General features: G+C 42.3%; 2 protein-coding genes across 2 annotated transcripts in view; both read right to left on the reverse strand.

Annotated features, from left to right (window-relative positions):
• Positions 1–26,287: 26,287 nt before the first annotated feature.
• On the reverse strand, positions 26,288–52,188 carry LOC126203794 (uncharacterized). Its single transcript, XM_049938163.1, has 2 exons — positions 51,296–52,188; positions 26,288–26,420 (listed from the first exon to the last, which is right to left on the reverse strand). The coding sequence occupies exons 1-2, from the start codon at positions 52,124–52,126 to the stop codon at positions 26,391–26,393; spliced, it is 861 nt and encodes a 286-aa protein (XP_049794120.1). The 5' UTR covers positions 52,127–52,188; the 3' UTR covers positions 26,288–26,390.
• A 17,781-nt stretch (positions 52,189–69,969) lies between these two features.
• LOC126203795 (uncharacterized) overlaps positions 69,970–72,089 on the reverse strand; it is a 16,042-nt gene continuing 13,922 nt past the window's right edge. Inside the window, exon 2 of the mRNA XM_049938164.1 lies at positions 69,970–70,092. Coding sequence (XP_049794121.1) covers positions 70,063–70,092 — 30 coding nt within the window. The 3' untranslated portion in view covers positions 69,970–70,062. The remainder of the gene's footprint in view (positions 70,093–72,089) is intronic.

Here is a 72,089-nt window from a genome sequence, read left to right on the forward strand (position 1 = left end):
ATTTGACGCCTCCAGAGTGAGAGCGCCAAGTTGCCGTCACTTCCGACAGATTGGATAGCTGCAGGACAGTTTCAAAATGACGTTTGTAGGTGATGTGCGTTACAAGCAACGTGCCGTCATTGAATTTCTAACTGCAGAGAAAGAAAGTGTGGGGAATAATCACACATGCTTGTGCAAAGTCTATAGAGCATCTGCCGCCGACAGAAGTACAGTTAGTCGCTGGGCACGGAGGGTGAAATCATCAGAAGAGGGTTCGGAGGAGCTCCACGTTTTGCAGCGGTCGGGGAGACCATCCACAGCTGTCACCTCTGACATGTTGCAGCGAGCTGATGCTGTTATTCCACTTGTTTGCGCCATTAAAGGATGCCATTCGTGGAAGACATTTTGAGGACGATGAGGAGGTGATCTACACAGTGTAGAACTGGCTCCGTCACCAGGACAAAGGGTGATACCGACAGAGCATATATGTCCTTGTTTCGCGCTGGAGAAAGGCCATAGAATGGGAGGGAGATTACGTGGAAAAATGGGGTGTGTAAATAAAACACTATTCTTTCGTGTGTGTGACTTTCATTATGTTCAATAAAGAATTGTTGAAGAAAAACAATGCGGTGCATTACTTTCTGGGCAACGCTTCTATGTGCAGAAATGTATGTGACATGCGTTAAATATATGTGACATATGCGTCCATGGCAAAGCCTTGGGTAAAAAGACTCCTAACTCCCTGAATCGATTTCAAACAAACTTGGTACTGTATTAATTACTCCCTGGAAAGAAATACTGTGTCGATAAACACCAGAAACCTTGTGTTGAGGTGGAGATGGTAAAGTGAGGAGATAGGGGAAGAAGAAGATGGTCGTAGATAGAGGAATTTTTTTTTTCTTTATTGAGTTTCAATTCCCCCCGAAGGGGGCGGGCTGGCAGCAGCGTACTACGCTGCTCTACAGCCTACAGACTTTTTTTAAATAAAGGAAGAAGAAAGAAACAAGGAAAAACAGGCGATAAAATGGTGATTTAAAGTGTAAAATGGCGTAAAATTGCGGAAAGTTAAAACAGAAAGCAAAAGGGGGTTGGCAATGTAGATAAAAGACACAGGAATCAGACAAGTAACATAGTAGACACACAATTAAAAAACATGGCGACAGTCTGGTTTCTGTTCGCAAGAGATAAAAGGCACACCCAGCGACAGTATGATGGCCGTTCGCAACAAGTCCCAAAAAACACATCACGGAACACTCACCGTAAAACACGCACTGTAGAACACTCACTGTAGAACACTGCACGAAAGTGGCAGCACAAAGACGCCACTCCCGAGCCAAAGGCAGATGGGGGGGGGGGGGGACCTGCAGGAGGGGGAAAAACAAGGAGGGAGGAGAGGAAAAAACGAAAAGGGGGGGAACCAAGGAGGGAGAGGACTAATAAAGGGGGAGAAGGGCAGATGCGAGAGGGAATGAGAGGAGGCTGAGGAGGGAAATGGAAAAGGACGCGGGGAAGAGAAGGGGGCAAAGAGAGGGGAGGTGAGGAAGAAAGAGGATGGAAGGGGGGGAGAGGGAGCCCGTGAAAAGGACAGAGGAAAGGAGGGGGAGTGAGGATCAGAGTTGATAGGAGGGGTAAATGGAGGGAGATAGGGCGTCATCCGGGAGGGGGAGTTGATGGAAGCCACCTTGGGAAAGGAGATGTAGGGTGTAGAGATGGAGGGTAGGGGGGACACAACGGTGAAGACGTGGCAGGGGGCGGGGATCGGAGAGGAGAGGAGCAACCAGGGGGTGAGGGGGTTCAAGACGGCGGGAGGTGTAGAGGATGCGGATATGTTCGAGGAATAGGAGCAGATGGGGGAAAGGAATGAGATCATAGAGGATCCGCGTGGGGGACGGGAGGCGTATACGGAAGGCGAGGCGGAGTGCATGACGCTCAAGGATCTGGAGGGACTTATAGAATTTGGGGGGGATAGAGGAAAAGAGGAGACTAACTTAAAGTGGAGGAGGGGGAAATAGAAAGGGAAGAGTATGATGGGGGCAAAGAGAGGGGTGAAGAGGATATGGACAGAGAGAATGACAGGAGCAAGTAGACACAGAGAGGAGGAAGGAGGAGATCGATTAACAGAAGATGTAATAAATACTATAGAGGACAAGGGGTTATTTTTAGGAAATATGGTGCGAAATTGTGATTTAGTGTGTTTCAGGGCTAGCTGCGCCAGCCTCACGGCAGATGGCGATGAAGGCTGGCCGGCGCGTCATGCAGGTGACACAGTTTTGCAACGAGCGTTGGTATGTGTGTACGTGCGCAGCAGCCATCAACAGCCAGAACGCAGCATTAGCAGAATTACGCAGGCGTGGGCCGCGTGTGGCGCGGTTGCGTTAGCCAACTCATCGAGAACCTTCTAATAAACACGGCGCCGCGTAACCGGCGGATTCAGCAGCGGTCTGCACTATTTAAGGGCATCAGAGGTGGGCGTCGGCATCGGTTCGACCGATTGGGCGTTTGGTCGCTGTTACGTCGTCGTCATCAGTGACGCTGTCCCCAAGGACCGGCCGGCGGAGGGCGTTGCCCACTGCTGCACCGGCGACTCCTGGCGTCGTCACGAGCCGCCGCGTCTGCAGGAGGCGGGCTAGGCCGGGCCTCGTGCTGCTAACCTCCTACCGCCTGCACAGCTGCTGACCGAGCAGGGCGTCGCGTTCCCTGGGCTGTGTGCATCAGCACGTCTCCACCTCGATACGAGTGGTGGGGCTGAGCTACCGGAAAATGTATTGGAAGAACTAACAATAAAGAGGAAGATTGCTAAAAACAGCCACCTTCTTCCACCCAGCCTCGCCCTACAACCCCGACCACGTCACCCGCTCCGGTCATCCTATTACAATACATATTCAGGCAAGGTCGAGTACTGAGCAAGTCTGACATGGACGTGTGTTAGCTGAAAGTACTCCATACCAGAAGAATCGGTTTTTTGGTGTAACTACTGCCATCGTTCCTTGCTTTTGAATGATGGGAGAACTTCTCCCCTCAGCACTTCAGCACTATCCTGATTCCATTCACGGATTAGCCACAAATTTGGATGAAAATGCAGACAAGGTGTCTTCAGAACAGCAGGCTGTTTATTATATACATCTCGAATCAAGATGTTACTTGTTGTGAGAACTCAGGGAGAAGCTATGAGATAAATTGAATTAATACAGAAAAAGTCACACTTACCAGATAGCGAGGAGCAATGTGGGAGAAATTTCAGTCTCAAGCGCCCCTGCAACAGTATTTTGAAAGTGTGCGGTCCCATTTGAAGTAGCATTGCAGGATCACACGATATGTGGGGAAGCGCCATCCACGCGAGTGGGCAATCCACTAATCAGAGAATGGTAGAGGCATTCCTCTGTGTGCGTGTTCCCTGAATACAACTCTGAATACAACCAAAACGTGCATTTGAGTGGGTCATCAATACCCATCAGGTTAAAATTGTAACGCCTGCTTCAGTACCAATTTGGGAAACGACAGTCGTGTATCCTGGAAACCTGAGGTGCAGCCTACCACTGTCGAGAAGGAAACGACATTTCATAGGAAGATCCTCGTGAAGGGGTTATATTCTCATGTGGAAATATCCATCTGGTATCTGTGACTTGGCAGTGCAGTACATTTTACTGTCATCCCATTATGGTACTGGCGAAGGAACGTTCCGGAAGAATCAGGATGAGATTAGTGTCTGTCGTTGCGTTTCCTTGGAACGAGCATGCGTAGTACTAGTACCCGTGAGGCAGGTCGTGACAAAAATCGACATCCTTACATTGTTTCTGGTAAGATTCGTCACCCTTCTTCGGCTCACAAATAAGGAGCGGAGCGTTGGCTATGAAAAAGACGACAGCGTCTTCCGGCCTAGAAGGGGAATATTGGAATCGTGCCTCTTCGAAGTATGCTGTGGCGTGGCGGCCGCCGGAGACGGCGGCCATCATCAGCAGCAGAAGGTTGCAAGCCCTGCCTATGCTCTTCAAGGCTCACTGGTATTGCCCGCTGCTCAGACTGGATTGTGCAGTCCGAAGCAGATCTGCATCCATTCACATCTATCGGCCCAACATGCTATCATCGTTATTCTGTACCATCCAACAGAGAAAAATTACGAACTATAAAATCTCCACTAACTTTTTCCGATATAGAGCTCACCCAGACACCGAAGGTGGCACGATGATGCATAGCTGTGGGGGAGGGAGGGAGGGTCCAGCGCGGACAGAGAGATGTCGCAATGCTTCCCAGAATGCTCTGTAAGGCTATTCGCAGATGATGCAGTTGTCTATACCAAAGTAGCAACGCCAGAAGATAGTAAGGATTTGCAGAACGACCTGCAGAGAATTGATGAATGGTGCAGGAACGTAAATAAATGTAACATATTGCGCATATACAGGAAAAGAAATCCACTACTGTACAGCTACACTACTGATGACAAACTGCTGCAAAATATCTAGGCGTAACCATCCAGAGCGATCTTAAGTGGAATGACCACATAAAACAGATAGTGGGAAAAGCAGACACCAGACTCAGATTCATGGGAATAATTTTAAGAAAACGTACCTCATCCACGAAAGAACTGGCTTATAAGGCGCTTGTTCGCCCGATTCTTGAGTATTGTTCATCTATCTGGCATCCCTATCATGTAGGACTGATAGAGGAGACAGTTTGCAGTTGAAAATGCTCGTGTCTAGTTGAAAATGCTCGTGCTCAGTACATTTTACTGATTCGGACTATGAAAGGGATCTGAAAAGAGAAATGTCGAATATTCATTCTAAACAAAGCTTGACGACTGATGCTGTTTCAACTCTAAATGTGCCATCCTCCGGTGCAATGAGAAAAATACCCGGGCACAAATACGAAGCTACCATAAATAAATAGACGATATTTTACACGCTGTTGCGGTATCAGACGCCAAATGCGGCGTATTGACACCAAATGTAGTGGATGGGTGCCAGGAGGTGTCGCATTAAAACTCGTCCGAGCTTTTCAAATGATTTATTTTTTCCACTACAGAGCTTCGTTCACCTCGGTCCGCATCACAGGCCCCACATTGCTGAGGTCACTGCCCCAGCGACCTGTGCAATGCAACGCTGTGTCGGACCGGCCTTGTACGCCAGCTGCAGAGTTCCGATTACGTCAGGATGTCTGCGCCAGCAGCCGACTCTGTGGCCACCGTCCCCGGTGACTCCTCGCTGCTCCGCCTGGAGCCGTAGGCCAGCCGCGCTGCTGCTTCTTCCTCGCTAGCATAGCTGAGAACGCAGCGGCAACGACCGCCCCCGTTCCGGCGTCCGAACCGGCCGCCCTCGCCTTGTAAGTCTCCGGCGTGTGTCGGGAGACGAAATGACTGCCCGCGGTAGCGACCCGAAGAGTGGCCCACCCTGGCTGGCTGCAGACCCCGCGTCGGCCTCAGAGGGTCGAACCAACGACCCGCCGTGGACTGGGACGCTGTCGCCCCATCTGTTGCCGTGTGTCGCTGGTAGTGTGACACGCCACACCATCCAGGAGAGCTGCCACATTTGAATGAATCTCGTTAGAAAACAACACCTATTTTATACCCGGCTTCGCGGCTCTGTTTCCCTAACGCATCGCTCCGAGTCACGAACGCCCCACAAATCACAGTTGCGCCAGTGGGCCCCTTCTGCCTATAGCTTGTGACATGTGAACCGCTGCGTTTACGCTTTTCAGTGGTCCGATGGCCCTTGTGGCCTCCATTCCACTTCGAAACCGCTGGTCAGCGTAACTCACTGCAATCCGGCCCACACCTGGCTGTAACTTGTGCTCGGAATATCGCACAAAACTAACTTTTCCTATCCTAAACTGTGGTTCCACTACAAGGCAAATATAATTACTAACTAATGAAGAAATTACAACTAGACAAAAAGTTTACCATGAAAAACAGGCCGCGGTGGTCTAGCGGTTCTAGGCGCTCAGTCCGGAACCGCGCGACTGCTACGGTCGCAGGTTCGAATCCTGCCTCGGGAATGGATGTGTGTGATGTCCTTAGGTTAGTTAGGTTTAAGTAGTTCTAAGTTCTAGGGGACTGATGACCACAGATGTTAAGTCCCACAGTGCTCAGAGCCATTTGAACTATGAAAAACAAACAGAGCTGTGAATGCCACAATGCGTGCTTACGCCAACAATTAGAAATCATCAAAACAGAAATAAAAGACCTTATGCGAAAGAATGCAGATTTACAAGATCGTCCATCTCGATGTAGCGTGAGATACTGGGATTAAAACATGTGCGGAAAGTGATCCATGACTCCTTTTTAGTCAACAGCAAGTGATCATGAAAGTGACTATCTGAAGATATCCCAAGACTTTACGTTGTTTTTCTGAAAAAGCGGTATCTTTTTTCGGGACTTTGCTGTAATGTGTTTCGTAGGACACGCACTTTCATCAGAACAAAAGCTATCAACAAGTGGAAAAAACGCAAAGGCAGTAAGCTGAGAGTGAACAAAGACAAAAACTGAAAGAAACTTGTAACATAACTTACAGGTCTATTAGGCCTAAGCCTTTGTCACATTGTTCTCTCAGAAAAAAAGCAGTGCTCTCAGAGAAGGTGAAAGATGTTGACGTCTTTTGGAGGCTTTACACAAGCATTTCACCGATCGTAGCAGTGCAACTGGTGTAAAGCTTAATATTAATAACAGTAAATACAATAGGTTTGTTTATAAATAAATAAATCTTCTGCTACCAGTCACGATTTTTCTTTATTTTACTATTCGCACGACGCGTTTCGAGAAATAATTCCCATTTTCAAGTGCGTTTTTCTTATGTGTGTTAAGCCATTTCTTTTGATGTTGTCAGTGTGTGTGAGTCTGCTTCATTTTGTTGACTTTTACTGTAATACATAAGAAACACGATTTTCAGTTGGGTATCAATTCTTTCTGTGAGGTTAGTGGCTAAAGTAGGACACGCACTTTCATCAGAACAAAAGCTATCAACAAGTGGAAAAAACTGAGAGTGAACAAAGACAAAAACTGAAAAAAACTTGTAACATAACTTACAGGTCTATTAGGCCTAAGCCTTTGTCACATTGTTCTCAAACTTTAGACACTAACCTCACAGAAAGAATTGATACCTAACTAAAAATCGTGTTTCTTATCTATTACAGTAAAAGTCAACAAAATGAAGCAGACTCACACACACTGACAACATCAAAAGAAATGGCTTAACACACATAACAAAAAACGCACTTGAAAATGGGAATTATTTCTCGAAACGCGTCGTGCGAATAGTAAAATAAAGAAAAATCGTGACTGGTACCAGAAGATTTATTTATTTATAAACAAACCTACTGTATCTACAGTCGCAGGCTTTCAGAAACCATTTATAATGGATCAAATCAAACAGTAAATACGATAAAATATGGAAAATCTCGATCATATTCATACCCGCAAATGAGTGAAACACGTATGCCAGCAGTACAGCGTGGCGAGAGGGTTCACGGTGACATCACAGCTCACAGCCTGCCTGGGCGTGACGCCTTCCGTGTACTCTAGTATCCGTAGTGTAACTCTGCGTCCGCAGCTCGTGGTCGTGCAGTAGCGTTCTCGCTTCCCGCGCCCGGGTTCCCGGGTTCGATTCCTGGCGGGGTCAGTGATTTTCTCTGCCTCGTGATGACTGGGTGTTGTGTGATGTTCTCAGGTTAGTTAGGTTTAAGTAGTTCTAAGTTCTAGGGGACTGATGACCATAGATGTTAAGTCCCATAGTGCTCAGAGCCATTTGAATCATTTGTAACTCTGCTTCTCGTCAGATAACTGAAGCACTGTCGGGCTTGGCTGGCACTTGGATGGGTGACCGTCTGGGTCTGCAAAGCGCTGTTGCCAAGCAGGGGGCACTCAGCCCTCGTGGGGCCAACTGAGGAGCTACTTGACTGAGAAGTAGCGAAAGTTGATGACGGGCGGGAGAACGGTGTGCTGACCACATGCCCCGCCATATCCACATCCAGTGATGCCTATCGGCTGAGAACGACACGGCAGTCGGTCAGTACCGCTTTGGCTTTCCGCGGCCTGTTCGGACGGAATTTGGTTTTATATACAGGGTGTTTCACTAAATGTGTTTGCCTCTGGAAGTAATAGGCGACGGAAATATTTATTGCGGTAGGTCACCATAAGAAACGTTACACTGTCTGCGGAGCTATGAACATAGTTTATTGTGTTATTATACAAGGAGTTACAGCAAAAAGATACAATTTTTTAAATGGAACAGTAGTTGTTTCTATCATGCACTGGAATCAGTAACACCAGCTGTGTATACAACAATTTAAATTACATTGTATGAAAGCTTTCACGACCGGATGACATATCTTCTGGTAAACCTTCCAGGATGTAAGGTCGTGGTCCATGAAACTCTTCAGCTCCTAACGTTTCGTCCAGAGCTGCGCTGGACATCTTCAGAGGGGTGTTTCTCCTCCGGCAAGACTCACCGGAGGAGAAACACCCCTCTGAAGATGTCCAGCGCATCTCTGGACGAAACGTTAGGAGCTGAAGAGTTTCATGGACCACGACCTTACATCCCGGAAGGTTTACCAGAAGATATTAAATTACATTCCTATCACTTTTAGTTTTGGAGCTACAACCCCTCCAAGTTTCAGGGACAGATACCACACTCGCTGCGCATAACGCAATGCGCCTTCTAAATGTGGTGCGGCCGAGTTGTAACGTCGCCGGTGTCACGGAGCTTCCTCGATGCGCTGTTAGAGTGCCGACTGTCACCGCACACGGCCGTATACCCGACAGTTCGAGCCACACAAACAAACGGGGCTCAGTATACCACAGTTACTGACTTCGGATGAAGATGGCATACACGAACAAAGTGTAGGTTGACATGTTGCTGATGCTCGGCGAGTGCCGACACAATGCCACTGAAGCAGCCATGGCGTACGCCGTGAGATATCCGAGGCGGAGAGCTCCGGCAGCCATTACATGCCGAACAACGACTTCGGGAAACAGGTAGCTTGGTAATGCGCCACAGTAACAGAGGAAGAACTGCAAGAAATGAGGAGACGGAGGTGGTTGTTTTAGCTGCAGTACAAAAAAACATGGCTCTGAGCACTATGGGACTTAACTTCTGAGGTCATTAGTCCCGTAGAACTTAGAACTACTAAAACCTAACTAACCTAAGGACATCACACACATCCATTCCCGAGGCAGGATTCGAACCTGCGACCGTAGCGGTCGCGCGGTTCCAGACTGTAGCGCCTAGAACCGCTCGGCCACACCGGCCGGCGCAGCTGCAGTACACCACGATCCTCATTTCAGTTTACGAGCCGTTGCTGCAGTCGCTGGTGTCAGTCTCACATCTGTGTGGCGTATAGTAAACGGCCATAGGTATCACCCCTACCGCCTGTCACTGACTCTGGAGCTGCATGGGAACGATTTCCGTGCGAGAGTTACGTTCTGTGAATGGGCCATGCGTTATTTCACGCTGGAGTCTTTACAAGGTGTTATGTTCTCTGATGAGTCCACGTTCACAAATTATGGTGCAGTGAATCGCCATAACGTGCACTACTGGGCCGCAGACAATCCTCGGTGGGTACGACCTGTCGATCGTCAACGTATGTGGTCCATGTATTGTGTGGAAGCCTTGGGGATGAAATCATCGGTCCACACTACTTCCCAGGTACACGGACAGGTGAGTTATATCGCGCGTTTATAGTAGTTTATAGTCTCCTTGAATATGTGTGTCTTCACACAAGAGTCCATATGTGGATGCAGCACGATGGTCACCAAGCCCATTCTGCGCCTGCTGTTGTGGAAGAACTAAACAACAGGTTTGCAAGAAAGTGGTTGGGGCGCCATGGTCCTCATTCATGACCCGCAAGGTCGGCCGATTTAACACCATTAGATTTCTTTTTGTGGGGGTATCTAAAGGATCGTGTTTATGTCACTGAGCCCACATCCCCAGATGATCTAAAACGGCGAATCGAGGACGCATGTTGCTCCGTGAAACCGGCGATGTTACATCTCGTCCGCAGATCCTTTAGAAGGCACATTGCATTGTGCATTCAGGAACATGGACACACATTTGAAAATTTCATTTACATCAACTTCCCACCGCCAGAACATCCATCACCCACCACACAGCCATGTATTATGTACAGCGTGAGGTATCTGCCCCTGAAACTTTGAAGTGTTGTTGATCCCAAATTAAAAGTGTTAGGAATGTAACTTAAATTGATGTATACGCAGCTGGTGTTACTGCTTCCAGTGCTTAATAGAAACAATTATTGTTCCATTTTAAAAATTGTATCTTTTCGCTGTAGCTCTTTGGATAATAACACAATAAACTATGTTCATAGCTCCGCAGACAGTGTAACGTTTCTTAACGTGACCTACCGCAATAAACATTTCCGTCGCCTATTACTTCGTAACTTACAGAGGCAAACACATTTAGTGAAACACCCTGTATATAAGTGCGTCAAAACACTCGTCGGTGGTTTGTGTACTGCTCGCTATTGAAACGGTAACACCACGAAGACGGCTCGCAAGAAACGTCAATGGGAAAGTCCGCTCAAATGCTGCACACTATGAAAAAGTGCGCAGGTGCGTCCAGTTGCACACATCTCATCCGGCGTCCAAAGCGAAACACTGATATCTGTGACTACACACGTATACCAATTCAACGGAAACGTTCTGCTTCCTTGTTTACGTTGTACCGGGAGGACCGTAGCACTCTCAGTCTTGGTTGCCTCTGGCGACTGTAGCCTTACGTGAGACGTACTGAGAAATGGCGAATATTGCAAAAGGGCAAAGAACCGGAAATCTGTGTTTTCAGTCATTTAAACACGACTGGGAACTGCAGTTCTTCTTTACAGAAGTAGGTGAAAATTCGCAGTGTTTGCCGTACCGCCAGATAATGACGGTAAGCACAAGTTCACGACTGAAAGCCACTACAACTCCTTTCACAAAGACGAGTGTAGCATACCGAACAGTGAAGAACGGCAAGCCAAATTAAATGCGCTTAATAAAAGGGTGAGGCACATCAACAATTTTTTAATGTAAGTCATAATAATTGATACCTGTTGAACTGTTCGTATCGTTTGTTTCACTCGTATCTATTATTTTACTGTACAACATGCTGTTTTCGATTTTCCAGACTGACAGTTACAGTACATCTACACTGAGAGCAAGTTTCAAAACTGGGTTAAGAATGACAAGATCCGGGAAACAGTTTTCCGCAGGGGAATTTGTAAAAGACTGACTCATTGATACCGCAGAACTTTTGTATCCAACAAACGTTAGTGGTTCCAAGAAATTGGCCTTTCCAAACAAGCAGTGACACAACGTTTAAGTGTTATGGCCGGCGATGTGTACAGGCAGTTAATAAATAAAGCTGAGTACTTTGTTGCTTTCTCTGTTGTGTTGGATGAAGCAGGAGATCTTACAGCTCTGGTAGTGATAGACATACGAGGTGTAGATGACACTCTGCATAACAGAGAACGTTTTGGACTCAATAACTTTGAAAGGGACTCCATCAGGTATAGTCTTGCTCTAAGCTGTCGAGCAAGCGATTGATGGCCACAGTATGGATTGGACTCGGTTAATGTCAGTGACCACGGTTGGAGTACCGGCAATGCAAGGCCATCAGAGGACTCATAGCACTGTTCCGCTAAAAGCTAGGACGCACACAAGAGGCGTTGTACGGAATTCACTGCAATCTACATCGAGAGGCGCTTTGCGCAAAATCGGTAGCGTTAGATAACCTCATATGTATTGTTCTGCGTACTGTAAACTTTTCTGAAAAAGGGTTTACGCATCGCCAGTTTCGGCAGTTCATGGAGGAATTGGGAGAGGAACACGGCGACATACTTCACTACACTGAAGTACGCTGGCTCCGTTGAGGTAAAATGTTGAAAAGATTTACATTTGGCAATAGTACATTTCTTACATGAGAAGCGAAAGAGTGAACCGAAATTAGGAGACCCTTGCTGCATATCAGATCTTGCATTTCTCGTGGACATTACGTCTCACATGAATAGCGTCAGTTTGCAAAGTGACAATAATTTAATTTCTGAACAGTTGGAGAAAGTAAACGCTTTTGAAAGGAAGGCTGCTCTTTGGGAGAGCCAATAATTTTCTGAAAATATTGTACTATTCCCTACCCTTGGTTTGGTTCACGAAAGTGCTACATTTCATAAATATTTGCCAGTAATTGTATGAATTAAGCAGCAATTTCGCGTACAATTTGTAGATGTTACGAGTGTGTTTCATATCATTCGTTGTTTTGCATGGCCGTTCTCAGCAACACCTGAATACGCTCCGAATCATCTACAGATGGAACTGATCGATCTACAATGCAGTACACGGCTGAAGTACAAATTCTTTTCAGTATGAAGTACGAAATAATTCTACCAAAACTTTCCACAGCAAGAATTTCCACGTTTGCATCACGAAGCAGCGAGAAATATGTCCATGTTCGGATCTACATAGGTGTTTAAATGATTTTTCTCCGTAAGGAAAATGAATAAATCAACTTTCGATTGGGTATTACTGAAGAAAATCTTTGCAGCTGAATTTGCTTATCAATGTGCCATGCTTTTGTGCCCGCCATCAACTTTGTTGTTTCTCATCACCAACAATAAATAATAGTGGAGGTATGTACCGTCTATGCAACTAAATGGAAACAGTTTGTTTACTGTCATACGCGTTTCGCTTCTTTTATTTGCGAAGCATCATCAGTGGCCTGAAATACATGTTTCCTTTTATACATACAATAAACGTGTTATGTGGTGGATATAATATGCTGCTATATTACATTTTATTCTGTTTTTCTCTTATTTTTTTAGGTTAGAAACAACTTTTGTAGCACAACTTCCGTAATGTGTGCTTCTCCTTAGGTGTTACATACGATTTCAAGCGCTATTAATTCATACTCCAGCTGGCCTATTTCTGGCGTTTTTTCACCCACGTTTGTCACATCGCATGTTTCCATTTTGTGATCAACATGTGTGTGTGTTTTCGGTGTGTAGTGTTGCCAACTGTTGTTGTGCCTTTGTCTGTCTTTCGTTTGTGTTGTGTTGTGGTTTGGTGCTTATTTGTTGTGAGTGAGTGAGTGAGTATGTGTGTGTGTGTGCGTGTGTGGTTCAAATGGCTTTGAGCACTATGGGACTCAGAACTAATTAAACCTAACTAACCTAAGGACATCACACACATCCATGCCCGAGGCAGGATTCGAACCTGCGACCGTAGCAGTCGCGCGGTTCCGGACTGAGCGCCTAGAACCGCAAGACCACCGCGGCCGGCTGTGCGTGTGTGTATTTTGATGAGTGTACTTTAGAAAAAAAGAGTTTATGTGTGTGTGTGAGAGAGAGAGAGTTGCTGTGTGTAATTTTTTTCTTTAATTTTTTTTGAGATATGGGTTTGTGTGTGTATGTGTGTTTTGTCTTTATTTATTCTTTTTTATAATAAATATGAGTTTGTGTGTGTGCGTGCATGTGTGTGTGTGTGTGTGTGTGTGTGTGTGTGTGTGTATGTGTGTGTGTGTGTCTGTGTGTGTGTATGTGAATGTGGGGGTGGAGGGGGGAGGGGAGAGAGAGAAAGAAAAGGGGAAGGAGATTCATTCATTAATTATATATGCTGGTTACATTTCGGATTGCTATTGTTTTGGTGGCTATCATGATCAGAGTGTTCCTGCTTGTATGGATTTGGTCAATGAGTACCCTCTTTTCCACGTCAATGACACTTCGTATGTGAAAGTTTTCTTGCAATGTCAGGAGCTTTTAGTTGTGATTATTCACTCTGATAACTGTCATGTCAACTTCCATGTTGGATGGTTCATGTTCATGTTTTATCAGGTGTTCAGCAAAGGTAGAATGGCTATTTTCGTATTTTCAACTTCTTATATGTTCTTTATATCTAGTTTTAAAGTTCCTACTTGTCATCCCCAGATACACTGATTAAATCCTTGGCACTCTAGCTGATTCTCCTTGGTATTTATTTGGTTTGCCTGTTGTTTCTAAATATGACTGGAATGTGTTTATGTTCTGTAAGCTATGTGTTGTCCCTGTTTCTCTAGTATATTTGCCATCTTGTGTGTTGCTTTGTGTTTGTATGTAAGAGTGTACCTTTTTCTCTGTTATTCATCTCATGAGTGTTATTGTTTTGTGTTTCTGTGTGTGCTGTTTTGTCTGTGGGGTTCTCTGGTGTTTGTGTTCTCTGCTTGTTTTTATTTTTCTTTAGTTTTGTTTTACTTTTTGGTTGAGTTTTTGTACTATATGGTTGCTGTAACCATTGTTTGTGGCTATTAGTTGTATTGCTTGTAATTCTTTTTCATAAAACTTTGAACATAGCTGCTAAGGTTCAGTGACCGTGTCAGAATTATATTAGAACAAATAAGCCCTTGGTCACAAATATTAAGTCAAAATTGACCAGGTTTCGACCCTACTATGACCTTCGTCTTCAGAATTAGACTAACTGTTCTAAAACATATTAGGTATATAATACATTAATAAAATTAAAGTTTGCACTGATTGGAAAAGATGCAGTACTTACAAGACACATATTAAAAAAGATCTAAGCCGGAAAGGCGACGTCATGAATAGTTGTGAGATGGCGAGCCGCTAAGGGCTGCTCGTACTGTGAACAAGGGTTGAAACAGCAACCACTGCAACCAACGTTTTGATGTGGTCCAGAAGTTTACAAGAAACAGCAGCATTGCACCATCAGCAGACAACTTTATCCATTGCCATGCATCTCCAGATGAGTCATATTAGTCATTTGGCGACTATAATTCAGGCACCAGCTTCGTTGTTATATCGTGTGAAAAACACTATTTTGATAAACTATTAAGTTAAAGTGAACAAAGGTAGAGTAAATCCGTTAGCATGTCCTTCAGAAACAATGATCACTATTCTATAGCATATCAGTTGTATAAAGAGTAACACAATTCTCTCTCATTGTTAGAATTTGCAATCGTACATTATAATCGAAATATATAAACGTTAAAGTCTCTGTATCATTTAAAAAAGTATCATTCTGTACCATGATAATCTAACAAGATCAAATTTAGAACTTAGCGTGAAGAACAACAAGCGAATATATTCAAGTGATAGCAACTGTGATTCTCAATTTCACATAGACATGCAGTTGTAATTCAATGATCTAAGTGTCTTCTGTACCACGGTAACAACTCGGGCTAGGTTTCGGTCATTCATATCGTTACTGAACTGTGATTTATTTTCAAAGAATATTCTTAAGAATTTATTTTATTTACTAGCGATTCATCAAGAACATTAACACATTTAATCATACTATGTAAGCATGGAAGTAGTTGCCAGGGAGTAACTGATGAAATCATAAGCAAATTCCTTTTAACAAATGGGAATTTTATTCACTTTAATAGTACCTAAAAGTATTTTTTTAAAAGAAGCAGATTTAAAATTATAATCAGAAAGCACCCTCTAAATACCAAAGTTACAATTTATTCAGAGGCAGAAACAAGTTTTGACTGTATGAGCTTTCGGGCAAAGAACCTTGCCGCTCCCTTTTGACACAGCCGTAGTTACGACCGCTCACAACAGCCTCTGAAAGACTACACTGGTACAAATCTGCAACACACCAGATTACTTTAAACTAAAAGTTTTAACAATTTACACAAGCACACAAACTATGCACCCCCGTATGAGGGATGGAAATGCTACAAAACACTAACAATCAAAATATTAATTTTTGCCACCGAAGTGCAACTTGATTTTAACTTCTAAGAAAAGTCTTACGGTGAAAGGGTGGCAACTTTATATACTAAAATGATCATTTAAATAAAAGTCCATGAAATGCAATCTTATATAAAATTCTACAAGGTTGGCCAAACAAGCTGCTCTACAGTACACAGATACTGCCTCTCAATATGATAGGCAAGATCAAAACATATTTCAGGAATTAAGGGGCTCCGGAAAGGCTCAAAATCATGAAAAGTTCAGTTTTTACTTTTTTGCGTTTTCTGAATCTGCAGACTATTACCTTTTAATAGATATATAAATTATTCAATTCCGAAGACTACCACTATTTTTAAATTTTTTTTTGTAATGTGTTCTACATGGGCGTGACCCACTGTGGCGCAGTTAAACTGCTGTCAAATGGTGTTATTATTAACGTCCGTGTTCATCAGGTACATTTTAGTGATGTGAGATAAAGTATGTGTTGTGGCTAACCTGTGATGGTTCAATATATATCGCTGGTGTGATTGTCGATTGTTTCATGTTTATTTACTCTGTCGTTATCTCGAAAATATTCGTAATTAATTCTGTTTCTTGAGTCTCTGTTTTGTTGAAGTATAATAATGAGTAAAATTAAAGTAATTAGAAATCCTCTGAAGGCTTTTAAGAAAAGGAGAAATGTTGGAAAGCCAAAGGTATGTGTTATTACTGTAAACAATAAAGACGATAACCAAGTGAGTGAACCTAACCTCTCAAGTACACCTGCCCATAGCAGTCAAAGTGGGAAAGAAAATACTTCACAGAAGAAGCTTGGTTCAATGAGTGAAAACTATGAATGTTTTATGGGCGAATCGGATGTGAATGAAATATTTGATATGTCGGTTCTCAAAAAGTGTATTCACGGAAAAACTCAAAACCCCAATGAAAGTGTAAATAGTGTTATATGGTCGAGAATCCCCAAGACTGTATTTGTTGGAATAGAAACACTTCACTTTGGTGTGTATGATGCTGTTGCGACTTTCAATGGTGGCAACATTGTAAGGTGCAAGGTATTTAGAAATATGGGAATGAAGATAGGTTCTAACATGGTACGAGCGATGCTTGCTTTAGACAAGGAACGCCTTCGGGCTGCAGACAGGGCTGTAAAGAGTCTAGAAATACAAGCAAGAGTAAACAGGAGGAGGACAAGAGGAAGCTGGAGGAGGAGTTTGCAGAGGATGAAGATAATCCATCCTATGGACCTGGAATGCACAAAAAAGTTAATCCAACCTTTGTCGCTCAATTCCCAAAACTTTTATTTTCTCATACTAATTACATGTTTTCTAAGGATCTTCCAAACATATTTGTTTCAAACTTTCAGTAAATGTTACGCAGTACCTTCTGCATAATTTAACACAGCCTTTTTCCAAAAAACTGTATATTTTTGAATATATAAATAAAAAATTGCAAAAAAATGTTGTGAATTTTCATTACAATTGAAAAAAAATCATCTTTAATAACTGAACTAAGTTTGTAAAATCCCTGTGTTAAGTTGTAGCCGATATTCCAATAAATAATCTGTAAAAAGTTCAACTTCCTACCTCAAATACTTTGTGAGGAAAGATGTAATTTATAAGCGTTATTTTAACATTGCAAGTATAGGGCGTTCCGGAGCCCCTTAAGCCGTTACACTCCAAGCAATAAATTCGTTAACATACCAAATACGACAAACATGACAGAGTCAGCTCCTAACGACAGACAGACACTAACTGCCTAACAAATGCGGACAAGAGACAGACGAGCAAGCTGAGGACGACACACTGACCAAGAAAACAAGTAGAATTTAACAATAGGAAATCACACAACATATCACCAATCAATTAACTTCTAATAAACTGCGATTTCTCGAGAAGACCCCCAAATCGCTCTCCCGAACCGTCCGCTGCCAGCCGCTTCAACGGACGCAGGAAGGTGCACCGATCTCCCGTCTCACGGCGTGGCAGCTCGCACTGGCCAGACTGATGTCGTGGATTGACTCCTGTTGCTCTCGTGTCGACCGCGAAGTCACTACCCCTCACATGTGCCGACGCTCAAGACGGACAAATCATCTTATGTCTCAGTGCGCGACCGACCAACCGTTCGATCCAACCGCCAATGACCACTGCCTGAGCAAACTAGAGCAGACTGGCGGCCTAACGCGCAGATGCAGGGACTAAGCCCCGACCGGGCGACCACCCGCTGAGTTCTCTTAGTTTCGCAGTGGAAAGACTCTGATCCGAACGACCGACATACTAGCACTCCGAACGACAGACAGACACTAACTGCCTAACAAATGCAGACGAGAGACAGACTAGCAAGCTGGGGACGAGGGGCTGACCCAGACTGACCAACCGCCGAGCTCATAGCGCCCCTTAAATGCACGTGAACAGGCAACCTTTCCCCTTTCCCACCATAGGGAGACACCAAAGCTGCGATTGCCACAGCGGCGCCACCGCCTAATTTCTCTATGCATATATACTTTCATCTGTTTCTTTAAAAAAAAAAAATAGTGTGAGTATGAATGCGTGTATGTGTAGTCTCCTTCCTCATCTCATTCTGTTGCAAGAGGAAAGCTAGCCACAAGTCGATTTAAGGAATCTATTTAACCAAACTGGAAAAGTTTAGTGTTAAGGCAAGTCTATCAAAGGAGCATGATACTTCAAGGTAAATTTAGTTAGGGCTAACACGTTGTGTACTTTGTTAGTTGTTAAACTGTTATTTGGGTCTGTACATGGAACCCACTATCAAACAGAAATATTTTTTTAGACATTAAAGAGAGAGGATTGGATCCAGCAATATTGGTCAGTTTCAATAGGAAATGTCGTAGTTTACTTCAGCATCTACTACACTTAGTTAAAATTTTGTAAAACTGTCGAAACTAAACCAGTAATCATGGTACCTCTTTTGGCTTCGGTTAGTCAGAAGAGGCGTAGAAGTAAATTAGGCCCATTTGCACTTATCTATCCCAACTTAAGCTCTGCCTCAAGTGGTAGCAGAGTATGGGTGTGTATTGTGAGTCTGTGTCGTTTTTGTTATGCCTAGTAGTTTTCCTTGTTATGGTTTAATTGTTGAGGAATGAAATGACAGTGCTCTTTTATGCTGTAATGTATGACCATTTCATATGGTTACTGACTGTATATTTGTTTATTCAGAGTCAATGATTATGAATATTATGGGAATTTGTGTTATGATGTACATTGTTAGGGGGTGCAGTAACAAATGCAAATGAACGAGATGTTTTCCAAAAATATTTTTAGAAGGGAATACTTCGAATAATACTAAAACTAGGTGTGTGTGTGTGTGTGTGTGTGTGTGTGTGTGTGTGTGTGTGTGTGTGTGTGTGTGTTTTGTGTGTGTGAAATTAACCTGAAAGAGACTGAACAGGCTATGCGTTATTGAAGATGTAAGGCTGGCAAACAGTTCCATTTGTTTCTTGTCATGGCTGTAGTGACAAGGGGAATTTTTTCCAGTGTTGTATGTATAATTTCTTTAGATGCATAGCATTCTGCATGATAGCGATATGACAAGATGCAGACTAATGTTTTCACTCAACATCAAATATAATCCTGTAATGATTTGCTTCAGTGAAGTGGCGTAAGGAAATTTATTGTGTTTACTCTTGATTAAGGTGAAATGTCTGGGACATTTACACTGAAGATCCAAAGAAAATGGTACACTTGCCTAATATCGTGTGTGGCCCCCGCCACAACACTATTTGCCATGACTAATGTCTGAAGTAGTGCTGGAGGGAACTGACACCATGAATCCTGCAGGGCTGTCCATAAATCCGTAAGAGTACCAGGAGGTGGAGATCTCTTCTGGACAGCGAGTTCCAAGGTAGATATGCTCAATAATGTTCACATCTTAGGGCGTTTAGTGGCTAGAGAAAGCGTTTAAACTCAGAAGACTGTTCCTGGAGCATTCCTATAGCAATTCGGGACGTATGGGGTGTCGTCCTTCTGGAATTGCCCAAGTGCGTCGAAATGCATAATGGACATGAATAGATGCAAGTGATCAGACAAGATGCTTTCGAACGTGTCACCTCTCAGAGTCGTATCTAGACGTATCGGGGGTCCCATATCACTCGAACTGCACATGCCTCACACCATTACACAGCCTCCACCAGCTTGAACAGTCCCCTGCTGACATGCATGGTCCGTGGATTCATGAGATTGTCTCCATACCCGTGTACGTCCACCCGCTCCATACAATTTGAAACGAGACTCGTCCGACCAGGCAACATGTTCCTGTTCCAATGTTGGTGTTGACGTCCCTAGGCAAGCCGTCGTGCAGTCATGAAGGGTACACGAGGGGGCCTTCGGCTCCGAAGGCCCATATCGCTAATGTTCCGTTGAATTCGCACGGTGACACTTGTTGTTGGCCCAGCATTGGAATCTGCAGCAATATGCGGAAGGATTACACTTTTGTCACGTTCGACGATTCTCTTCAGTCGCCCTTGGTTCCGTTCTTGCAGGATCTTATTCTGACAGCAGCGATCTCGTACATTTCATGTTTTACCAGATTCCTGATATTCACGGTACACTGGTGAAATGGTCGTACAGGAAAATCCCCAGTTCGTCGCTACCCCGGAAATGCTGTGTCCCATCGCTCGTGGGTCGACTATAGCGCCATGTTCAAACCCACTTAAACCTTGATAACCTGTCATTGCAGTAGCTGTAACCGATCTAACAAATACACCAGACATCATATACTTGTTGTCTTATATAGGTGTTGCAGACCCATCCTCGTATTCTCCCTGTTTACAAATTTCTGTATGTGAATATGCAATATGCATGCTTAAGTGTAGTGCTTCCAAACGTTGCGTACAGCCTACTTTGATCTTTTGTGATTAACTTGTCCACACGTACCACACCCATGACTTAAGAAACCGTGATGGAGCTCTAGGTTGCCCAGAACTACGTACTCATGCAATAAAAGTTACATCATTTAGAACTGTAGTGTGTTTCAGTATAATTAGTCTGGTTATCTGCAAAAGTATTGTGAGGTATTTTTGTAAGCAATATCTAACTTCGCACTCATCTGGGCCCGCTGCATTATATATGTCACATGGGAACATTATATATTATGCTTGATATCAAGACTCTGCCGTGTTCTATTTTATTTTCATTACTATAGGCCCATTTCGTGGTGATTGGCATCGTCAGGTTTTATCAGGTGGTCTTGATGTCCATCCATATGATATCGCTGACATAGTCGCTGTCACAGAGATACTGGTGGCTCAACTGTCGATACAGCATTCAATTAACGTCATTTTGAAATCAACCTAAAAAGTAACTGATCCAGCACGGTTTAAAACCTACAGTAGCTCCACCAACATCACAGGAGTAAATTTGTACTGTAGTGACAGTAACTCAGACAGCGCTATCATATGGACATAAAGACCACCTGGTATAACCTGATGAAGCCAGTAACGCCGAAACAGACATATAGTAATAAAAAGAATAGTAGAACATAGCAGCGTCTTTGCCTCACATCACAATGTGTAAAATCGAAATTGTTGAGTTTAGTAATGGTGCGATTGCCAATAGATGTTTCAGAATAAATGCGTGTGCACAGTAAAGAAGACTATTTTTGTAGGGGTCTGGGCGTCTTCTGTAACGTATTTAAATAATAGCTATCATGAAGAATTACTACGTCTGTCTAAATTTGAGTGAGATGTGATGTTTAGTAGTAAACACCTACAGTTTTAATTGCAACGAGAGCTTCATGTAAATCGTGTAATTTAATATTTTGTCTGATATTGCTGCATGTGTAATTTGTGTTACTCCATTCACAGTGTCGCGCTGCCATACATAGCATATATAGGAAACTCGAAATTTTCAGGATCATTGATTGGAGTGAGAGGAGGAGAAATGCAGGATTCTTAACACAATTTTTTTCCTGTGATCCAGTTAAAATGAAAGGTATGAAAATAGGAAACGGTTGCATTGTTCACATAAGGTCAGTCAGATTGTAGAGATTGTGTATATGTAATTTCCCGACCAAAGCAGATATTTTTTGTATTTTGGCTTTGTTCTGGACAACTGTGACAACAAGATTTGTTTGATCAGCTTGCAGAGTGAATTAGGCTTAGCTCACGAATTTTGGTACCATTTATGATTGTAGTTTATAGTGTTTCTTCCAGGTATACGGTTTCAGCCCAAGTCACTTTAATAATGCTGAGCAATATAATCAAAACAGCCATGGCCTTCATGCTATTGAGAATGCTATTAACTTAGCTGCACTTTGGAATACAGTACTATTGGAATCTTTGTCAGTATCATTTAGGATGCTGGAGAGATAAAGTTAATGTATGACATTTAGTGCCTAACGCATGAATTTTTTCGGATGACTGTTGTCAAGCAATTGGTTGAGAGGCATGTTGAGAGACTACATTGCTGTTGCACTGTCCATGGCAGTGTGTGCATCTTACAGCACTCTGTTGAACGTTTGTATCAGTAAGACCTGGATGTACCCTAATGGTAACATTCTGCGAAATGAAGTCGGACAGTATTGATGGTTTATCTTGAAATTGTCCTTTCAGTAATATTAAGTAATTGTACTCTTTCTAGAAACTTCTGTGCCGATGAGACAGGCTCCCCACTTTCATTAAATACGACTCTTGTCGGTGGTGAGCTGCGCTAAATTTCTAGACCAACTACTGACTCTAATGTAGCACCACCTGTCGTAAGTATATACTTACGTAATACATATGCTTATAGATTGTTTTATCATAGACAGATACGGTGAGAAAGATATATTTTGTGGGTCTGCTCCTGTAAACTGAAGGGTAGGCCGAATGTAGGAAGTGAGTAGGAGCAGGAAAAGGTGAAATGCTTCGGTGCTGCGCATAGGTGATGGCTCTTTTACTGGTGTATGAACATATACAACTGATAATAGTGCGAAGCTGTAGATCAATCAAGTTACACTGGCAAAAAAAAAAATCTGTAGTGGCTGGCCCACTATGAAATAGAAACAATGTTGCTTGGTCGTCTACTCGGAATCAAATGGGCTGAATTTGGAGCGGCGCTCGTAGAGCTGCACAGCGGCGGCTAGAGGGCGCTGTCGTCGGTGTCTGTGTCGTAGTGCCAACCTACGAACTTGCACCTACGCCGTGGCATCGTAACTATCGATACCACAATCTATTTTTATTCTTTTATTTAAGAATGCACCACCGTCGGACTGTATCAGTAAATTTGCCTGCAGTCGGTTTTTGTGTGGTTGTCTGTTAGCGGTGTGCTGACTCGGCACACGTCTGTCAGTGAGAAAATAGTCATTCACATAGGCTTCACTATGAATCTGAGCACATTTAGCGAAATTTTTTAAAAAAGTCTGGTTTTCGTATCTTGAGAATTGGATCTGTTTAAATGAACTTCATAGCATCAATCATTAGACAAATATTCTTTTCCATTATCGGGATCGTGTTCCATGTCGCCAGATTATTAACGGTTCCCTGGATGTTGCTTCAACGGACAGATGCATGAAAAGCGTCTGATGATAGATTGTCCAAATCCGAAACCGGACGTACTAGATTCACAAGTAAAGATGGAAAATACTTTTGTGAATGACTGTTGTTTTGATCATCACGACGCTGCCATAAACCTAACACGATTTTTTTTTTTTTTTTTTTTTTTGCAATTTTGTAGCTGCAGATGCAGAGTACGATGTTGAAAGCATTGCCACACTTGGCTGTAATGCTGCAAGGAAGGTTTCACTCACTTCCTTATTCTCGAAACATTTCGTTATCTATTCTAGGTGGCACGCAATGCTACTCACCCAAGAAGAGCTGCGGTAAACTACGATGACATTAATGTTTCCTCAGACTGCATCATAATCTGAAATACCTGAAAGACGGAAAGATAAGTGAGGCATATTTTTAAGGATAACTAACCCACAAGCCCCTACACTAATGGAATGTGAAACTACCTGGTGTACTTTTCAAGAATATCTGATTATATATCACCTATAATTTCACATGCAACAATCACGCCATGAGGCAGTAGCGATATAGTACAGACGGCACTACATACACGTACTAGTGACTTAGACCCGACGAGCCGACAGCACCCCGTGCAGTACACCTCCTGGCTCCAAAACACGGGACCGTGCGCCCCACTGATTGGCTGAATCTAGTGGTGTTCAGTTGTATGCACATCTATTCCAACATAATTAAGGAAATACATGTACAGTTAACTGACTAATCATTCGTCTTGAATGGAATTTATGATAAATACCTAAATATATTTCAAATGGTAAATGGACTTCTACCAAGTGTTTATTATTATGGATCGGCATAAATATGCTGCTTGCCGGGTAAAATTATCATCTTTTTCTGCAGTTTTCAGTTAACTCTTTATATATGATTTACTTCACTATTTCGTAACGTTTCACACGCTCGGATATTCATTACTACCCACAAAATTCAAGATTCGTTCTATACATACACTTCCGATTTACTTCACACATATTCGAATAACATACCAGCTGTTATTTGCTTCGTACGTTTGTGCTTTAAGGAATTTCCAGCACGCTGGAGTAGCTTGGATCGGCAACTTCTATTAATCAGTAGAAGGAAAAATCAGTACAAGTTGCAAATTTTTACTCTTTATTCATTCGATGACTAGTTTCGGGATGAAACCCATTTTCAAATCATCGTAAAAAAGCCGAAAATGGCATTTCCCAAGATGTCAAAAACGTGCAATGAATATTTACAGTTGATGCAGGTAATCGTATGCATCGAAAACATTGATTTCGGGATTTTTAACATCTTCGGAAATGCCATTTTGACTTTGTTATGATGATCGGCCTGAAATTAGTCATCGGATGGACAAAAAGTAAAAATTTGTAACTCGTAGTGGTTTTTCGTTCTACTTTAAAGAATTGCCTGTATGTATAAAAGATATTGACTTGAAATTTATGCGGAGAATTCATATTTCAAGTAACGGCATGCAAGTTTCATTAATATTGGACCATGGAGAGGGATAAAAGTGGAATCACATTTTAGTGTACGATTTAGCATATTTCTCTCTTTCTATGCACGCACGTTGAAGCAGCGCAGAGTTTAATGTGTGAGAGTGTTTAATACAGGTGACTATGAAGGCATTTCATCAGAAGTTCTCATAATGATTATCATGCAAAACTCACGATTCTGGATCTTAACGAGGGAGGAGGAAACGAAATAATACAGAAAACTGTTAAATGTTGGTTGTCCAGACAGAATAGAGAGGAATAGAAAAGTAATAAAGGACTCTGAAGCATATCATATGAAAAGATGTTTTATTCTTTATTAGCTTATTACTTCGAAGAAATTCTTAATCACAGAGTCTATAACTCACAGCAAATACAGAAGTCAATAAGAATTAAGCGTAAAAAGCAGTCTCTGTTTCTTATTGATATATTTATTTTTTATTTTAAGAAAACAAACAAGGCTTGAGGAAGCGACGACATACTGTTCTGGCCACTCACTTTTGTTTCAGGTCTCTTTGTATTACGAGGTACATGTTGATTTATGGAACAATAATTTTATCCGAGATTACTGGTGTCTGCAATTACTGTAGTAATCTTTCTCATTAGCATATTAATTTTATTTCATGATCTCATATGTTTCAGGTAGATGAATCAAATAGAACCTGCAGATCTATTTTTACGAACTCATGTGGATGCCCATATAGTATGTTTATGATAAAAGAGTCTGCAAACAATGATGATGTTTAGTAGCCACTAGGTCTGACACTTCAAAAGATCAAGATGCGCAGAGGCGTAGGCATTTGAATGAAGCTGATTCAGTCTAATAGAAAATTCCATTGTATCCCGATGTTTATCGTATTACTAACCACATAGTGCCATCACAATCGTAGCGTGTCTGTCCCGAGGCAAGTCTTTCATCATACGTAGCATACCTTCATCAGATTTCAAATATTACTCGTTTATATGGCGCAAAGGAAAAATAGTTTATAAGACGAAAACCATTCCTGAAGACAGTGATGGAAATAGATAGCAAATGTAAAGAGAGGATACGATGACAGAACTACGATATTCCAGGAAACTAAATGGAGAAGATGAAAAGGTGTTTTGGACATGACAGCTTGGAGATTCATCACGACAGGACATTGCATCACTGATAAAAGAGGAGACGATAGGTGAGGTCCACAGTAACTACTCAGTGAGTGATGGTATCTCGCACTCTGGAGGACGGTGGTACATAAGACCATACGGATATGCAGATTCAGGTTTTCCGTGATTTTTCATAACTATTCAAGGCACTTGTCAGAGTGGTCCCTGAGAAACGGCGCAGCCGACGTCTGTTCTTACAATTCCCCAAACGTTGCTTGCACTCCATCTCTAACGATCTTGTCATCGACAGGACGTTAAGTCCGAATCATTCTCCTTTCCTTCGATCAGCTGTGGAACACTGAAGGCAATCGGTAGTTGTAATAAACATTTATCTTCTGGATAATGCTGATCACCGGAGTTGTATATTTATTGATTTATCTTGGTTCCCTGTTAATGTACAGTGCACTTACCTAAATCATATACTTCTAGAAAGCGTATTGATTAGTGTACAACTATGGAATTAGCCCCGCAGAAGGAAGTTTAAATGGGTAATAAAGTTACGTGACACAAATTCTGAAGATCAATTATTCATATTTATTGTAACAGTATAAAATATTTTAATTTCGTAAGTGTTCCTGCTTTGTTGTCTTCTGCCTCCATGAACGACCTGGCTTTCAGTCTTGTGGCCTGTTTTTGGGCAGCGACTGGAACAGAGAAACAACAAACTTACAAAGGTACAGAACACAGGCAGGTCACACAGATCAAAACTTATTGAAGCTTCAGTCTGCTGACCTAGGTGGTGCAAAAGCCATTGAATTTGTAGCTGGATTATTTTAAATATATTTATTATGTAATAAAAAATTAATTAATTAATTAATTTGTGTAAAGGAAGCTTATGTTAAAGTGACACGTTCCACATCACTACGAAATGTCGTATTCATGATCTTTGGAATAAGGATTAATGTATGTATGTATGTATGTACGCTTTGTTGTGTAGTCAATGTGTCACGTTAATGTATAAATTGTATAAATAAATTAGTATAGTTAATTTCTCTTTATTAATAATGGAGAAGAAGGATGTAATAATATAACTTATATAATAAGAATACATTATTCGAATATTAGATCTAAAATTTTTATTAATGATAAAACAATTAAGGTGGTGTGGTCATATGAGACACGTTATATTCTTGTATAAATTTATATGTAATAGTTCCTATTTTCTTCATTATACTTTTACTGTAAAAGGTTAGTTGGTTGATAAACCAACCATCTTAAGTAAAGTTTAACTATTATTGAAAATTTTTGTATTTTGTCAAAAGTTATATACGTGCTCATGTGTTCACCTTTTCTTTACCTCATACGTTATCCTATCTCCCCAGTTTCTCTGACACCTGCTGCTGCCTTTACGTATTCTCATCTTTGCGATTTAAAATATTACTCAATATTTCATTAATGTTCTGTTACCTGATCAACGTAAAATTTAAGTTGTTCACTGCAACATTAAACTTTTAAGCGGTATCCCCACCCAACCCAGGATTGCACTCCTCACTGCTAACTACCGTTTCAGAAACTCTACAAAATGCTATCTTAAGGTTGGCAGAAACTACCCTCTGTCCTATGACAGGCCATTTAACAGTTAAAAATTACTTCAGTCCATCTCTGGAAAGTACATAAATTCTCTTGTGATAAGATTCCTCTTTACGGTGGTAGTTCAAAAAACACACAGTAGATTGAAATGTTCTATACGTGAATCTACAAACGAAATATTACCATCTCCTTTTATCTTCACGTTCTGTCAAAAGAGATTTTTTTGTGAAATGTGCATATGAAATATTGACAACATACACTTGAGACACGTTGAGAACTCTTAAAGGCCAATAACTTGAACTTGCAACGGACTGCAGACAACTGTGGTGCATAGACACAGCGATGTTTTAAGCGGGACTCTCCTAGTCCTTACGGCTCCAATTACGTATAACAAATAATGATACAGAAAAACTGTTCGTGTTGCCATCTTCCGCAGCTTTCTCATTTTTTTTTCTAACGCGCTGTATTTTAAGAAAATATTGCTTTGAGTACAAAGCATTACCTTTGCCGATTTTGAAAACATTCTTGGATTCGTAATATTTTTTTCATTTTAATTCCGATGCAAATAAAAGCAGTTTTCTTCTTACTTTTAATATACACTCCTGGAAATGGAAAAAAGAACACATTGACACCGGTGTGTCAGACCCACCATACTTGCTCCGGACACTGCGAGAGGGCTGTACAAGCAATGATCACACGCACGGCACAGCGGACACACTAGGAACCGCGGTGTTGGCCGTCGAATGGCGCTAGCTGCGCAGCATTTGTCACCGCCGCCGTCAGCGTCAGCCAGTTTGCCGTGGCATACGGAGCTCCATCGCAGTCTTTAACACTGGTAGCATGCCGCGACAGCGTGGACGTGAACCGTATGTGCAGTTGACGGACTTTGAGCGAGGGTGTATAGTGGGCATGCGGGAGGCCGGGTGGACGTACCGCCGAATTGCTCAACACGTGGGGCGTGAGGTCTCCACAGTACATCGATGTTGTCGCCAGTGGTCGGCGGAAGGTGCACGTGCCCGTCGACCTGGGACCGGACCGCAGCGACGCACGGATGCACGCCAAGACCGTAGGATCCTACGCAGTGCCGTAGGGAACCGCACCGCCACTTCCCAGCAAATTACGGACACTGTTGCTCCTGGGGTATCGGCGAGGACCATTCGCAACCGTCTCCATGAAGCTGGGCTACGGTCCCGCACACCGTTAGGCCGTCTTCCGCTCACGCCCCAACATCGTGCAGCCCGCCTCCAGTGGTGTCGCGACAGGCGTGAATGGAGGGACGAATGGAGACGTGTCGTCTTCAGCGATGAGAGTCGCTTCTGCCTTGGTGCCAATGATGGTCGTATGCGTGTTTGGCGTCGTGCAGGTGAGCGCCACAATCAGGACTGCATACGACCGAGGCACACAGGGCCAACACCCGGCATCATGGTGTGGGGAGCGATCTCCTACACTGGCCGTACACCACTGGTGATCGTCGAGGGGACACTGAATAGTGCACGGTACATCCAAACCGTCATCGAACCCATCGTTCTACCATTCCTAGACCGGCAAGGGAACTTGCTGTTCCAACAGGACAATGCACGTCCGCATGTATCCCGTGCCACCCAACGTGCTCTAGAAGGTGTAAGTCAACTACCCTGGCCAGCAAGATCTCCGGATCTGTCCCCCATTGAGCATGTTTGGGACTGGATGAAGCGTCGTCTCACGCGGTCTGCACGTCCAGCACGAACGCTGGTCCAACTGAGGCGCCAGGTGGAAATGGCATGGCAAGCCGTTCCACAGGACTACATCCAGCATCTCTACGATCGTCTCCATGGGAGAATAGCAGCCTGCATTGCTGCGAAAGGTGGATATACACTGTACTAGTGCCGACATTGTGCATGCTCTGTTGCCTGTGTCTATGTGCCTGTGGTTCTGTCAGTGTGATCATGTGATGTATCGGACCCCAGGAATGTGTCAATAAAGTTTCCCGTTCCTGGGACAATGAATTCACGGTGTTCTTATTTCAATTTCCAGGAGTGTATTTTCTATATATTATTTGTGGCGTTTATTGCTGTAAGCGGTAGAAAGAAAATACCCTCTTCCATGTACTTCATAATGTTTTCAGAGTATAGACGCAGATGTAGATACCCATAGTTGGTATAACAATGAAGAGTAGCCTATGGAATATAAACTGAATAATGTGTGAGACACAAAGAAAATTTTTCTTCCAAAGTATGAATCGTTAAAAATGAAAGTCGTACGTAGATGTGGCAGCCCTGAGTTCAGGCTGAACTACCTTCATCCCGGACAAAGTAATGCTTGTTAGTGCTTTTAAGCTTATTTTGCTAAAACAGACGAATTCCCGAAATTAATACAGCGTCGTATCTCTTGATTGCCATCTTCTTTGTAGAATGATTTGCTTAAATAAAAGTCCTCGGTATTAAGTCCATAAGTGGTATGCCGAGTGAGTACACGGTAGGTCAGTTAGTTAAGGCAATGGACGCTTACTGTGCAGGAGCAGGATTCATATCTCCGTCGGACCACCTAGAATTCCTTTTCCCCTGTTTCTGTGAACGAAGGCACGCCAATAGAGTGGCGATTTCGTTGATTATTGTCCTGCCGTCTAGCTCAGTTTCCCCCTTCTCCCATTGCTTGTCTGAGCTCCGTGTCTAATGATGTCTTCGTTGTCTCAACTGCTAGAAATTATGATACAAACAAAGAAAAGCGCTACCAAATGTATCAAAATTAAAGGTAGGAAATATATTGTATTCGATTTGCTGATATGTCATACTTTTAGCAAATCCTGTAAAAGAACATAATTTTTGTTAAAAGCTGTATCTAATGTCTTGGACAACTATAAACTGACCATAATGACAAAAGTCTAAAATATGCTAATAGGTAAATCGAACAAACGACTAAAGGAAACGAGGTAAGAAATGCAAATGAGTTTTCGTGCATGAGCAGTACCTCAAGGAAGAGTGTAAATAATCTGGCGGATGACATCTCAAGCTCCACGTCGCTCTTCGCAGATTATACGGTTGTCTATAAGAATGTAGCAATGTCAGAAGTCTGTACGAACTGCTGGAGTAGCTGCAGAGGAATAATCGTCGGTACAAGACTGGCAGTTGACCTTGAACGTAAATAAATGTAACGTACTGTGGGTGAAGAGATGAAGGAATCCGTTAATGTGCGATTACACTATTAGCGACAAATCGATAGAAACAGAATATACTGTAAAATACCTAGAAGTTAACATTTGGAGCGACCTAAGGTGGAATTCATTGCAATAAGATTGCATTGCTTAAGCTAGCCTTGGAAATGAAAGTCATTTATCAACAGAAACCCACTTTCATACAGGAACAGCAAAGAAATTCATTGCGTGATTTTGTTAGAGCATTTTAAGTATGATTGTGAAGTATGGATTCTGGTGAAACAGAAAAGGAAAAATTAGAAGTACGGTAACAGAGATTTAGATATGGAGAAGATACACAAAAGTGTTTTAGACCGAAAAATTGCTACAAAAAATACCAAAAGAAATTAAAGAGAGAAAGCACTTGAGATTATGGGTGGATGCTGCATAAACCATGAAGTATCCATCACAAAGCGACTCAAATCATACTGTCATCTGGAATCTTCATCTGATAATGGTTATTATAACCAAAACAAGTTACCTCCATAGGCCGAAAATAAATTGCGATTTGGAGTGTTGCTTTATATTTTTTATAAAATGTGCATCGATAAACATGACACAGAGAATGAAATCAAAATTCTCGACAAATCATTGTTGCACACAGTGTATTAATTAATTTGTTGCTCAACAAGTTTAAATCATCAAGAGACCATCTTCAGGTGTATGTATACAACGAAAAATCAAAATAAGAAACAAAGAGTCATTACAAAAACAACAGTAAATATAGTACTCAGCATTTATAACCTACTGAGAAATTGCATTGTGAAATCTTATTCAGATGTGTGACAACTCCTGTACTTATACTTATGAGCTAATGTCACCATAAAACGGTTACAAGGTCTGTGCCTTCATATGTTGGGTTCACTTTTAGTACATGGCTATTCAGTTTCATTCTCCTCAAGCCTTGAAGTTTAATTTAGGTTACTTAAGATCACAATTGACTTAGGGTTGATTGTACTTTACATAAACCATGAAGTAAGTAAGACACATAATGTTTTGTATGTTGGTTATGTAAATTTGTTACTTGGTGCTCAATACGGTGTGTTCACTCTTCCTGGCATTTTATGTTTGTTGTATTCTGCTATGACCATAGATCGTATGGAGAATATTTTTAAGGTTTTGACAACATGGGATTTTCAGCCATTATGTTGATGTAATACTGTCTTCATGTTTCCAACTACCCTAATAAATATATGAATAATGATGTAAGATCACATCAATGCTCGGAAAGTTATTTATAAAAGGATGTTAGATGATTGTCTGCAGAGTGTGTTCATCCTTTCTAAACATTTTGTTTTGTACAAAGCTGTAGTCCACAGTGACCGTTCGTCACTTGCCTTCATGTTTCCACTTACTCGTTCTTATTTTGCCATTGTGTCAACAATAATAAGGTACCATAGATCCAGTGACACCTTTAATTTATTATTAAAAAGTACTCTTTGGATCCATAGAGCATCTCTTCCTGCCAGTATGACACTTTTGACGATCTACTCATTACTGAGAATTACATGCCACGTTTATAATGTCAAGTGCCTCACGACAGTATTACTGGACACTGTATGTGCTCCAGATTTCCATTGCAACGGAGCTGTTGGCTTAAGCCATGATGGCTTGTAGTTGGTTATGAGTTGCCGCATACCCGACGACATTTCCGCAGTGTAATTTCTCAGTAGTTAATAACGCTGAGTATTATGTTTACGATTGTTTTTGTAATGATTCATTGTGATTTAATTTAGTGTTCCGCTGAGTGTAAACACCAGAATGTGGCCTGTAATGACTAAAACTGGTTATGCAATAAACTGATTAATATAGCTGTGTGCCACCATGATTTTTCAGCAATTTTTGCAAAGTGTAAATCATCACCTCCTCAAAATTATGTATGAAGTAAATTATTTGGGCATCTAGTTTAACACAACAACTTCATAAAAGACATATTAGAAAAAAAAATCCTGGGAAGAATCATAGGCGTAGAACATCAGCACCGCACAGTATCATCAGTGGACAACTGCAACCAAATGGTAAAGACGCGAGGGACATAGAAAGATGGTTACATCATCAAGGCGTTGCTTTTAGTTTCTGATAATGAGCGGGTGATGAGTCTATAAAAGACCGATTCGCTTAACTCGTTGTCGGGATGATACAAGAACGTGAAAAGTGTGTGAAATCAACACATTCGAACTGTTTAGCGCTGTCGTCCATTGGTAGCCTAAGTTACTCGTGTGTACTACTACACTGCTGGCCACCGTAAATGCAACGCCCTGAAGGAAGCATCCGAATCAAGTGAAATTTACACCATGAGTTTGCAGCGATGAGATATGCAACTGATTAGAATTTCAACACAGACGCACATCACGCGCGCCTGTGGCGCCACCTCATAGCGCCATTTAAGACTTGGCAATTTCGACGAGTGTACGTTCGGCACGTGTGTTTACCTTGTGGTTGTTTCACAAGACGATCAGTTATGCCTCGTAGACAACAGCGAACATCTTTTGACCAAGTATCCGAGTTCGACAGAGGAAGGATAGTGGCTTACTGAGATTGTGGATTATCATACAGAGAAATCGCTAGTCGTGTTGGACGAAACCAAACTGTAATGCGGATATGTGACTGTTGGATGCAGGAGGGTACGACGGACCGACGTGGTCGATCGCATTCACCTCGGTGCACCACTGCACGTGCTGATAGGCAAATTGTGCGCATGGCAGAGACGGATCGCTCAGTGACATCCCGAACCATAGCACAGCACATTGCGTCTGTAACGCATCATCCAGTGTCTGCTCGTACTATTCGACGCCGTTTACAGCAGAGTGGTCTGTCCGCAAGACGTCCAGTGCTTCGTCTACCATTGACGCAGAACCACAGACGTCTCCGTCGCCAATGGTGTGATGACAGACGGATGTGGACGGCAGAATGGAATGACGTTGTCTTTACTGACGAGGCACGCTTCTGTCTTCAGCACCACGATGGTCGGATTCGAGTGTGGAGACACCGTAGAGAGAGGATGCTGGACAGCTGCATTATGCACCGCCACACTGGTCTTGCACCGGGTATTATGGTATGGGGCGGTACTGGATATTACTCTCGCACGCCTCTAGTACGCATTGCCGGTACTTTAAACAGCCGGCGCTACATATCCGAGGTGCTGGAGCCAGTTGTCCTTCCTTACCTTCAGGGCTCGGCCACAGCCATATTTCAACAGGATAATGCGCGACCACACGTGGCACGCATTGTCCAAAGGTTCTTCGTCAATAACCAGATTGAATTGCTTCCCTGGCCGGCTCGCTCTCCGGATCTTTCGCCGATAGAAAACATGTGGTCCATGGTTGCTCAACGAGTGACCCAGATTACATCCCCAGCTGCCACACCAGATGATCTTTGGCAACGTGTGGAAGCTGCTTGGGCTGCTGTACCCCAAGAACACATCCAACGTCTCTTTGACTCAATGCCGAGACGTGTGGCAGCGGTGATCTCCAACAATGGCGGCTACTCTGGCTACTGATTCTGGCAGGAACCACATGTCACAGACGTCTGTAAACGTAATCATTTGATACTTGGTCAACATGTTATCTACAAAATAAATTTTGTTGTGCTACCTCTTGTCTTTCTTGGTGTGGCATTTACGGTGGCCAGCAGTGTATGTAAGGTAAAAACGCAGGCAAAGAGCACATCCTGTCAGCGAGGAGAGAGCCACGCTATCGTCAAGAAGTACCGCGTGTTCCACAGGTTTGTGTGATTTTAGTCTTGCAACCTGTCTACTCCTATGTTTTAACACGTTGTGAATGGTGCAGACATATTACAGCAGTTATAACCTGTTTTGCATCTAGATTTTTACTACTGTCTCCGATCCCTAAATAGCTGAAGGATGAAACCTGTTTTAAACGCTTGTTGTTTAAAGTAAGTGTATTTCGAAGTAGACCTTAGCTCCAAAAGTATTTCACTCTAGACTCAGTTTTAGTGTTTTCCGTAGTTGTGTTAATAATGTTTTTCTACGATTAGTTTCAGTCAGTGATAGCATATGCACTTCATTACAGGGCGTATGAAAAAGAAACGTCCGATTTAAGAAAAATTGTTATTTGAGATGTGCGTCAACAACGTACTGTTGGAAAAAGCAAACTCTCGAATTTTACGTGTTCCCGCTAGGTAGCAACAGTGTGCGCCCATTTCAGTTCCAGTAAAAATGGTGTCGGAACAATATAAAGCGTTTTGTGTTCTACGTATTGCACAGTGCGCGTCAGTAATAACTCTTCATCGTGACTTTCGTAATAGGTATGGTGTGGATCCTTCTATAGCACGCAGCATTAGACGATGGCATGAACAATTCCGAGAGGTAGGTTGTTTGTGTGAAGGCAAATCGCCGGGCCGTCCCCGTGTGTGTGACACAGACATCGAATTCATCCGCCATAGTTTCACAGGGAGTCCGCAGAAATCCGTTCGTCGTGCAGCTCAACAGCTCAACGTGCCCCTGATGTCCGCCTGGCGTGCGTTGTGTCGACGTTTACACATGAAACTATACAATATTCAGCTACTGCATGCTCTTCGTGAAGGTGACAAACAATAACGTAGGCTTCCGCATCCATTGTCACGGTCAATAAAATGTCTCCGGGCTTGTGATCGCAGTAAACAAAATCATCCTGAAGAAGATCACTTGCAAATGGTTCAAATGGCTCTGAGCACTATGGGACTTAACATCTGATATCATCAGTCCCCTAGAACTTAGAACTACTTAAACCTAATTAACCTAAGGACATCACACACATCCATGCCCGAGGCAGGATTCGAACCTCCGACCGTAGCAGTGGCGCGGTTCCAGACTGAAGCACCTAGAACCGCTCAGCCACACAGGCCGGCAAGGTCATTTGCAACAGTGACCGAAACATCGGTAGTTTTATACAATGACGATGCGGTCACAAACCCAGAAAAAAATTATTGACAACAACGACCTGTGGAGTTCTGTAATTTCGTTCTTGGCAGTATTGAGGATAATATTGCTGGCCTCCAAAGTCGCCAGAACTCACTGTATGTGATTATTTCTTGATGGGGTTTATAAAATACTCTGTTTATGTTCCTCCGTTACCAACAACAATGAATGAACTGAGACATCGCATAACAGCAGCTGTGGAAGTTGTAACTCAAGACATGTTCGCTGCAGTGTGGGAACGATTTGAATACCGCATTGACATATGCTATGCATCTCAAGGGTGGGGAGGGGGGGGGGCATATTCAACACCTATGGAAAGGTATGGAAAAAAAACTTCCCGAGTTTCTCGCTCATTGTATATGTCTATTACACTCATGCTCAAAAATAAAGGATAATTGCAGAATGTGGTGCCACACAACGGGGCACAACACACAACTGGCGCTAATAGAATAGGCACATAGGGAACACATACGACGCAGATCTGTAAGTCCACTGTATTGGTGATAAATTGAGGAAAGCATCCCGAAACACATGTGCTACGAAACGCCACTGTTTCCTGCGCATGTACCCCGACATCGATATGGGATATGATCACCGTGCACAGGTACACAGGCTGCACAACGGGTTGGCGCACTCTGGATCAGGTGGTCGAGCAGCTGCTGGGGTATAGCCTCCCATGTGCCTGTCGGAGCTCCTGAAGTGTCCTAGGGATTTCAAGACGTGCAGCGATACGTCGACCGAGAGTATCCCAGACGTGCTCGATGGGGTTTAGGTCTACATCTACATCTACATCTACATTCATACTCCGCAAGCCACTCAACGGTGTGTGGCGGAGGGCACCTTACGTGCCACTGTCATTACCTCCCATTCCTGTTCCAGTCGCGTATGGTTCGCGGGAAGAACGACTGTCTGAAAGCCTCCGTGCGCGCTCTAATCTCTCTAATTTTACATTCGTGATCTCCTCGGGAGGTATAAGTAGGGGGAAGCAATATACTCGATACCTCATCCAGAAACGCACCCTCTCGAAACCTGGCGAGCAAGCTACACCGCGATGCAGAGCGCCTCTCTTGCAGAGTCTGCCACTTGAGTTTATTAAACATCTCCGTAACGCTATCACGGTTACCAAATAACCCTGTGACGAAACGCGCCGCTCTTCTTTGGATCTTCTCTATCTCCTCCGTCAACCCGATCAGGTACGGATCCCACACTGATGAGCAATACTCAAGTATAGGTCGAACGAGTGTTTTGTAAGCCACCTCCTTTGTTGCTGGACTACATTTTCTAAGCACTCTCCCAATGAATCTCAACCTGATACCCGCCTTACCAACAATTAATTTTATATGATCATTCCACTTCAAATCGTTCCGCACGCATACTCCCAGATATTTTACAGAAGTAACTGTTACCAGTGTTTCTTCCGCTATCATATAATTATACAATAAAGGATCCTTCTTTCTATGTATTCGCAATACATTACATTTGTCTATGTTAAGGGACAGTTGCCACTCCCCGCACCAAGTGCCTATCCGCTGCAGATCTTCCTGCATTTCGCTACAATTTTCTAATGCTGCAACTTCTCTGTATACTACAGCATCATCCGCGAAAAGCCGCATGGAACTTCCGACACTATCTACTAGGTCATTTATATATATTGTGAAAAGCAATGGTCCCATAACACTCCCCTGTGGCACGCCAGAGGTTACCTTAACGTCTGTAGACGTCTCTCCATTGATAACAACATGCTGTGTTCTGTTTGCTAAAAACTCTTCAATCCAGCCACACAGCTGGTCTGATATTCCGTAGGCTCTTACTTTGTTTATCAGGCGACAGTGCGGAACTGTATCGAACGCCTTCCGGAAGTCAAGAAAAATGGCATCTACCTGGGAGCCTGTATCTAATATTTTCTGGGTCTCATGAACAAATAACGCGAGTTGGGTCTCACACGATCGCTGTTTCCGGAATCCATGTTGATTCCTACATAGTAGATTCTGGGTTTCCAAAAACGACATGATACTCGAGCAAAAAACATGTTCTAAAATTCTACAACAGATCGACGTCAGAGATATAGGTCTATAGTTTTGCGCATATGCTCGACGACCCTTCTTGAAGACTGGGACTACCTGTGCTCTTTTCCAATCATTTGGAACCCTCCGTTCCTCTAGAGACTTGCGGTACACGGCTGTTAGAAGGGGGGCAAGTTCTTTCGCGTACTCTGTGTAGAATCGAATTGGTATCCCGTCAGGTCCAGTGGACTTTCCTCTGTTGAGTGATTCCAGTTGCTTTTCTATTCCTTGGACACTTATTTCGATGTCAGCCATTTTTTCGTTTGTGCGAGGATTTAGAGAAGGAACTGCAGTGCGGTCTTCCTCTGTGAAACAGCTTTGGAAAAAGGTGTTTAGTATTTCAGCTTTACGCGTGTCATCCTCTGTTTCAATGCCATCATCATCCCGGAGTGTCTGGATATGCTGTTTCGAGCCACTTACTGATTTAACGTAAGACCAGAACTTCCTAGGATTTTCTGTCAAGTCTGTACATAGAATTTTACTTTCGAATTCACTGAACGCTTCTCGCACAGCCCTCCTTACGCTAACTTTGACATCGCTTAGCTTCTGTTTGTCTGAGAGGTTTTGGCTGCGTTTAAACTTGGAGTGAAGCTCTCTTTGCTTTCGCAGTAGTTTCCTAACTTTGTTGTTGTACCACGGTGGGTTTTTCCCGTCCCTCACAGTTTTACTCGGCACGTACCTGTCTAAAACGCATTTTACGATTGCCTTGAACTTTTTCCATAAACACTCAACATTGTCAGTGTCGGAACAGAAATTTTCGTTTTGATCTGTTAGGTAGTCTGAAATCTGCCTTCTATTACTCTTGCTAAACAGATAAACCTTCCTCCCTTTTTTATATTCCTATTAACTTCCATATTCAGGGATGCTACAACGGCCTTATGATCACTGATTCCCTGTTCTGCACTTACAGAGTCGAAAAGTTCGGGTCTGTTTGTTATCAGTAGGTCCAAGATGTTATCTCCACGAGTCGGTTCTCTGTTTAATTGCTCGAGGTAATTTTCGGATAGTGCACTCAGTATAATGTCACTCGATGCTCTGTCCCTACCACCCGTCCTAAACATCTGAGTGTCCCAGTCTATATCTGGTAAATTGAAATCTCCACCTAAGACTACAACATGCTGAGGAAATTTATGTGAAATGTATTCCAAATTTTCTCTCAGTTGTTCTGCCACCAACGCTGCCGAGTCGGGAGGTCGGTAAAAGGAGCCAATTATTAACCCAGCTCGCTTGTTGAGTGTAACCTCCACCCATAATAATTCACAGGAACTATCCACTTCTACTTCACTACAGGATAAACTACTACTAACAGCGACGAACACTCCACCACCGGTTGCATGCAATCTATCCTTCCTAAACACCGTCTGTACCTTTGTAAAAATTTCGGCAGAATTTATCTCTGGCTTAAGCCAGCTCTCTGTACCTATAACGATTTCAGCTTCGGTGCTTTCTATCAGCGCTTGAGGTTCCGGTACTTTACCAACGCAGCTTCGACAGTTTACAATTACAATACCGATTGCTGCTTGGTCCCCGCATGTCCTGACTTTGCTCCGCACCCTTTGAGGCTGTTGCCCTTTCTGTACTTGCCCGAGGCCATCTAACCTAAAAAACCGCCCAGTCCACGCCACACAACCCCCGCTACCCGTGTAGCCGCTTGTTGCGTGTAGTGGACTCCTGACCTATCCAGCGGAACCCGAAACCCCACCACCCTATGGCGCAAGTCGAGGAATCTGCAGCCCACATGGTCGCAGAACCGTCTCAGCCTCTGATTCAGACCCTCCACTCGGCTCTGTACCAAAGGTCCGCAGTCAGTCCTGTCGACGATGCTGTAGATGGTGAGCTCTGCTTTCATCCCGCTAGCGAGACTGGCAGTCTTCACCAAATCAGATAGCCGCCGGAAGCCAGAGAGGATTTCCTCCGATCCATAGCGACACACATCATTGGTGCCGACATGAGCGACCACCTGCAGATGGGTGCACCCTGTACCCTTCATGGCATCCGGAAGGACCCTTTCCACATCTGGAATGACTCCCCCCGGTATGCACACGGAGTGCACATTGGTCTGGAGAACAGGCAGGCCATTCCATTCGCCTGATATCTTCTGTTTCAAGGTACTCCTCCACGATGGCAGGTCGGTGCGGCCGTGCGTTATCATCCATCAGATGGAAGGTGGGAGCCACTGAACCCTTGAAAAGGCGGACATACTGGTGAAAAATGACGTCCCGATACACCTAACCTGTTATAGTTCTTCTGTCAAAGACATGCAGGGGTGCACGTGCACCAATTGTAATCCCACCCCACACCATCAAACCAGGACCTCCATACTGGTCCCTTTCAAGGATATTAAGGGGTTGGTATCTGGTTCCTGATTCACGCCAGACAAAAACCCGGCGAGAATCACTGTTCAGACTGTGCCTGGACTCGACCGTGAACATAACCTGGGACCAATGTTCCAATGACCATGTACTGTGTTCTTGACACCTGGCTTTATCGGCTCTCTTGTGACCAGGCGTCAGTGGAATGCACCTTGCAGGTCTCTGCGCGAATAAACCATGTCTGTTCAGTCGTCTGTAGACTGTGTGTCTGGAGATAGCTGTTCCAGTGACTGCGGTGAGGTCCCAAGCAAGGCTACCTGCAGTACTCCGTGGTCGTCTGTGGGCACTGACGGTGAGATATCGGTTTTCTCGTGGCGTTGTACACTGTGGACGTCCCGTACCGTAGCTCATGGACACGTTTCCTGTCTGCTTGAATCGTTGCTATAATCTTGAGATCACACTTTGTGGCACACGGAAGTCCCGTGCTACGACCTGCTGTGTTTAACTGGCCTCCAGTTGCCCTAGTATTCTACCCCTCATAACGTCATCACTATGTGTTCTTTGAGGCATTTTCAACACACAGTCACCATTAGCACGTCTTGAAATGTCTGCACACTTACTCGCTGCACCGTACTCCGACATGCACCAACACACCTCTGCGTATGTGGACACCTGCCAGCGCCATCATGCGACGACCACAGGTCAAATGCACCGCATGGTCATACCGCGAGGTGATTTAAACCCGCAAACCGCCCATCAGCGCGTTGTTTCACCATGTATCAGCATTATCCTTAATTTATGAGCATGAGTGTAGTTTCAGAAATATAGATGTACCTATTCGAATGATTCTTTTTGACACCGCGTTCTATTGTTACCGGTTTTAAAGATAAACATCTTCATATCTGTTATAGAAAACATAAAAGAACTACGTTTAATGACCGCATCACAACAAATGTAATAGACTACAATTCACATTTGTATAGCTTCTATGAGTAATGCAGGTATAATGTGCAGAACTACCAATTTATCCCGCCACTCAACAGAAAATGTATCCTGTTGTAAGTTTTTCTGTACATCACGCACACAACACGATCTGAACGTACTGTTCGTGGTACTACCATCTATTTATGGGATATTTGGCAAAGCCTATTACAGGCTTCCTCGGGGTGTAGACAGAACTTTGCAGATAAATTTTTCACAAGCAAATATTGCGTTTGGATATAAAATCAATTTGAAGATCCGATTACTTTCAGATCTTCCTCATCTCTGTAATAAGAGAGTGCCGTCGTCAGTACCTGTTGCATTTAAGACGTCACATATTATTTCTGTCCGAGTACAGCAGTGACTACTAGAAACCGGTGACTCCGCAACAAGAACGGCAGACTGTTGAGATCCGCGGACGCATCACTCTCCCGTCTTTGATGAGGAAGTCCTCCGTCACGTAGAAGAGAACCCGACGACGAGTTCTCGGAACACTGCACAATGGCACAGACTCCTGTTGTCAGAGCTCGTTGTCTCGCTGTGGGCACCCCGTGAAGCGGCAGATTTGGAGGCGATACGATGTTCAAACATACTTTACATCCAAAAAGTGAATTTCCCGTCATGGGCTCTATTTCAAAACTTTGTCTACTACATCGCTCTATACCCCTAGGAGCCTGCAACAAGAACTGTGAAACACCCTGTGTAATCACACACAAACAAGATAGGCCGCAGGCTTCATCATGTCTGATATAAATAATTATACACCACGAAATAACAAATGTAAAAAAGCACGTAAGTTTTCATTAAAAACTGACCTGCATTCATTGAAATTTTACAACTATAAATGTAATAAGAATGAAAGGAAAATAAAATAACGACAAATAATGCATACTGATTTTTTCTTATTAAAATAACAGAAATGTTAGTGGAACTAAAATCACTCTTTATTTATTTTATTTTATTCTTGTGCTACTTGGGAAGCTTTTCATCTGAAAATGGCCAACGACGAAATCGGTGTTTATAATGAAGAGAATTTGCGAAATTAATCGTAGTAAAACTTCCACAAGAGCTGAAGCATAGTACTTACTTTAAAATCAGATTATGCACAATGACTTTACTCCAGACTGCATTTTACCTTCATAACACTGTCACTTTGACCTAAGGTTTCGTAATTTAAGATCTCGTAGTAAATTATATTGTTTTTGTTGTAGTTTTATAAGACTGTGTGGGAAAAAATGGAATATAATAATCTTTTTTGATATCTTCCTGTTATTTTGGCCAATTTACACACTCACATAGTCACTTACAAAAAACACTTTTATCAAAAAAGCCGTGGCCCACAAACCATTAATGGTGAACACAGTAGATTCATTTCTGAGAGAAACGTGTTTCATATCTCTTCTCTGAACCCCATTCAGCTTTACTTCGTTTTCCTAAGCACTGTGAAGAAATACAGAAATATATGTTGGTACGAAATGAGAATTCCGTGGTTCTGGTCACTTATTGCTGCGAATGCATTCCTATAAATGTTAGACGATACATGAAAATTAGGACCAGGTACAGCAGCAATCCAGGATTTTTCGCTTCTCGTGCACAGCGTTCTTAACAGTGTTCTTGCGCCGTTTTAAGTGTGTCTCAACGTGGCCACTGCAGTAAATGGCGAGATGCACGAAATTCTTATTTCGTGGTCACTGTCGTGCCTCAGAACAACTGCCAGCGTTAACGATACACAAGCTCCGATGGTCGACACCACAGTGTTTTAGCTGACACAAGTGTGCCTACCTTAACCTATGAGGCCCTGTTGATGACGTTTAAGTATCCAGTGAGTCCTGCGTACCATGCCTACTGTGAGCACAGAGGTGCTGTTTGGTTTGATTCTCGTACGGATTCATAGCACATCACTCTTTTGGCCTAGGTACGAACAGCAAAACGGGGGATCCCACTTCTCACCAAGCTCCGTACACATGGCAACTGTTACTGTTGTTTACAACTTAAAAGGGGCAGGTGACATTCCCTTGGTAAGACACCCGAACGACACATCGTTTCTTGTTTTTAAACTGTACAAACTATTCAGGAGACAATCTGAGCAACCCTCTTAGATTATTTGCAGATGAGGCTGTCCCTTGCCTTATTAGAATATCAACACTAATTACACAATGATTTGGTTAAGGTATCTGCACTGTGCAAAAAGTGGCAGCTGAGCCATAATGAAAAGCCTGAGTTCATCCAAGCTAGTACTAGAAAAATCTATTAAATTTAGTTTACACGATAAATCACACAAATTCAAAATTTGTCAGTTCAGTTCAATTTCTAGAGTTACAGTAACGAAGAAGATACATTGGGAAAATCGTGTAGAATAACTTATGGGGAAGATGAACCAAAGATTGCGGTTTACGGCAGAACGCTCAGAAGAGTCAACTTCTCCTGAACAGACTACCTGCATAACGGTTGTCTGTCCTATTTTGGAGTACTGCTGCGCGGTTTGGGAAGTTCAAATGTTCAAATGTGTGTGAAATCTTATGGGACTTAACTGCTAAGGTCATCAGTCGCTAAGCTTACACACTACTTAACCTAAATTATCCTAAGGACAAACACACACACCCATGCCCGGGGGAGGACTCGGACCTCCGCCGGAACCAGCGACACAGTCCGTGTCTGCAGCGCCTGAGACCGCTATGCTAATCCCGCGCGGCGGTTTGGGAAGCTTACGTGATTTACAGGAGAGTGTTTTGCCTTGGAACACTTCACAGAATTTCGTTTCTAGTCAGGGCTGTAATAGAACTTAAATACATTTTCTTATTCCATTTTCGATAGTGTTCACTTCGTGTGTGATGCAGTCTTTTTCAGAAATTACCAAAATTACTCCGGAAAATTAAGGTTTTCCCAAATGTGAAACACTGTTCCAAGATATAACATGGCTATGTGCCTAGAAATAAAAACCCTATTTAAATCTGAAAGTGTTATAATTGAGAAAATTTTGTTACTATTGTATTTAACAGTCTGTAAGTTACTATTGTATTTAACAGTCTATGAGTTGCATTATTACTCAACTACACACCAGTAATCACAAAGTGAAATCAAGAAGAAATATTATCAAAACTCATTTAAAAGTTAAAACACTTTGAAAATTCACACATATTTCCATTCTCAATAGAGGGAATATTGTAGAAACACTAAAGAAACTCAATTCATTATGAAATGTCATGCGTTCCATGGTAGAAGACCTTCCACTGTTTCGAAGTACGAGATGGTGCACGACCCACAGACTTAAGCGTCCGCACGTTATGTAAATACATTGAAACGCCAAAGAAACTGGTATAGGCATGTACATTCAAATACAGAGGTATGTAAACAGGAAGAGTACGGCACTGAAGTAGACAACGCCTATTTAAGACAAGTGTCTGGCCCAGTTGTTAGATAGCGATGAAGTGGGGATTTTCCCGTACGACCATTTCACGAGTGCAGCACGAATATCAGAAATGCGGTAAAACATCAAATCTCCGACATCGATGCGCCGGGAAAAAATCCTGCAAGAAAGGGACCAACGACGACTGAAGAGAATCGTTCTCTATGACAGAAGTCCAACCTTTTCGCAAATTGATGCTGTGCCGTCAACAACTATGAGCGTGCGAATCATTCAACGAAGCATCATCGAAATGGGATTTCGGACCCGAAGGCTGACTTGTGTACCGCAGGTGACTGCACGACACAAGGCTTTACGCCTCGCCTGGGCTCCTCAACACCGACATTGTACTGTTGATGACTGGAAACATATTGCCTGGTCGGACGAGTCTCGTTTCAAATTGCATCGAAGGGATGGACGTGTACGGGTATGGAGACAACCTCATGAATCCATGGACCCTTCATATCAGCAGGGACTGTCCAAGCTGGTGGTACCTCTGTCACTGTGCGGGGCGTGTGCAGTTGGAGTGAAATGCGATCCCTGATATGACTGTTGACAGGTGACTCGTACGTAACCATCCTGTCTGGTCACCTGCTTCCATTCATGTCCATTGTGCATTCCGACGGGCAATTCCAGCAGGACAATGAGCGACCCCACACGTTCATAATTGCTAAAGGGTGGCTCCAGGAACCTTCTTCTGAGTTTAAACTCTTTCTCTCGCCACTAAACTCCCTAGACGTGAACATTATTGAGCATATCTGAGATGCCTTGGAACGTGCTCTTCAGAAGAGATCTCTAATCCCTCGTACTCTAACGGATTTACGGACAGCTCTGCAGGATTCATTGTGTAAATTCCCTCAAGCACTATTTCAGACATTAGTCGAGTCCTTGCCACTTCCCGTTGCTGCGCTTCCGCGTGCTCGTGGGGGCGCCACACAATATTAGGCATATGTACCAGTTTCTTTGGCTCTTCAGTGTATGAAAAAGATTGATAAGGGAATTAAAGTTTAGGGAGTAGGAATGAAAAATTCGAGGTTGAGCAATGGAAAATAGTTTAGTCAAGACGGTATAGGACTTGGAAGAGCAGTTTAACGGAATGGATAGTGTCTTGAAAGAAGATTGTAGGATGAACATTAACAAAAGTAAAAGAAAGATAATGCAGTATAGTCGAAGAAAGTCAGGTGATGCTGAGGGAATTAGATTAGGAGATACGGCATTAGAAGTGGTATGTGAGTTTAGTGACGAGGGGCATGCAAGAAGTAATGCAACAAATTTTTTCTCGGCCAGTCTCGGTTGAAAAACTGCGAAGTTTGTGGTGGGACATCGTTGAATATTCCGTCTTCATCCCCTATAGTTTCATGAGGTTCCGGTCGGAGGTGGCGCTATAAGTGGCCTTCAGATTGGCATCTATAACGGAGATGCGTTCCAAGCTGAGAGCTGTCATGAGTTTCTTTCAGAAGAAAATCAGTGCATTTCAGCTACTCATAGGCTTTTGCAGTCTACGGACACAGTGAACAGAAGCACGGTGAATCATTGGGCGAGTAGTCTATCGTCCCAACAACGACGCGCAAATTGTCTATCTCTTGCATACCAACGATCTTGTAATTTGTGGACTCTCATTCGAGGTGATCGACGCATCACAATTAAACACTTCTTTGCACAAGTGGCTGTATTTGTTGGTAGTGCAGACTCAGTCATTTCATCAGTTGCGGTACTCAAAGGTGTGCCCATTGGGTTCCCCGCCGCCTACGTACCTTCCATCTGTTTGGCCCAGTGAATGTTGCGCTCTGCATCTAGCGGTAGGTGGATGATGGGCGGAGGTTATTGATACAGCAAAGACGTTGACTCCGAAGTAGCCCAATAGAGTGGTACCATGCGCGCCTACAGGCCCTCCCTGTAGACGGCCGTGGTGGCCAAGCGGTTAAAGGCGCTACAGTCTGGAACCGCGCGGCCGCTACAGTCGCAGGTTCGAATCCTGCCTCGGACATGGATGTGTGTGATGTCCTTAGGTTAGTTAGGTTTAAGTAGTTCTAAGTTTTAGGGGACTGATGACCTTAGAAGTTAAGTCCCATAGTGCTCAGAGCCGTTTGAACCAGCCCTCCCTGTAAGGTGGTATAAGGTTGTCGCATTGAAGGGATAGTATGTTGAAAAATAGGGTTTTGCAGCCAAAAGAGTGGGGAATAATAAGGTATATTGGAATCCTGCACAAAATCAACCTGCTTTCCAGAAAAAAGTGTTGCATTATCTATTGAACGACCTTCGTATGTAGGCAACGTAATAACTACGTCCGAAGTAGAGAAGAAGAATAGATATAAAGTGCAGGTTTGCTATACCAAGTCAAGAATTTCCAAAAAGAGGAAATCACTGACATCTATGGATTACTAAGTTCTTCTAGGATATTTATATAGTTTGTAGCTTTGTACATACGTGGAATGTGGACAGTAAGCAGTTCAGACAAAAAGAGATTAAAAGTTCGAATAACTAATGAGGGTCAGCCGGGGTGACCGAGCGGTTCTAGGCGCATCAGTCCGGAGACGCGCGACCGCTACGGTCGCAGGTTCGAATCCTGCCTCGGGCATGGATGTGTGTGATGTCCTTAGGTTAGTTAGGTTTAAATAGTTCTTAGTTCTAGAGGACTGATGACCTCTGCAGTTAAGTCCCATAGTGCTCAGAGCCATTTTTGAACCAATGAGGAGTCATTGAATCGAAACGAGAAGAAAAGAAATTTATGGCAGAACTTGAGTAAAAGAATGGATCGGTTGAAATGACACATCCTGAGGCATCAAAGAATTGTGAGAAGTGTGGGGGGAACGGTGGGGGGGGGGGGGGGAGAGAGGGGGGGGGGGGGAGTTGGAGACCTGGGTATGACTATAGTAATTAGGTTAAAAAGGATGCAGGTTGCAGTAGATTTCAGTGATGAGGAGGCTCGCACATGACAGACTATCATAGACAGCTCCATCAAACCAGTCTTTGGACTGAAAAGTACAACAAAAAACAGCTCCCAAAGTAAGTAAAATATATCTCAACTAAAGTTCACATTCTTCCTCGGTGCAGTCATTCAAATACAACATTTTTTTCAGTCATTTCGCTGATATCTATTACGAGACTTTGATAACGCGTTACCTGTCTTTGAAAAGAAATGCTGGAAGGGATGTGGCTTCAATTATCAGACACCAATTCGCTAGCTTCCACGACTAAGTGTAATAAAACTGTCACTCCTCCCAACGCTCTAAAAAATTGTACTACACATTTAGGTGACTGTTTCACCATTCTCCTTTTGACTAATGTGTACTAAAGTCTAATAATAACTCCTAAATCTATGTACCATTTGAAGAAAAAATTCACTGTCCGCTTCGCATCTGCTGGTGCCAACTGTAGCAGCAAGATTACTTGATGATAAACGCCTTATAGTAGATATTGTCACAGCACAACTTTGGGATCTTGGAAATATATAGTTTTGAATCTTGGGTATCTATAGTTTTCAATCTTGGGTAAAGCAAGCATGTTATTCCAGCCAAATAATTATGTTGACTTTGTCCGAATCTGTGTTCTATTTGCTTGTGTAGCTCAACTTTTGTTGCCTCTACTACACTGCTGTTATGTGGATAAAAGTTTGTGGTAAGTACCAACAATGTAATAAATCATTACAAGGTACTAACATGAGTAAAAGTATCAACTGGATATGAGCGAATAATCATGCATATTAGTTGAAAGTACCCCCATGAATCATAGACCTTGTGGTTGGTGGGGAGACTTGCGTGCCTGAGCGATACACATCGCCGACCGTAGATGCAACCACAACGGAGGGGTATCTGTTGAGAAGCCAGAAAACCTGTGGTTCCAGAAGAGGGGCAGCAGCCTTTTCAGTTGTCGCAGGGGCAACAGTTTGGATGATTGACTGATCTGGCCTTGTAACACTAACCAAAACGGCCTTGCTGTGCTGTTACTGCGAATGGCTGAAAGCGAGGGGAAACTACAGCCGTAATTTTTCCCGAGGACATTTAGCTTAAATTATGGTTAAATGATGATTTAGTCCTCTTGGGTAAAATATTCCGGAAATAAAATAGTCCCCCATTCGGATCTCCGAAAGGGGGGGGGGGGGGGCACTAGGGGGACTACTCAGGAGGACGTCATTATCAGGAGAAAGAAAACGAATTCTACAGATCGGAGCGTGGAATGTCAGATCCCTTAATCGGGAAAGTAGATTAGAAAATTTAAAAACGGAAATGGATAGGTTAAAGTTAGATATAGTGGGAATTAGTGAAATTCGGTGGCAGGAGGAACGAAACTTCTGGTCGGGTGAATTCAGAGTTATAAATACAAAATCAAGTAGGGGTAATGCAGGAGTAGGTTTAACAATGAATTAAAAGAATAGAAGCGCGGGTAAGCTACTACGAACAGCATAGTGAACGCATTATTATAGACACGAAGCCCACGCCTACCACGGTAGTGCAAGTTTATATACCAACTAGCTCCGCCGATGAAAAACAGATTGATGAAATGTATGATGAGTAAAAGAAATTATTCAGATAGTGAAGGGAGACGAAAATAGTCATGGGGGACTGGAATTCGATAGTAGGAAAGGAAGGGAAGTAGTAGGTGAATATGGATTGGGGGTAAGGAATGAAAGAGGAAGCCACCTGGTAGAATTTTGCACAGAGCATAACTTAATCATAGCTAACACCTGGTTCAAGAATTATGAAAGAAGGTCGTATACGTGGAAGATGCCTGGAGACACTGGAAGGTTTCAGATAGATTACATAGTGGTAATACAGAGTTTTAGGAACCAGATTTTAAACTGTAAGACATTTCCAGGGGCAGGTGTGGACTCTGACCACAATCTATTGGTTATGAACTGTTTATTAAAACAGAAGAAATTGCGAAAAGGTGGGAAATTGGGACCTGGATAAACTGAAAGAACCAGAGGTTGTACAGAGTTTCAAAGAGAGCATTAGGATACGATTGACAAGAACGAGGGAAAGAAATATAGTAGAAGAAGAATGGGTAGCTTTGAGAGATGAAATAGTGAAGGTAGCAGAGGATTAATTAGGTAAAAAAACCAGACCTAGTAGAAATCCACGGGTAACAGAAGAGATACTGAATTTAATTAATGAAAGGCGAAAATATAAAAATGCCGTAAATGAAGCAGGCAAAAAGGAATACAAACGTCTCAAAAAATGAGATCGATAGGAAGTGCAAAATGGCTAAGCAGGGATGGCTAGAGGACAAATGTAAGTATGTAGAGGCAAATATCACTAGGGGTAAAATAGATTCTTCCTACAGGAAAATTAAAGATACCTTTGGAGAAAAGAGAACCACTTGTATGAATATCAAGAGCTCAGATGGATACCCAGTTCTAAGCAAAGAAGGGAAAGCAGAAAGTTGGAAGGAGTATATAGAAGGTCTATACAAGGGCGATGTACTTGAGGACAATTTATGGAAATGGAAGAGGACGTAGCTGATGAAATGGGAGACATGATACTGCGTGAAGAGTTTGACAGAGCACTGAAAGATGTAAGTCGAAACAAGGCTCCGGAAGTAGACAACGTTCCATTGGAAGTATTGATAGCCTAGGGAGAGCCAGCCCTGGCAAAACTCTACCGTCTGGTGAGCAAGATGTATGAGACTGGTGAAATACCCTCAGACTTCAAGAACAAATAATGCCAATCGCAAAGAAATCAGGTGTTGACAGGTATGAAAATTACCGGACTATCAGTTTAATAATTCACGGCTGAAAAATATTAACATTAATTCTATACATACGAATGGAAAAGTTGGCAGAAGCCGACTAAGGGGAAGATCAGTTTGGATTCCGTAGAAATGCTGGAACACGTGAGGCAATGCTGATCCTAAGACTTACTTTAGAAGATAGCTTAAGGGAAGGCAAACCTACGTTTCTAGGATTTCTCGACTTAGAGAAAGCTTTTGACAATGTTGACTGGAATACTCTTTAAAATTCAAAGGCTATTTACAATTTGTACAGAAACCAAATGTCAGTTATAAGACTCGAGAGGCATGAAAGAGAAGCAGTGGTTGGGAAGGGAATGAGAAAAGGTTGCAGCACAGCCACGATGTTATATTGAGCAAGCAGTAAAACAAACAAAATAAAAATTCAAAGTAGGAATTAAAATCTAGGGAGAAGAAATGAAAAACTTTATGTTTGTAGATGACATTGTAATTCTGTCAGAAACAGAGAGCAGTTGAACGGTATAGACAGTGTCTTGTAATGAGGAACAAGATGAACATCAAGAAAAGCAAAACGAGGATGGTAGAATGTAGTCGAATTAAATCGGGTGATGCTGAGAGAATTAGATTAGGAAATGAGACACTTAAAGTAGTAGATGAGTTTTGCCATTTGGGGAGCAAAATAACTGATGTATGGAAGTGAAACATGGACGATAAATAGTTTAGGCAAGAAGAGAATAGAAGCTTTCGAAATGTGGTGCTACAGAAGAATGCTGAAGGTTAGTTGGATAGATCACGTAACTGAATACAATTCGGGAGAAGATAAATTTTTGGCACAACTTGACTAGAAGAAGGGATCGATTGGTAGGACATGTTCTGAGGCATCACGGGGTCGCCAGTTTAGCATTGGAGGGCAGCGTGGGGGGTAAAAATCGTAGAAGGAGACCAAGAGATGAATACACTAAGCAGATTCAGAAGGATGTAGGGTACAGTAGGTACTGGGAGATGAAGAAGCTTGCACAGGATAGAGCAGCGTGGAGAGCTGCATCAAAACAGTCTCTGGACTGAAGACCACAACAACAACAACAACAGTTGAAAGTACTCGATACCAAGAAGCATCTGTAGTATTACCGTGTCCCTACTGCCAACGTTCCTCTGCAGGGGGGGTACTTCCGCGATGGGACAATGTGTTCCCACAGTATTTCACAAGTTAGTAAAGAACCCTGGGATGAGTATTGATGTCAATCAAGATGGAATGCTTCAGGAGCCAAACGGGTATGGCGACTGGTTACGGGAAGCATGACATCCGGATTCGATTCACAAACTGGATAAGAGTTTAGAGGCAAATGTGGGAACGGTTTCTTCAAAATGGAGGACTGCTTCCACTGTGTATCTCGAATGAAGCTGCTGTTTGACGTGAGAACTCAGAGAGAACGAAAATAAAAACAAAAGACTTACCGGATAGCTAGAAGCAGCGTCGGGGAAACTGCAGTCGTAAGTGACGTCACTCTGCAACAGTAGCTGAAAGTGTGGCGTCCCATTGGACGTGTCGTGGCGGGAGCATACGACACGCAGGCGAGTGCCATCCTTGCGACTGGGAAGTCCGCTAATCAGAGACCGGTACATCTGTTCCTCTGTTTGCGTGACCGCTAGAGGCAACTCCGAATACACGCGGAACGCGCATTTGAGTGGGTCATCAGCGATACCCGGCAGGTTAAAATGATAACGCCTATCAAATTGGTAACTGTTTTCTTCAGTTACAATTTGGCAATAGATGGTCGGGTATCCTGGAAACCTGAGATACAGCATTCCAGTGTCGTGCTGGAGAAGACATTTCATTGGATGGTCCTCATGAGGGCGCTGTATTCTCAGACGGAAATATTCGTCTGGTAGTGGTGAATCAGTAGTGCAGTACATTCTGTACGTAATAAACTTTACGCTATGTCTCACATTGAAATTGAAAAGAAGCGGTGCGCTCTTTTTGATTAGGTTGAAATTACTGTCTGTCGTTGCGTTTCCTTCGAACGAGCATTTGTAGGGAGAGTACCCTCGTGGCAGATTGAGACAAAACTCAGCCTCTAAGGGGCCTACCGAGGTGCATTCGTGATCGTTGCCGGGCTCACAAATGAAGGGAGGGATATTGGCTATGAAAAAGACGAGGGCATCTTCGGGTCTAGAAGGAAAATACTGGAACTCCTCCTCCACGAAGTATTCTCCAGCGTTGCGGCCGCTGGAGACGGCGGCCATTGTCAGCAGCAGAAGGCTGCAAGCCCTGGCCGAGCTCTTCATGGCGCACTGCGTTCTGGCACTGCCCGCTCCTCAGACGGGGGGCCCGGTACTGTGATATAAATGTAGCATCCCTAATTCACGGCCGTACGTCACTGTGCTAGTTTTTGTTTCTGAGTTTGTCTGCTACCGCAGTGTCTTGTGAGCAAGTCTCGTGGCTGACGTCACCACAGCTGCTGCAGCTGCTGTGACCCGTCTGGATGTCGTCTCCAGTTCCCAGTGTCAACTGTCGCCCGTGACCTTTTTGGCCTTACTGTTTGTGGCTGACATATGAGCGCGCGTAGCTGCTCGCTGAAAATATAGCCTAACACAGTTTCAGGGTGAAGTCAATGATATCACTATCCAAGAATCCCCACTAAACGTCCAAAGGCCAGCTTTGGCTGATGTCGCACTGTGTACTGGGAACTACAATAACTAAACCAATCACAAAGCACGTTTCACCCGTCTTCACAGTTACATGTATTAAGTGTTGAATAAATGGTGTCCACAACTTCAGGCTACGCTAAGGATAGCCGGCCGCGGTGGTCTCGCGGTTCTAGGCGCGCAGTCCGGAACCGTCCGACTGCTACGGTCGCAGGTTCGAATTCTGCCTCGGGCATGGATGTGTGTGATGTCCTTAGGTTAGTTAGGTTTAAGTAGTTCTGAGTTCTAGGGGACTGATGACCACAGCAGTTGAGTCCCATAGTGCTCAGAGCCATTTGAACCATTTTTTTACGCTAAGGATAAATCTGTTACCACACATTTTGTAGAGTGTTCCATTATTACCTCACAACCTGACGTCGTGCTATGCTGTCAGCTAGAAAGAAACATACGATAATATGATACAGTTGTTATTTCGACTGGACTATGACAAACTTAAGTGGCAGATTTCCGGGGATCTGAACGTCATAGACATATAACTTGAGCTACAACACGGTTTCACCAGATTCTGTTGCTTCGAGTGCCTCCGGAATAGCATCGCGAAAGCACTGCATTATAGAAATAAAAGATTGGCCTGAATATCAATCACTTGAACCAGGATCTCACAATGTCATGCACGAATTACTTGTCGAATCCAAGAATATAATTATCCCCGCTCTTCATATAAAATTGAGCCTAATGCAAAACTTCGTTAAGGCCATGGATACAATTTGGGAAACATTTCTCTATTCGTGTGATAAATTTCCACGTCTTAGTGAGGTGAAAATAAAATAGGGGATTTTAGTGCGTTCCCACCTACGCAGACTGTACAAAGACGAGCATTTCAACACCATCCTGACAGGTAAGGAAAATTTAACCTTGGGATGCTTTTGTTCAAGTGGTAACAACCAATTAGCGCATCGAAAAGAGAATAGTTCTAATTAACAATGAAGTCCACAATCGCTTTATGAGTTTTTTTCTTTTATGTAAACATTTGAAAAACGCGACTGAGTACTCAGCAAAAGGAAGGTGCATAAGAGTACAAATGGCCCGAATACTTTCAGTCAAATAGATCGGATGCTCTATATCAAGATTCCAAAGCTCTTCAAACGGATGGTTCACTATCAGAGTGCCTGTTACGCGGTTTGACTTGCGACAGTGCGACATGTGAAAACAACACAAAAACTAAGGGCTACCCTAAAAGCAAATGAGAGATGCATGTTGGGCATTATTAAGAGAGACAACAATATGAACAAATGTATCAGGAACTGTGTAACACGTAATTATGTCTGTTAAGGTAAGTGCAGTGGACAATGGCAGGGCATTTAGCGTGGCGAATGGACGGTAGATTGAGTACGAAAGGCTATGCTGGATTCCCAACGATAAGGGAAAGGTTCCTTGACAGTTCGTACCCGAGTAATGGAGTGAAGGAAATTGTAGACAAGATGTCAGGCAGACTAATCAAATTTCATTTCACATTTTCTGCAAGGATAAAATGATTCATGTCGCGATTGTATCTTAAATATTTGTGGATCTCGGCTCACTATTTCACATCTTGTTGCGGTTTCAGCAGTATTAATTGTAATCAGCAGATTAGCTAATTCATCAGCCAACAAAGTAGTGTGGGCCGAGATGAAAAAGAAGAAGCTAGTTGAACATTGTCATTAGCGTAGATGGAATTAGGTTACTATTTCAGAATCCTATTTCTGCAATAAAAGTTCTGTTTCCACTATGCATATAGGACATACTTGTTTTTAACCCCTAAGTTCCCTGCGTGTCCATATGGACACAATTGTTGAATAGCTTTGATCTTCCTTCACTGTCAGCTTACAATTAACTTTTGAGTTGTCAGATAGGTGTATAATTCTACATCCACTGTCTTAGCATTTCATTGTTACTATTCCCACTGCGTTTGTGATAGTAAGTAGGTTGTGCTTTGATAACAGCAGTGGACTATATTGATCTGAAGTAAGTATTGTTTTATGAAGAAGCTGTTTGCAGTAAATCTAAATATGTTTATTGAGAGTTTCATTTTAGACAAGTTTTTATCCATCGATTCGCTTTATGTTTATGCTGTTAGTATTTTAGTAGTGTCCATATGGATACGCTGGGCAGTTAGGCACTTTAGGATGGGCTAGAAGTATGGAGGTAAGTGAGGACGAAATGCTTGTGTCAGTAGATAATGCTAGCGCCTCTCGCAATATTGGAAATTCTAACGTGACTAGTTAGTGTAGTTTCGCTAAGTTGCCAAACACACTCTAAGCTTGTTGCGCAGAGTGGTGTATCTTGCTATAGACGCTGTGCAACAGTTCTGAAATTGTTGTTGGAACTTGGAAAATAGGAGCCCCCGTTTTTTATTACATATTCGTGTAGTACGTAAAGAAATATGAATGTTTTAGTTGGACCACTTTTTTCGCTTTGTGATAGATGGCGCTGTAATAGTCCCAAACGTATAAGTGCGTGGTATCACGTAACATTCCGGCAGTGCGAACCACGGGGGTGAAAGCTGTATGGACGAAGAGGCAACAAAGTCATGTAGTTCCATTCCAAACCACTAGAGGCGCTAGGTGTCAAACGAAGCTGGAATTGACCAATGAGAGCTGTCTAAACTCCAATGGTCGTTGTTTTGAAATATTATATCGTCTTGCTCTGCACTGAAGTCTGTGGTCCTCGGTTACAGTCGTCTTTACATTTGTTTCATATTTATATACTACTCATTTTCATTATAAACAGATTTTTTACTTTAAATTCGTAAAAGCTCACCGTGGAATCGAAGAAATTTCCTGCTGAAAAATGTCTACAATTAACTGTAAGGTAAGACATTTAATTTTTCATTAAACAATCTCGTTGCTTATAAATGAAATGTATTCTCTTCTATCGTGAATTAAGCAGTGTGGTTTCCGTTTGTTTATTTAAATAACTTTGATATGTCTCCAGGTTTCCAAAACAACCTCAAGAGTTGCTTCTAAAGTGGAAGAGTGTCCGTAAACTGTCACCAGATGTGAACTGTGCTTCTTATTTTGTTTGTGAAGATCATTTTTTCGAAGAAGATTTTATGAATAAAAGTAGGCATAGGCTAAACAGGGGTGTGTTTCCAAAACATGTGACAGGTGTTCCTTGTGACACTGTTGTTAATAGTGAATTGGGCCAACCAAGCACTAGTGCTGCTATGGCAACTGTTCATTTTACACCTGCTAATACCAGAAGTGAAAATGGTGTTAATGAACTACAAGGCCTTAGTTGTGCTGTGGCAAGTAGTTCTCATGTAGGTGTTTGTACCAGAAGTGGATCAGGTGAAACTGGTGTTAATAGTGAATTGGACTTACCAAGCACTAGTGGTACCATGGAAAATCTTTATTATACGGGTGCCAATACCAGAGATGAAACTGGTGTTAGAGAATTACCTAGCACTGGTTGTGCTGCGCAGAGTAATTCATTGAGCGATGCACCTCTTAAATTTTTTATCTCCTCTCAAAATGAATCTGCTGATAGTGAGTACACATTCTGATCTGAAACATTTTGTAATGAGGAAAGTAGGGTTTTAGATACAGGGGTTTCAAAAGCAGACTTAACTCCAACAGAATCAAAAATGTGCAAGATTCATAGGAATACTCCAATAAGGCTATCAAAACTGAAAGCAAAGCTACATCATGAAAAATCAGAACTGAAAGCACTTGAAGATTTATACGACAGTAATACTTTCTCTGTCATAGAATCTAATTTAAACTCTGTTGCCAAAGATTTCATAAACAGCCAATTACGAAATGCTCATCGATCAGCAAATGCAAGGCGATGAACACCCGAGGACAAAGTATTTGCTTTATCCTTATACAAACGAAGTCCCCGCATATACAAATATTTGTCAGTTCATTTTTATCTTCCTTCTGTGAGGTATCTGAAATGTCTGTTGTCTTCTATACCTTTCGAACAAGGATTGAATACTTCGATCATGAATGTAATGAAAGCAGAAGTTGAAGTAATGAACAACAGTGACAAATATTGTACTTCGTTGTTTGATGAAATGTCTTTAGAAATACGGTTGTATTATAATGCAAGCAAACAAGAAATTTCAGGATTTCAAGATTTAGGGCATTTAGGGAGATCAAATTCTCATGCAAATCATGCATTAGTTTTCATGGTTAGAGGCACAAATAAAAGCTGGAAGCAGGTTGTTGCTTATTATTTCACTCACAACTCAGTTTCAAGTATCACTTTAAAAAGTCTTATTACCTATGTCATAAGGCAATTGCAATAAATAGGGCTAAAGGTAGTTTGTACAGTTTGTGACCAGGGTGCAACCAACCAGAGAGCAATGAAGGAACTCTGCTGAGAGAAATCTGCTGAGTCCAGTCCATTTCATTTTGTTGTCAGAGATGAACCTATTGCAGTCATTTATGATTCCCACATCTATTAAAAATACTAGAACTGCTCTGCTAGGAAATAAAATACAGTTTGGGTTTAAAAAAGAGGCCAGTTTTGAATATATTCACAGGGCTTTTCTTCTGGATCAGCAGAAGATGTTTAAGACATTGCCAAAACTACATAGGAATAATTTTGATTTAAAGGATTCTTTTACTAAAATGAAAGTCAAGGGAGTCTCAGCCCAGCTTAGTCATACAGTTGCTGCAGTTATTGAAACTTATGTGGCATTTAATATCTTACCTGCTGAGGCAATGTACACTGCAGAATTTGTTGAAAAGATGATTGTTTATTTGATTCACTGAACAGTTCCTATTGTTATCCACAAGATGGCAAGTCTTATAAGTGTGCCCTCTCTGCAAAGTCTCCACATATTGAAATGTGGTACAGTCTTTTAAAGGAAATGGAAAATTGGAAAGTGTTGGAGCTAGGCACAGGGAGAGATAAGACAAATATGACCAGTTTCATAAGTGGGTGGCAAACTAGAATAAGATCACTGATGTTCATTTGGAACAGATTTTAAAAAATGGCTTTAATTTTTTAAGCATGAGGGCTTTCAATCAAAACCCAGTGGAGAATGTATTTTCTTGTGTGGGGCATCATGGTGTTGCAAACACCAACCCAACTTGCTTTCAGTTCAAAGCAACATTGAAAACAGTTATAGTCAATAACATGGCCTTACCTACAAAGTCACTAAGTAATTGTGAGGATGATAGATGTATGCCATAAGCAATTTAAGGCAATTTTTGGGAGCTAGTGATGACAACTTTCTTGAATCCACAACAGACTATTCCATTACGGATCAAAGTGCTTTATATTCTGCCCTTGCTGATTATGACGCTGCTGGTGGTAGTGGTGGGGCTGATGTAAGAAATGACAGACAAGCACTAGCATATGTAGCTGGTTACATTTTACAAAATATGGGTGTAACACCTGAAACCAACTGTAGTGACTATAAAACAACTCTGTTCTCACCAACACCCACAGAGCATCATTTATTTACAAGTTTCAAAGAATATGATGCTTTAGACCCAAAATTATTGTATGCAAGTGACAACTTAATGTCCTTTGTAGCAAATGTTCATAATCAGTTTTATGCATTTTAGATAAATGTGGACACCAGGAACAATTGGAGAATACGTTCTACTCACTGTTTAAGTTTCCAGAGGAAATAACATTTTGCAAGGCCCATTTTTCTGAACAGTATATTTTAAGACAATGTGTACCTCTATTGATTTACAAGTATGTGAAAGATTGGAAACACACCATCAGTAATAAAAGACTTGATATTGTTAAAGACAAATTCAGTAAACGGTTTAAAGCTTTATAACAGTTAAAAGAAAATTTTTCTTGTGTGCTTGAGAAATAAAATGTAAGTTTTGTTTTCATTTCACTGTTTTCATTTCACTGTTTTTATCCACATTTCCTGCTTTTGGTACTTGGTATTGATGCTTTCTTTTTTGTGTTGAAGAATTTACAGTAGTAAGATATAGGAACCTTTTTAAGAAATTAATGAAATTAATGGTCAGTAGTGCAAGTTTGCTGGGCAGTTACTCAGAACTTATAGTGCTGAAACATAGTTGTAACAAATTTTAGAATTCTTCATTAATTAATACTGTGATAAATATTTCTTAATTTAACTTCCTTAACTGCTGCTTATTCTCTTAATAATAGACTTTTTTTCTTCATTGATCCAGCAGCTTGTATGACATAAAAATTATGACATTATTCAGAAATATTTGTAGTCCAGTTTAGCTGCTACAAAGTTATTTTTCTTTTGCTTCAATTATTTACACCACAAGCTTGTTTCGTCTTATTCTCAGTTTCATGCGTTGCATCTAGTTCGTATGAGCCATAAACATGCTGGAGCTTTTACATGTTGATAGATAACAATATAAGCATGTCAATTTAAAAGTCTATTTTTGACGTTTGCGCCTGACAGTCGCTGCTCCTATCACGTTTTCTTGTCTGCCAGACGCAAACGTCAAAAATGGACTGAAAATGTTACTGAATAGGTTTCTCTCTGCTGTAGTACAGTGTGCTATAGCTGTGTTTCAATTATTTTATTATGATGCCAGCAAAAATAATTACATTGCACGACCGTAAAAATAAGGCAATAGAATTAAAATAAAAATAAAAAACCTACAACGTAAGTAAACTAGGGGGGGGGGATGCAACCCGCAATGTTTTCATATTTTAGTTCATCTCCATACCACTTGAGGCGCTGCTGTCGGTCTGTGTTTCCCACTTTTAACACGGGAGTTGCGTTTCTCTTTTTTCTCGTTCTGTGGTGGGGACGGTATTTACTTCGTGATACATTAATCGTGTTAAAATGGACCGTTTACCAATTGCGGAAAAGGTCGATATCGTGTTGATGTATGGCTATTGTGATCAAAATGACCAACGTGCCTGTGCTGTGTATGCTACTCGGTATCCTGGACGACATCATCTAAGTGTCAGGACCGTTCGCCGGATAGTTACGTTATTTAAGAAACAGGAAGTGTTCAGCCACGTGTGAAACGTCAACCACGACCTGCAACATATGATGATGCCTAAGTAGGTGTTTTAAGTCCTGTCGCGGCTAATCCGCACATCTGTAGCAAACAAATTGAGCGAGAATCGGGAATCTCAAAAACGTCGGTGTTGAGAATGCTACATCAACATCGATTGCACCCGTACCATATTTCTATGCAACAGGAATTGCATGGCGACGACTTTGAATGTCGTGTACAGTTCTGCCACTGGGCACAGGAGAAATTACGGGATGATGACAGATTCTTTGCACGCGTTCTATTTAGCGACGAAGCGTCATTCACCAACAGCGGTAACGTAAACTGGTATAATATGCACTATTGCGCAATGGAAAATCCACGATGGCTGCGACAAGTGGAACATCAGCGACCTTGGCGGGTAAATGTATGGTACGGCATTATGGGAGGAAGGATAATTGGCCCCCATTTTATCGACGGCAATCTAAATGGTGCAATGTATGCTGATTTCCTACGTAATGTTCTACCGATGTTACTACAAGATGTTTCACTGCATGACAGAATGGCGATGTACTTCAAACATGATGGATGTCCGGCACATAGCTCGCGTGCGGTTGAAGCGGTACTGAACAGCATATTTCATGACAGGTTGATTGGTCGTCGAAGCACCATACCATGGCCCGCACATTCACCGGATCTGACGTCCCCGGATTTCTTTCTGTGGGGAAGGTTGGAACGTTGAAAGATATTTGCTATCGTGATCCACCGACAACGCCTGACAACAATGCTCAGCGCATTGTCAATGGATGTGCGAAGATTACGGAAGGCGAACTACTCGCTGTTGAGAGGAATGTCGTTACACGTATTGCCAAAGGCACTGAGGTTGACGAACATCATTTTGAGCATTTGTTGCATTAATGTGGTATTTACAGGTAGTGTAAGTTCACAAAGGTACATGTATTACAGTGGAACAACCGAAATACACTACTGGCCATTAAAATTGCTACAAAAAGAAGAAATTCAGATGATAAACAGGTATTCACTGGACAAATATATTATATTAGCACTGACATGTGATTAGGTTTTCACGCAATTTGAGTGCATAGATCCTGAGAAATCACTTCTGGCCGTAATAACGGCCTTGATACGCCTAGGCATTGAGTCAAACAGAGCTTGGATGGAGTGTACAGGCACAGCTACCCATGCAGCTTAAACACGATACCACAGTTCATCAAGAGTAGTGACTGGCGTATTGTGACGAGCCAGTTGCTCGGCCACCATTGACCAGACGTTTTCAGTTGGTGAGAGATCTGGAGAATGTGCTGGCCAGGGCAGCAGTCGAACATTTTCAGTATCCAGGAAGGCCCGTACAGGAGCTGCAACATGCGGTCGTGCACTGTCCTGCTGAAATGTAGGGTTTCGCAGGGATCGAATGAAGGATAGAGCCACGGGTCGTAACACATCTTAAATGTTACGTCCACTGTTCAATGTGCCGTCAATGCGAACAAGAGGTGACCGAGACGTGTAACCAATGGCACCCCATACCATCACGCCAGGTGATACGCCAGTATGGCGATGACGAACACACGTTTCCAATGTGCGTTCACCGTGATGTCGCCAAACACGGATCCGACCATCAAGATGCTGTAAACATAACCTGGATTCATCCGAAAAAATGACGTTTTGCCATTCGTGCACCCAGGTTCGTTGTTGAGTACACCATCGCAGGCGCTCCTGTCTGTGATGCAGCGTCAAGGGTAACCGCAGCCATGGTCTCCGAGCTGATAGTCCATGCTGCTGCAAACGTCATCGAACTGTTCGTGCAGATGGTTGTTGTCTTGCAAACGTCCCCATCTGTTGACTCAGAGATCTAGACGTGGCTGCACGATCCGTTACAGCCATGTGGCTGAGATGCCTGTCATCTCGACTGCTAGTGATACGAGACCTTTGGGATCCAGCACGGCGTTCCGTTTTACCCTCCTGAACCGATTCCATAATCTGCTAACAGTCATTGGATCTCGACCAACGCGAGCAGCAATGTCGCGATACGATAAACCGAAATCGCGATATCCTACAATCCGACCTTTATCAAAGTCGGAAACGTGAAGGTACGCATTTCTCCTCCTTACACATGACAACGTTTCACCAGGCAACGCCGGTCAACTGCTGTTTGTGTATGAGAAACCGGTTGGAAACTTTCCTCATGTCAGCACGTTGTAGGTGTCGCCACCGGCGCCAACCTTGTGTGAATGCTCTGAAAAGCTAATCATTTGCATATCACAGCATCTTCTTCCTGTCGGTTAAATTTCGCATCTGTAGCACGTCATCTTCGTGGTGTAGCAATTTTAATGGCCAGAAGTGTAAAACCTTCAAACGTACCTACGTTCTGTATTTTAATTTAAAAAACGTACCTGTTACCAACTATTCGTCTAAAATGGTGATCCATATGTTTGTGACTATTACAGCGCCATCTATCACAAAGCGAAAAAAGTGGTCCAACTAAAACATAGCATATTTCTTTACGTACTACACGAATATGTAATAAAAATGGGGGTTCTTATTTTTAAAAAACGCAGTTGATATCCGTTTGACGTATGGTAGCGCCATATAGCGGGCCAACCATAGCGCCATCTAGTTTCCCCCTTCAAGCTAGACAACTTTCGTTCTTTGAAGTTTTTTCGTTTGACGCTTATTTCGTGAGATATTTGGCCCGGTCACGATCAATGGACCACCCTGTATACAGGCTGGGGAAAATAACTGTGGTCCGGACGAATGGGTACTATTAGACGTGAATTTGTGACAGTATTAACGGAGGAGGATAAGACCTGCCGTTACTTCCAACAGGATGGAGCAAGGGCCCATACAGCCGGCCGTACCCTGAAGCACATTTACACAATCTTCACTTCCGACAGAATTGTTAGCGGAGATCAGTCTGGTCGCGGCCCGAGCTGACCACTCAGGTCACCTGATCTGTCAGTGAGCGATTACTTTGTATTGGGAGCCCTCAAGTCTAAGGTGTATCGCAACAACACTCACAGCAACAACACTGCAGCAGCACATTTCGGATGAGACTGCAGCAATTCCAGCAATCCAGCTTCGATCTGCTTTCACCAATTTGCTGACCAGGTCCCAAAAGTGCCAACAGATGACTGGTGGTGACTTTCAAGATCTGCTATAGTCAGGTTAGTGCTGTATTTCCTTTCATCTGCAGTGTTTCTTTGTATCGTGGGACACAGTTCTCCGTGCCGCATTTATTTGCCCGTCCGCCCTGATAGCCGAGTGGTCAGCGCGGTGGTCTGTCACGCCGAGGAGCCCGGGATCGATTCCCGGCTGGGTCGGAGAATTTCTCCGCTCAGGCATTGGGTGTTGTGTTGTCCTCATTATCATTTCATCATCGTCAGTGGAAGGCAACGAGAAACCACCACTGGAATCACTTCCCCAGACGCTCTTGCGGTGGAATTCTCTGACGAGGCTCCCCCCATGACAAGACCTGCCGTAAGGCAGAACACTTCGTTCGTTCGTTTATTTGCCCCGCCCCGTACGAGAGGTCGCTCTACCACTCTCGCTTTTGAAGTGCATTTTTCGGAGTTGGACTGTGGCGACAATTTTACGACTACTTAATAGGGAGCACCGCTCGCGTGTTGTGTTTTCACAGAAGCCTCTAATCTTTGGTGAACTAGATCAGTTAATCACCGACATTGATTTTGTGAAGCAAGCAGACTTGAAATGGGGGCGTCATCGGGTGTCTTGTAATGTGAGTCGTGATAGGGATTTGTTGTCAACTCGAATAAGGGTAATTGTTACTGCTGCAGGGGATCAGGACGTAACAGGGAATGAAACAGCTCGCGACCAACTAATGCCAGATGAAACCAGGAAGATACTTCAGCTGGCTATTGTAATAAGGTTACAGCTTCCGATCTACAGGCTTTATTCAGATTTCTGGAACTGTTACTAATGAGCTCCGACATATAGACCACTTTACTGGGCATTGCTTGGGATTGTTAGTCCACTGTTGTTATGTATGTCCGCAAGTTTGTGACGGGATGCCACTGTGTGGCCATTAGGCACCGTTAACTTTTTAAGTGCATAATATGTCAAAGTAATATTGATATACCCTCCTTTCTTAGTATGAGTGTGACGATGCCAGTTGCTTTTTTAACACTTTAGGCACCACAATGATCCCCTTTTTATTGTTTTACCTCATCCCATTTTGTTTCTTGTACATGTCGTTTATTATTACGTGTTTCTCATTGGTGTATTTCGTGTAATCATACGTGTTTTCGTTAGAGCAATAAATGAGGATTTTCACTTTGTAGAGTTTACACTTAACTGTGTTTCAACAGTGTTGGCACTTTAACAGTGAGGCCATGCCTACATCATCCGCTTATATTTCATGACACAATAGAGTGACAGCTTTGATGAATGGTTCTATTTTCATCACTTGGTCCTCTTCTTCTTGTCTTCATACAAGCTTCTATAGGGTTATGATTGGTTTTGTCCTCTGTATTTCCTTAGTTCTTTAGGTGATTTATTTTAACTTCTATACTGTATGTGGACATGCATTTTCATTTTTATTTCTGGTTACGATACAGACCGGTTGTACAGATGTATATGTACCTCGTACCACTAGATTATGTTGGTAATTACGTTGTACGCACGATCATAGCGAGTGTTAGTGGATATTTTATTTGCACGATGTCATTAACCACGTATTTTTAATGATGTCGTCTGTTGTGATGTACGCTGGGTTCCATTATTTTAGCCTTGCAAGTACGTACATGATTGATTCTTGAATTGCATATAGATACTCATTTCTACTTCCACGTTACAGTGGCTGTACAGCGATTAAGCTTTGCTATATGCGATCGTGTGCATAGCAGCACTGATATACATATATATATATATATATATATATATATATATATATATATATTACAATACGCTCATTAAGATTGTACATAGGTGGTTTTTTAAATAACGGAATGAATATGTCTTATATAATTTCATTCTAGGTATTTTGGTTTTGATGTCATGCTGTTATTAATGCTGCTGTTTTATATTTCTTTTAGGGCCTGATCATGATGAATTGTTTGGCCAAAACCGACTGACAATAAATTGTTAGTAAAATTACTGCTGACAGCGTGTCGAAAATTGTAATCTTTGTATAGCTGTCCCAGAGACAGAACAACGAATATGAAATCGGCGGAAACCTGCCACATAAGCTTGTCATAGTATACTCCACATTGACATCTACATATACATCTATATTCCCCAACCCACCTTCCTGTATGTGGCGGAGAACACTTTGTATACCACTGTTAATCCCCTTTTTTCTTGTTTCTGTCACTAATGGCGCAAGGGAAGAATGATTGTTGGTAAGCCTCTGTATGGGCTCGAATTTCTCTATCTTCATGGTGTTTTCGTGAGATATGAATAGTCGAAAGCACTATACTGGATGACTCTTCTGGGAAAGTAGGCTCTATGAATTTTAATGGTAGAGTCTGCCGCTGGAAATGAGCGAACATCTCAGTGACGCTCTCACGCCCACTAATTGAACCTGTAATGAAAGATTCTGCTCTATTTCCTCTATTTCCACTATTTCTTCTATCAGTCCTATCTGGTATAGATCCCAGGTTGATGAGCAGTATTAAAGTATTGATCGAACAAGTGTTTTGTAGGCTATTTCCTTTGTTGATGAACTATAATTCCCAAGAATTCTTCCAGTAAGTCTCAGTCTGGCATGGGTGTGTGTGTTTGTCCTTAGGATAATTTAGGTTAAGTAGTGTGTAAGCTTAGGGACTGATGACCTTAGCAGTTGAGTCCCATAAGATTTCACACAATGTCTGGTATCTGCCTTACATGCGATTAATTTTATGTGATGGTTGTAGTTCAGATCGTTTCATACGCATAGTCATAGATATTTTATGAAAGTAACTGCTTCCCGTGACTGTTCTGCAATGGCGTAATCATACAATAATGGGACTTTGTCTATGAATTCTCAATACGTTGCATTTGTGTATGATGAGAGTCAATCGCCACTCTTCCGCATATCTTCCAGCATTTTGCTATGATTTTCTAGCGTAAATACTTCCCTGTATACAACAACAGTACAGTATCTGCTGCAGGCGGTCAAAAAAAATGAAGACCCATAGCAACCAGGATACCAACATACAAAACAAAAAAGGACCATAAACTTACGCACCAACCTAATATTAACGATTTATCGCCGTAAAATAACTTTCTAGAAGACTTCAACACGGGAATAAACAACCAACCGGTTGCACATGAACTGTAGGTACATTGGCCTAGGTTTCGACACCTACTAGGGGTGTTTTCATCAGAATAAATGTTGCTAAATCCTATTAAATAATACGTAGGAAATGAGGTATGACTAAAAACACATTAATCAAGATGACTATTTTCATGACGCACAAGGGTTATTTACGTGAAATTACATTGCTAAAAAGCAATAGTCAGAATTTGGAGGCAGCTATGCTCGTGTCAAAAGTAAAATATAAGGTTGTAGCCTTTGCCACCTGTTCTCAGCTGGGAGCAACATCAGACTGATCGGCCCAGTGGCTTACATTGCTGCTACGAAAACAATACGAGCTGCGCCGCCTATCAGGCGCAGGCAGTAACACGTGCCAATTTGAAACATTATAGCAGAAATACTGGAAAAAAAGACAGTTAATTTTAAAAACAATATATATAAAGACCTTCAAGTCTTTTTGAAAATACACAGTAGTCAAGCAGATTAAGTATAACAGGGCCATGTGTTAGGTTTTACAGAAATTACTGTAACGTAAAGGACAGACTCAGAAAATGTTTTAAAAACAATTGTACATTGCAGAAAATATCTGAACGAACTTAACTTCAGCAGCATATATCTATGATATTTGAAGAAAATAATGTTTCGAAACCAGGAGCAGGAAAAATATAGTAAAAATAGAGGAATCAAAATTCCGCGAGCAGTGGACTGAAACCATTGAAAAAAATTTTGTTACGTTCAATGAAGATCAGTCCATCGTTCCTAGAAATATGCTTGAAAATCCCTACCTCCTCAAGTCCACAATTCTCCGATACACAATTCAGGAATGTATAAAATCACTTGTGACACGTGACACGTTTATTACATAGGAAAAACTGGAAGGTCTTTTAGTGTCAGGTACAAGGAACAGTTTTTGGGAAAAAGAGGCACTGATGTACACAATTCCATTTTTGCTGGTCTTCCGCTAATTTCCGGACACAAACCGTAGCGCGTTGAAGAAATTTCCATTTTACGTAGAGCAAATAAAGAACATAGGCTTGATATACTCACAAAGCTAGAGATTTTCAAGCATATTTCGAAGAAAGTTGGCCTCATCCTCAATGAACAGTTACAACCACGTAACAAATATTTTTTCAATGGTTTCAATCCATTGCAAGCGGAATTTTGATTCCTCTATTTTTACTAAATTTTACCTGCTTCTGGTTTCGAAACATTATTTTCTTCTAATCTCATAGATATGTGCTGCTTAAGTTACCGTCATGCAGATATTTTCTGGATTGTGTAGTTATTTGTAAAAATTTTTTCTATCTCCTTCTGTCCTTTACGTAATAGTAGTTTTGCAAACCCTAACAGATGGCTCTGTTATACTTAATCCTATGCTGAAAGCAGTATGCACTTGCTGAATAACTGCCATGTTAAAAACTATAAAATTTCCACAACCCTCTACAACTACGATACTGATGATAAGGGACGCAACAAACCTCACTTAATATGTCGTATGCTGTGCCAGCTACACAGGGACTGCACTACAAATTTATGATTAACCCTACAAAAACAGAAGCATTTTTCTCTGCCAAGAAACGTCCACTGATGGACACAGTATTAAAATATCCAGTGACCGGATAAGTTGGAAGATGCAGACAAAATAACCTTGTTGTCTGGTTATAAAAATGACTTACTTTTACAATCCACATCAAGATGACGATACAATGATTTGGGTGTAGATGGCAATGTTCCTCAGAAGAGACCTCCAACTGTCAAAAAAAACTTAGTCTTTAGAAAGCGACCATTGAACACAGCATAGTGTACGGTAGTGTGGCAGGGGCACAACGTGTAGTACCAATATCCAAGAACTCCAGACCCTAAAAATGGAGTTTAAGACACCATGGCGGACGAGTACGAGAGATATACATACCTAAGCGAGAAAATACATCACCACGCCGCTGTAGTTCTTATCGGGATAGACGACCTGAGGCACGACATCAGACATGTGAGCAAGTCGGAACACTATCCTAGACCATGGCTTCAGTGCTAAGTCCTCGACACACTAGTACTCATGGATATACCTCTTCTTTTAAACTAATATCAGTGTCCAATGAGAAGTTCAGGCAGGCAGGTGCTAAACAGGTCCAAAATTCACGAGATTCTCACAACAGTAAAGTAAATAATAATGTTACCATATTTAACCAAAATGTTGGTGGATTAAAGAAAAAAGTAGATTCTCACAAAAGTAAAGTAAAAAGTAATGTTGCCATTTTTCACCAAAATATTCCAGGATTGAAGAATAAAGTAGATGAGCTCCTGCTTTATTTAGATGACATTGAATCTGATAATGTAATAGATATACTATGCCTGTCTGAGCATCACATTGTGTCTGATACCAAAAAGGTAAATATCAGTGGTTATGAACTAGCTGCACATATGAGTAGAGAGAATAAGGTGAGAGGAGGAGTTGCCATATATGTCAAAATTTATCACTCTGTAAAAAGCTTAGATACAAAATGTTTTGTCTAGAGCAACATATAGAACCATGTGCCTGTCAACTTAAACTGAAGGAGGATTCTTTTTATATTTGTAACAGTATATAGGTCCCCTTCAGGAAACTTTCATTTATTCCTAGAAAACTTGGATGCCTTGTTGTGCTATCTGTCAGATAGGGGAAAGCAAATTATTGTGGGGACTTCAATGTTGATTCACTGAAAGAGTGTAATAGGAAGAATGACCTGGAAGTCTTGCTCGGTTCTTTCAATTAGACATCTGTCATTGTTTTTCCTGCTCGGGTTGTAAAGGACAGTAGCACATTGATAGATAACACTTTTCTAGACCAAGATAAGTTTAAAAACATAAATTTTTGTCCTGTTGAGAAGGGTCTTTCTGATCGTGGTGTTTAGCTAGTTACAGTATATGAAATAGCTCCATTCAGTACTTCAAAACTACCCTCCAAAGTTGTGCATTCAATTAATTACTCAACAATTAGAAATTTCAGGGAAAATCTTCAGCAGTTAAACTGGGATGAGGTGTAGAAAGAAACCGATGCTAATATAAAATATAACTTATTTCATGATACACTTGTAAGAGAATTTGAAAACTGTTTCCCCAAGACAGTAGTTAAATTTAATTATAAGAAACCATGCAAAAAACCTTGGCTTACTAAAGGAATAAAAATATCTTGTAACCACAAAAGGGAACTGTATCTAACAACAAGAAAGAGTAATGACCCAGAAACAGCCAAATATTATAAACACTACTGTGCTACCTTAAGGAAGGTTATTAAAAGTTCAGAAGCATGTGCATCATGTCTGAGATTAATACCTTTGATAACAAAATCAAAACAATTTGGAATATTGTTACAAGGGAGACAGGGCAACCAAGAATACAGGATGACGGCATTACCATGAAAGCGAATGGAAACTGTTAGGGTCATTGCAAATTTTGGCGACATAAATCTCAGTAAATTAGCTTACCACGCCTATTTTTATTCTCTACTTTCGTATGGCATCATATTCTGGGGTAACTCATCATTGAGTAAAAGAGTGTTCATTGTACAAAAGCGTATAACCAGAATAATTGCTGGAGCTCATCCAAGATCATCCTGCAGCTAGGGATCTCACTGTAGCCTCAAAATATATATATTCACATATAAAATTTGTTATTAACAATCCGAACGAATTCAAAAGTAATAGCAGTGTACATGGCTACAACACTAGGAGAAAGGTTAACTCTAACTTTGGCTCAGAAGAGGGTAAATTATGCTGCCACAAAAGTCTTTGCTCACTTACCCAAAAAAAAAAAAAAAAAAAATTAAGTGTCATGTAAATATTAAGTCTCATGTATATTTTGTGTGATGTAATATCTTGTATAGACAACTTTTATTAACGTGACACGTTCCACATCATTACGAAGTGTCATATTCCTGATCTATGGAACAGGTACTAATCTAATCTAATCTAATCTATCTACATTGAGCCATTCTTTTCGTTCGCTCAGCATTAGAATACTAAAGGCAATCGACAGTTATAATGAACATTTTTCGTCTGATGGATGCTGACAGTCGGAATTGTGTACTTCACATTTTCGTTTCCAAATACTGTGCAGTACTGTTATTTAAACCATACAAAAGACTAATTGGTATGTATCTGGGAAGTGCAGCCATACCAAATTAATGTACCGTTGTGGAAATGTGCTCTGCAGAAGGAACTTTAGAGGAGCATCGTTATAGTTGCAATAAAGTATTATAGCAGAAATGTTGAAGATTAAACTTTCATATTTATTGCATTACTATAAAATATTTTTCCGATTGTTTTCGTTTGTATTTCCGCTTCGTTGCCATAACAAGTCTTCTTCCTCGGTGGGAGTGCTGGCCTTTAGTTTTGAGGTGTGGTTTCTGGCTGTGGCTAGAACAGAGAGAACAACAGGCAAACTTAGCTAAGCCACACCCCAGCACAGGCTGAAAAAACTGAAAACACAGACATCCGAAAACAGTTTTTTGACTTGCTATCCATTTCAAGGTGATATACAATTTTTAAGTATATTAAGTTAAATATACTCCTAACATAATATAATAGGGTACTTGTTTGAAAATCTTCTTTCATTAGTAATAAAAACAGAAAGATTACATAACACAATATATATTATAATAATAAAAATATATTCAACAGAAAATTAGAAGGTAGAAAGGTATCTGCAGGCCTTAGCTAACATGTTCCCAACACTGTGGTTCAAAATATTAATCAATATTCACTTAGTTTCCTGTCACTCTGTAAAATGATTGTATGTATTTCTAGATTTCATGCCAGTCATTTTATCGTTAATCTCTTTTTAAACTCTTCACAACGCTATGTTGAGGTTGGAAGAGAGCGAGAGAGAGAGAGAGAGAGAGAGAGAGAGAGAGAGAGAGAGAGAGAGAGAGACTCCCAAATTTAGTTTCTAGAACAGCTCATCCACAGGTCTAGAGAGAACTGCCCTCCGACCTGTGAGGGATGTTTTGACCGTCTTGTAACGGCACCACCGTTTAAGATAGGGAAAGTTAGTTTTTTGCAATATTCTGAGCACAAGCTACAGCCAGGTGCAAGCCGGATTGCAGTGAGTTACCCATACCAACAGTTTCAAAATAGAATAGAGGCCACAGGGCCATAAAATTGCTGAAAGAGTTTACGTAGTGGTTTCGCATGTCGCAAATCACAGGCAGAAGGACCCACTGGCCAACCTAGCGTGTTATGAGTACGTGACACGAAGTGGCTCGTTTGGCAAAACGGAGGCGCACAGCTGCGAATAAATAGGTGTGGGTTTCTAACGGGATTCATTCAAGTGCGGCAGGACATGTCACACCACCAGCTACACATAGCAGCAGATGGGGCGTCAGCGTTCCTGTGCAAGGCAGGTCGCTAGTTCGACCCCTGAGGCCGACGCGGTGTCCGTACCCACAAAGCGGCGGGCCATTCCATGGCTCACTACCGCGGGCAGTCGTCCTGGCTTCCAACGCACGCTGGAGGCATCCCGAGGCGAGGGCTGCAGTTTCGGACTCCGGATCGTGGACACTTGTTGTCGCCGCGATCTCAGCCACACTGGCGAGAAGCATGCAGCTGGCCATCTGCGGCTCACACTAAGCAGCGCTGAGTCGGCAGGGATGCACACCACTGAGTCAACTGCCAGCATCCTGATGACACTGCAACTCCACTGGCATACAGGGCCAACATACCCAGTGAGTGCACGGGTCGCTGAGGCAGCCATTCCGCGCCAAGCCGTTTCGCAGACAGTGAAGTGGTGTCCTCAGTATTGCGGGACCCAGTGACACAGACCGAGGGGAACACGGCACTTGGAAAGCTTGGAAGAGTCTTAATACGGTGCCTACTACCTCTTCCCGCTACATTTGGTCATCCTGTTACATTCGGTGGCAGAAGTTGCCACTACATTCGGTGTCAGAATAGCGGACGTCATCTGCCCAGTACGACGTTCGAGCCCCCCGCCTGCATTACATTCACAAGATGTGTTGAGTTTGACCAGTTTTCTTTTGAGTATTGGACGTTTTCTTGCCTTTTTCTGTTTTTGAGTGTGGCTCATGGCAGGCCATTTTAGATGTTTTGCTTAGGCTTTTTTTTTTGTCAGAATAAGTGTTAGTGTATTTGGGGCAGCAAGATTTACTATTTTTTTGTGGCATTTAATAACTTTTGTACTGATTTGCGTATGATGTTACCGAGTATGATGATACTGAGGTGTAGGGAGTTGGGCTATTCTTGTATATAAATGTTTTGTTTCGGGACTAACTGGGGACGTAAGAAACACAATGGTAGAGTCAGGGACGCGAGGTGTGTCAGAACCAGAAGTGGTACGGATTTTGTTGGAAAAAGTGGCACAATTGGCAGCAAACAATACGAAATTGAGAAATGAATTA

The sequence above is a fragment of the Schistocerca nitens genome, chromosome 9 (genome assembly GCF_023898315.1).
Source record: "Schistocerca nitens isolate TAMUIC-IGC-003100 chromosome 9, iqSchNite1.1, whole genome shotgun sequence".
Classification (NCBI taxonomy): Eukaryota; Metazoa; Arthropoda; class Insecta; order Orthoptera; family Acrididae; genus Schistocerca; species Schistocerca nitens.

What these genes read in the sequence shown, in the direction of transcription:
- LOC126203794 (XM_049938163.1), bottom strand. Translation starts at nt 52,126, where the DNA reads ATGAAGAGCTCGGCCAGGGCTTGCAGCCTTCTGCTGCTGACAATGGCC. An exon ending in ACGCTGCTTCTAGCTATCCG is followed by an intron (nt 26,421 to 51,295) that starts GTAAGTCTTTTG and finishes TCTCTGTTCCAG; the next exon opens with TCGCTGCCCAAAAACAGGCC.